The sequence below is a fragment of the Chamaea fasciata genome, unplaced genomic scaffold (genome assembly GCF_029207755.1).
Source record: "Chamaea fasciata isolate MVZ Bird 193981 ecotype frontalis unplaced genomic scaffold, bChaFas1.0.hap1 SCAF_43, whole genome shotgun sequence".
NCBI classification, from domain to species: Eukaryota; Metazoa; Chordata; class Aves; order Passeriformes; family Sylviidae; genus Chamaea; species Chamaea fasciata.
In genome coordinates, this window is record NW_027094128.1 from 677,266 (window position 1) to 747,760 (window position 70,495).

Genomic DNA, 70,495 nt, shown 5'->3' on the forward strand with positions numbered 1-70,495 from the left:
CGGTCGAATGTTGGGTGGACAACCCGGGAGCAGCAAAGGGTGCTTCTCCGGAGTACTGCCCACAAATTCGGGGTCTCAGGGGAGGTGTTTTATACCATTTTTCTACCCTGAGGCGAAAACAAGACGGTAACAAAGAACCCGAAGAACATGACATCATGTACATAACATAATCATTGAAATGTCTGGTGTCCGCAAGGGATATCTGAAAGAGTTTCCTGAGAAATTGAGAAGACGTCTGAATGAAAAGTCTCCGAATCTTCTGTCAGAAGGTTTCTGCCCAGATTGGTATCGGATCTCCTGATGAGCTGTGAAGATGTGGCCAGCCCATGCTTAATGGGCCGTTGCCCGGTTACCTCTCTGGCAGATGTCGAGGTAACACCTTTGGACTGTGAAAAGACTGTGGTATGCGAAGAGATGCCCTGGAACTCTTTCCAGGAATTCAGGGGTTTTTTACATTCCACTGCAAAGTTTTAATACACACAATTTTAATCCACGAATTTAATACTATGTATCCATTACAAGGAGATTGTCTGTTTTCCATGGGGAAGCTCAGGGGTTTTAGATTGCTAAAATAAAAGAAAGGAACCCCCTCGTTGCCTGAGTGCACCCAGTTCTCCGAGCAAAGCAGGTCCCACGTGAGCGAGGAGAGGCAGGATGGAGTTGGGGAATGTGGAGCAAGGTTGTCCACTGGGTCAGAGCTCAAGGCACAGCTTCTCTGAGCAGGCCAGACCTGCCTGCTTAGGAGAGTCCCTGGGTCAATATGAGTCACGGAATGCTGCAATCACCTCTGCTCTCAAGAGAAAAATACACCCTTGAAAATAGGAATGTGCGTTTATTAGAAGCCCTTTGAAATATTTCTCCGTAACTCTAGGAAAAAAGATCTCCCAATGAATTGCAACAGACCACGGGGAAATCAAGGGAGAGCTGAGAGATGAATTTCAAAGGAGGTAAGGATTTGAGAAAAGTTCATGTTTTAGCTAAAGATAAGCTTTGCCAGAATTAGTTCAAGTAGGTAGATAGATAAGCTGTGCTGGAAAGAATTAGAAGTTAATGGTTAGATGAAAGGATTGCGATCAAGGATAACGATCCTGGATCTAAATAACTAATTGCTTGTCATTTTTGTGTTTGTTTAGCTGTGTTTATAATGAGAAACAGAAGAAACTGATAAATAGATTTAGGAACACAGACAATTGTAAATCCTCGAGCATCCTAAAACCCATTCAACAGTCATGGAGAAAGGAAACAGGAGTTTGACCAGTTATCATTTATCTTGATATCCATTGAAAAGGTTGAAAGTTTCCAATGAGGAAGACTCCACTTACTTCCTTTTTTTACGCCCCCTCCCCATATAAAGGACCACTGACCCAATTCAAAGAACAAACTACACACGCTTAATAGCTTTTTAGCTAATTATAATATGAAGCAGAGAATGGGAGGTTTTAGTGCTATAAATATGTATTAGTATTTTGGATATTCAACACTTTTGAAAAGAAAGAGATTTTGTAACTTGGCAGTGCATTTTAGGGAGTGATCGCACACAACTGCCTGGCATTGCATTAAACATATACTTTCTAACTCTAAACTGTTAGAGAGTCTTCTGTCTGTCACAGTTGGGTATCGATAGTAGATCAATATCCATATTTTAATAAGTCAGCAGTGGCACAGGAAACTCCCAGCTGATGGGAACAAACTTTCTGGCTGACTTCAGAGGCCTCAACAAAGTTGAGTGGTTTCCCTCCTGTCCCCCAGGCCTTCCTGGCCCCAGGGGCTGATGGCATTTGTGCTCCCTCAGGTTCATCTCCCCACACCAACACCATGGGGGTGCTCAGGCCTGCTCTGGGCACTGCAAACAGGGGCTCCTGAGCCAGAGCTGCCGTGTCTGTGCCTGCAAGGATGCGGCCCCCGTGTGAGCTGGGAGAGAGGCCAGGGCTGCAGAGGGGGGATGTTGTTGGCAGGTGCATGAGGACGCTCTGGGACGCTGCCCGGGGGTGTCCAGCACAGTGGGGATGGATCAGCCCCTGCTCTGCTGCTCCTTCCCGTCTCCCCCAGGGACCCTGCAGAGCCCCAGCCGGGCTGTTTGCCCCCAGCCTGCCCACGGCCACCCTGGGGCTGCTCACGGGGCTTTTCCGTGCACAGCATTGGGCCTGGGCGTGTTCTGGAGAGAGCCTGGGCAAGGAGCCTGGAGCAGCGAGGCCCTGCCCTGAGGCGTCAGCGCTGCCCCAGCGGAGCCCATGGCCTGTCCCTGCTGCAGCCCCGGCACTGCCAGCCCCAGCCCTGTGCCCGGCGCCGAGAGCACTCCGGCCCTACAGCAACACCAGGGCCAGGAGGGCAGCGGGGCAGGGCCACGGGAGCAGCGCTGCCAACACCAAGGGCTGCTGCTCCTGGGCACAGCTGCTGTGCCAGCACTGATCTGCCCCCAGCTCTCATCCAGAGAAGAGAACCAAAGGGGGATCTCTGCAGAAAACTTGCCTGCCAGATCCTTGGGTTCCTTTAAAGCCACCAGGAGGGCAGCCCCTCATTGACACAGTCTGTGGCCACAGGGAAGGTGGAGAGAAACAAAATGAGAAATGGCACAAACAGTGACACTGCTTTGTGGACAATATTATAAAAGTAAAACAAAGGAAAAGAACCTCCAAAGTAAAGCAACAAGAGGTATCAAAGATGACTTTTATGACAAGTGATTTTGAGAAACTGGCCAGCAGTTTAATGTTTGTGAAACCATCCAGCCATCAGTCTTCCACACTGCAGCCTCGAGCTCCTGCTTCCTCAGGCTGCAGATGAGGGGGTTCACGGCTGGAGGCACCAGCGAGAACAGAACTGACAGGGCCAGATCCGGGGATGGGGAGGAGATGGAGGGGGGCTTCAGGTGAGCAAACGTGACCGTGCTGAGGAACAGGGAGACCACGGCCAGGTGTTGGCGGCAGGTGGAGAAGGCTTTGTGACGTCATCCCTGCTCAGACGGGATCCTCAGCACGGCCCTGAAGATCTGCACAGAGGAGAAAACAATGAAAACAAACCAACCAAATACCAAAGAGGCACTAACAGCCAAAAGTTCTTTTCTTACCTGGCGGGTTGGAGGCTGGGGGCTGCTGCTCCCTGGGGAGCTGCTGGAAGCTGCAGGGCTGGATCCTGAGCACCTCCCGGTCGAGCGGGGGCAGCTGGCCCCCGTAGAGCTCCAGGAAGCGGCTGGGGGCCCCCTCCTGTCCGTGCAGCCACAGCCGCTCCCCGTGGAAGCCGAGGAAGTGGCAGGGCGGGATCCGCAGCACCTCCCGCGGGGCGGGCAGTGGCCGCTGCCCATAGAGCTCCTGGAAGCGGCTCGGCCCCTCCCGCCGGGCCGGCCCCGGCCGCTCCCTGTGCAGCAGGTGGAAGCCGCAGGGCGGGCGCCAGGCGAGCGGCGGCCGTTCCCTGGGCGGCTGCTGGAAGCGGCCGGGCCGGGGACAGCGCAGCTCCCGGCCGTCCGGCAGCACCCGCTCCCTGTGCAGCAGAAGGAAGCCGCGGGGCGGGCGCCCGGGCGGCAGCGGCGGCCGCTCCCTGGGCAGCGGCTTGAAGCCGCAGGGCGGGCGCCTGCGCCCCTCCCGCCCCGCCGCCGGCCGCTGCCTGTTGGCCGCGCTCCGGCGCCTGATGCGGAGCAGGAGGTCGGGGCGGTCGCGGCGAAACCAGGGGTTCGTGTAGTGGAGCCAGGCGCCGGCATCGCCCGGCGCGGCTGCGCCAACCCAGCCCGGCCCCTTGCGGAAGCCGTAGCGGTTCAGCTGGCGCAGGAAGCTGCGAAACTGCGTGGCCCGGAAGGTGTGCGGGGCCGGCCCCTGGGAGCCGCCCGGGCCGAGCAGCTCCCGCTCCAAGAGGGAGCGGTCGATGAGCAGCCCCCGCGCCTGGCTGTCCCAGCGCACGGAGCGGACGCGGGGGCTGTTTGCCAGGCGCCACAGCTTGGCGGGGAAGGTGCCGGCGCTGAGCCCGGCGGGCAGCGGCAGCTCCGGCATGGCGTCCATCGCCGACTGTGGCCACAACGACCGGAGACCAACGGCCGCGGCTCGGCTCGGCTCGGCTCGGCTCGGCTCGGTTCGACTCGGCTCGGCTCGGTTCGGCTCGGCTCGGCTCGGCTCGGCTCGGCTCGGCTCGGCTCGGCTCGGCTCGGCTCGGCTCGGTTCGGTTCGGCTTGGTTCAGCTCGGCTCGGCTCGGCTCGGCTCGGCTCGGTTCGGCTCGGCTCGGCTCGGCTCGGCTCGGCTCGGTTCGGCTCGGCTCGGCTTGGCTCGGTTCGGCTCGGCTCGGCTCGGCTCGGCTCGGCTCGGTTCGGCTCGGCTCGGTTCGGCTCGGTTCGGCTCGGCTCGGCTCGGTTCGGCTCGGCACGGGAAGCCCCTGGGCAGGGTGGGCTCTGGGAGCTGTGGTGGACTCTGTCCCCATGCTGCATCCTGTGCCTGGGTCACCGTCGGTGACGGAGGAAAAGGCCATTGCTTTGTCTTGGCTGGGGAAAGGATGAAAAGGGGACATTAGAAATCATTCTTTTGGCCACCTTTTCAGCAGACTAACTGTTTTTTTCTCGCCATCTCTGCCTGTTTTTTGCAGAGTTGGAACATTTCTCATGATTCGCTGTCAGCAACAGCAGCAGGAAGGGGCAGTGATTTTGTCAGCATTGTCATCAAAACGCTAGTGCTGCCCCATGGATGGATGTTGCTTTATGCAAGGGATGAAAGGCCTTCACTTGTAGGGAGCTCACGCCGCTGTCTTCCCAAAGGACGTTGCCATTTTCTTTCCTCAGGAATCGCTTCTTCTGTTTTTCCCCCCATCTGGGGAGATTTCCAATGCAAATGCCTCCTGCAGCCAGCTCTTGCCAATGCAGACTGACCAAGGAGATCTTGCAATGGACAGAGACTCCCTAGAGCTGGTGTGGAGAGGTGAGGGGGAAGGTTTGTCCTTTAGTCTTGAAGTCTTGTTGGGGAGCTGATTGTGCTTGGGGGGACTGACAAAAATGATGTGTCCTGAAAAACCACAGAGACTTTGGGGTTGTCATGTTGGGGCAGAAATTTCTGTCTGAGAACTTTTTGAAAAGTTTCAATTAACCTTTTTTTTTTTCTTTCTTTCTTTTTCTTTTTCCCTGCAGAGATCCTTTTCCATACCTTTTGGGGAACTTCCCTCTGCTGGTCTCCCAGGTCAGGCCATTTCCCAAGGTTCCTTCCCAAAGTGAGGAGTAGCCCATGGCCTCCACTCTCCACTGGAACCAAAGGAAGCACAGAGCTTGCTGTTGTGGGAGAAGAGCTTCTCTTTCCTTTCCCTTTGGGGCAGGTTGGTATGTTCTCATTTGATAAAGGGAGGTTTAAACTCTGGAGGTGTTGCATTTCAAACTGCTCCAGCCTCGAGCTCTGGTGTGGGTATCCTTGGACAAAACGCCTCCCTGTGTGAGCTCCCAGTGGGCTGGTTCAGTAAGGAAGTTGATATTTCAGGCTTGTGACTGCTGAAAGCAGTTGGTGTCTGGAGGTGTCCGGAGCTGAGAGCGACTACTTTTCTCGCCTGGCTGCAGAAAAGGTAGTTGGAAAGTGGGGATTGCACTTGCAGAGATGGCAATCAGGGGTGTTTTCCAAGAAATGGGCTGGCAGAGAGGCAGGTCTTGTGCTCAACTGGCTGTGTGTTTGTTTTGGTGGTGGGGAGATGTTGTAATGAATCAGCCGAGACTCCATATCCTTCATGCAGATAAAGCCAATTCTTTATTCACATCGCTTCTTTTGTCCAGTTTTCAGGGACCTCATGCACCACACCCGTTGGCGGGTAGTTTCCTTACTGCCTCATTTATTGGTCAGAAGGTCATTTGTGTGTATATGCTAAGTTTCAGGTTGTTTCCATTTTTCCTTGGTGGGTTCTGATGGAACAGAGCTAATATTTATGCAGATGCACTTGTTTTTCTCCCTAAGAATAGGCTGTTGTGTGAACAAACTTCTCTTTCTCTAAACAGTTTTCAACTGGGAGCTTGCAGGCTATTGCTGGCTGCTTAGCTAAAGTAGCATGGCCTCATCCATATTCCATAAGACCTTTCTTTAATAACATTTTTTACCTGTCTGCAACAGGGAGAGTCACAGACACAGACACAGACACCAGCTGAAGCAACAGTGTCATTTACTATCATGCAGGAGTGCAAAGACAAATCAGAAAAGAAGAAGGTAAGCAATGCACCTTATCACTGGTACAAAAGGTTGCCTCTAGTGGTTAAGAAAGATACATCAGCAGACACCCTTTTTACTTTATCCTTCATCCAGATCCACTCATCAGGTGGGGAAAGCTGTCCCAGCAAAGCTCGGGAAAGTCCCTGCGAGGAACTAGGAAATCCTACACTGCCTCCCCCTTTCTTGGCCACCAGGCTTCTGACTGCACTGTGAGAGTAGCCCAGCTTTGACAGTGCTGAACGAGCAATCTGACAGACCTTCTGGGGCAGGAGATCTGATTTCCTTCTCCTCTTGGTTTTCTCCCTGAGCCTGTCCAGGGCTCAAGGAGGAAGCAAGGCCAGATGTGGCCTTGTCTGGTTTCTTCATGCTGAAAGGTAAAGACGTGTTTCACCAATGAATGAATGCATAGATCCTAATGATAGTAACACTTGGTTAAGGAGCAGATCCATTGAAAGTTTGGTTGGAAGGGTCATCCAGAGGGCAGATTTAGCTCAGGGCCTGTTGCTCAGGCCTTAGTCCTTCAGTATTTTGTGGTGCAAATCAATGCCCTGGAAAGCTGGAAACAAATGAGTCCCTCTTGAGCACGTTTCAGAGCGGGAGCAGGATTAGCCCTGCAAGGCCGGGCTAGGGCCAAGAGCAGAGGGCCAGCAGGCTGCATTTGCCCAGAGGCAGCCGTCCAGACCAAGAAGGCCACTGGTGCCCAGGGCCTGAGGTGCCCGAGGCTGCCTCCCCGCTGTGCAGCTCTGCAGAACCCGTGGAGCGCAGGGTCCCGGGCAGCCAGGGCGGCCTGGCTGCCTTGGAGCACGAGGGGTGTCCCAGAATGCTGCGGCCCTTGGCTTTTTAACTGTTGCTCAGAGTCTTGTCATTAGTCCACACTGTCTGACATGTTTTCCTTTCCTCTGGCATATTGAAGAGAGCTTTTTGAGAAAAGTGGCTGATGTAGCTTCTGCTGGTGCTGGTGCTTTTGTCTGCAGGTCAGGGCAGGTGGTTTGAACCAAGGACGGAGTCCGCAGTTAACACTGCAGTTTTGCCAAGCCAAGAAAACCATTCACAACTGGGTGACCGATGCTGAGCAGCTTTGCTAGTTTTTGGAAAGTTATCACCTTAAAAAACCCAACAAATGTTCCTACATGAGGGTACCAGCAGTGTACCAAAGATCCCAACTTTTTCCACCTCTTTTCTGTGTCTTTGGTGTTTCTAAGTTCCCCATTCCCCAGCAGGAATGAAAGCATGTATGATAATGTGAGTGATTTGAGAGCTCTGTGTTGTGCCCTGCCACATCAGCGTTGATGACAGGCTGGACATGGACAGGTGTGTCGAGTTCAGTTCATCCCAGTTCTGTGCCAACAGCAGCCCCAAGATGCCGAGAAGAACAAGGACGGTGGGTGGGTGTGCACGCACAGCCCTGTGGGCTGACTGCTGTGTGGGCAGAAGGTTCTCAACAGCAGTACATCTTCACTCCCCCAAGTGGGAAGAATATATCAGATCTATATGAAATGAAAATATTTATGAAACTGCACTCAATGGTACATATTTATGTGTATCATAGATGCAATTTATCAAATATAATGCTGCATATTCTATATTTTGATATGCCATAATCAATAGAATCTATCAAATATAGAGTTGATCTTTCCCTAAGCTATTGCCTGTGGGTCCTAGAGGCCATCTCCTAGTGTTACTACATTTGTGCCTTCTGGTACTAGTTCTTATAGCAGCAACTCCCCTGGGAGTTCCTCCAGGGAACTTCACAGCAAGGCCTTCCATCACTGTTGTGGCTGTGGGAACTTGTTGCTTGCCATTTCTCCCCCAGAATCCTTGTGGATTCTGGAGCATGTCAGCACAGGTGTCCATGGCCCTTCCTTCATCCCCAGCCTGCAGCACTCACAGCCCTGCGGCCTCCCCCTTGCTGCAGCTCGTTTGCAAAGTGCTGCCAAAGGCAGCGGAGCTGGCTCAGAATCCCTGTTGGCTCCTGGGCTCCAGGATGACCTTCAGAGGGACACTTGGAGCGCTTCCTGAAGAGCTGCCCGTGGCATGGCGAGTGGATTTGTCCTCCCTGGGTGCCTCTGGTTGGAGCTGGATGCTCCGTGGAATCCCGGAGTTTTCTCAGCAGCCTTTGCAGCGAGTTCTCAGCCAAGGTGTGGCTCTGCTGCCATCCCAAATCTGCACCTGCCTTGCCCAGCCTGAGTGCAAGTGGGGCATGTGCTGGGCACGGATGGAGATTTCCATGGCCAAAATCCTCCAGTATATAAAACTGCTCATTGCTCTGGACAGCACAAATCACAAAACGCCCATCGCAGTTGACAATTGTAATTTCTTGCAGATTCCTACAGCTGCGCTGCTGATCGACAAATACACCAGAATTGATTTCACATGGAAAATGTCATTTATTACAAATTGCTACACCTGCGCTGACAATACAGAACTATGCTGATGTCAATTTGAGTCTTAAAAAAGGAATTTATTAGATTTTTACAACAATGCTATGTAAAAATATAGAAATATCCACTTCAGTTAAGAAAACTTAATTTATTGCCAACATCTACAACAAGTCACTAGACACAAAGATCAATTAGGTGTTTAGCAACTTAATTTATTACATATTACTGCAAGCCTAAAGCCCATCTAGGAATACAAAAATATCAGTATTTCTATCTAAACCGTTGTCTACAAAGATCTCAATCGATACAATGACACAACTATACATCTCCATACATGTTTAAATAGAAAGATACACCCAGATACACCCACCTCAAAATACAGAAGTCAATACACAGATGTAAATAGAAAACTAGATATATTTACTTCTAGGAATACCAATATACCTATTTAAAGAGCCATATAACTCCAACTGCATGAATAGAAATACCTACACAACTCTATTCATAGGAAATAGAATTAAAACACCTAGAACAGCATACTTACATCTACATATACTTACATCCATCCATACATATGTTATTACAAAGGTGTATGCATATATACAGACACATATATATGTAGCATACATTTATAAATATACAAAGATACATACAGAAATATTCCTATACAAATAGTAACTTGCATATATAAATATCCATGTAATTATTCCTCTCTATGCTACAGTCCATATATCTTTAAACAGAAATCTAAGCAGAGGGATTCCCGCCACCCCATCTTCAAAGCCTTTCACTCTGTTCTTGCTTCCTCCCCTGCAGAGCAGCACCCCTGGACAAGGACAGCAGATGGCACTGGCTCAGGGGACAGTGCCTGGGGCCACCGGCAGCTCCCAGCGCTCCAGGGACAGCCGGGGCTGGAACTGCTGCTCCACCCGGCCCGGCCGCCAGCTGGGACCCAGCGCGGCAACAGGGGACACAGGGGGCACAGGGGGAGAAACAAGAGCTGAAACAGGCAGCTGAGCGGGGGGAAAAGGTAAAAATGCAGCCTAGACCAACACAAACATCACTCTATCCATCTCTATCAATTCACAGACCGTCACGGGGCTTTGCTTTGTGATGTCAGGGCACGGTTGCCACGTGGTCGTGGTGACATCGCAAGGTTGCCTTGGTGCACGGAAGGCCTCAGGGGTGTCAGAGCAGCTCTTGGGCTTGCTCGGTGCAGGAACTTGGTCCTGTGCTTGAGGCTTTTGTCAGTGGGCAGCTGCCGACTGACAGGAGACTCCTTTTAGCTAGCGTTAGAGCACAGTCTGCAAACTTGCACAGCAGTTGCCACAATGATTGGGCAACTCGCCGCTGCAGTTTTCACTGTTTATGGAGTTACTTATTCCTGCTATTTCCTGACTAACCTGGCACGTAAGTAGAGGTTTTCCCTGGGTGTCACCTCACCTGGTTTTTGTGTCTTCCTGCTCTTTCTTAGTGACTGAGTTGATTTGGAAACAGAAAGGCCATTGGGATGCCGCTTGGGTAAAGCTCCTGTCAACATGTTCAGCTCAAAAGGGGCTGTGTGTGGCCAGGGCCGTGCGGGCAGCATTTGCAAGGGAGCCTGCAGGAGTTGCGTTCCCTCCGTGGGAGAGTCTGTGGCAGCAGAGTTTGCCAATTCCTCCATTGCTGGGTCAAGCAGGACAACTTTGAAAATGTAGATTGGGAGGCCTTCTTGGAAGGTCTTCTAAAAATGCTGCAGTTGTCTCCAGTTTTCTCAAAGCATCTGCTTCATTTTCCCTTGTCCACTGCAGGTCACCTGAGCCGGGTATTCAGAGGTGCTGATCCCGAGGTAAGTAAGGAAAGAACATTTGATGTTCCTGGTGTTTAAAATTGTGCGGCAAGCTGTGAGCTTGGCCTGTGGCAGTAGAGTGTAGAGGGCCAGCTGAGTAGGCTGCAAGAAAATCCATTTCCATGTCTGCTGCAGCAAGAGCAAAGGCATCACTGCCTATTTCCTAATTTTCCATTCCAGAGCTTTAAAAGAACTAAAAGATCAGTTTTGCAGAGAGAATGTGCTTCCTGATAGTAGTCGGGGGAATATGTAATTTGGAGCCATTTGCAGTGTCCAGTTGAATCAGCCCATTAGAATTTAGTCAGAGTGACTTAGAATCCCCTTGCTCTCCAAGTTGATGATTTGTGCTTAGTAGAGCTGGTTCTAGAGCTGAAGAGAAAGAAGGTTCTAAATGATAGGTCATGGCCTGTGTCTCACGCTCCTGTCTGTCCACAGATCCCAGAACCAAGAGCAGACTCTCCTCTGGCTTCCTCTGCTCCTGGACAAGAAGCCAACGCGGAGCCAAATGACCCCAAGGCTCCAGCTGTGGTCACACCACAGCCGGAACTTTCCCAGACAGTAAGTGCCACTTCTGGAGGGTGCTGTCTTTGGTGCGAGGCAGAGCTGCAAGTTTCTGAGCAGCCAGCTCTTGCTGTTGGTGGCTGAGGATGCTGAGTGCTGCAGTCCTGCCAGACCTAGCCATTCCCCTCAGCCAGTGACAGCTGGAAAATGGGCTTTGAGCTGCCATGTTTAGGCCCCAGCTTGCTGGGATTCTGATAGGGGCCAGCCTGGAGCAGGAAGGTTCCCTGTCTGCAGAGGAGGGAGCATGTCAAAGGCACTGTGCTCAGCCTTGGTGGATACGTGGGGGACGCTGTGGCCTGGGGACACCTGTCCCTCTCCACAGACGTGCCAAGTACCCACAGGCACCAAAAGTCTTGATCTGAGAACACAAGCTCTTTGGGGTGGTTCGTGCCCATGAGCTTCTTGGCTGTGCTTACCCGGGAGCATTTCAGAGACACACTGGGGATGTGGAGTTGCTGTTTGAAGACAGGGATCTTGGTGCCTTTGTTGCCAGGTTGTTCTTTTGCCTCTTCAGGCAGAGCAGTCAGTAGCAGAGCTGACAGGCACTCGGAGTCCACCCGTCTTTTGGCTTTTAATAAGCTGCTAAGAGATGATGTGTTGTCCGTGAATCTTTGGAGGGCATCTCTTCTCTTGTGTGGCAAAAGACACGTTCCCTGTCAGCTTCCAAAGAGGCTGTTGGAGCTTCAGCCCCAGATGGAGGCTGATTGTACTGCTAGTGTCACAGTGGGACAGAGTGAAGGGCAGGAAGAGGGGAATTCAATGGAGCTCTTGGGACTGAGGAGGCCAGGAGTCTCCCAGGCACTGAAAGCACAGAGCCTTGTCATCTGCAGAGATCAGCACTGGGACAGGAGGGTTACAGTGGAAGCAGAGGTGGGCAGGGAAGCAGAAAGAAGTGGCTGAATGAATATGATTTGTACGCTGAAAAAGGAAAAAGCTGAGCCTGATGGCATCTCCCAGTCACTTGCTCTGCATTTGTGTGTACAGAACGTGGAGGCAGAGGCACAAGCAGAGCCGCCCAAACCTCCGAGTGACACGATGGCAGCGAGGAGGAAGAGCAGGGAAGACATCAGGAGAACTGAGGATCAATGGAAACTCCATCAGGAGAGGGGCAATCAACAAAACCATGTAAGCGGAGGAGTAGTAGCCACTCCCCTGCTGGAAGGTTCTGTCTCCTGTTCTTTACGGAACTTTGGAGACAAGCTGCAGGCAGAGCTGCAGAAAACTCGGGCTAGGATCAAGGCATGGGAGAAGAGGCTGGAGGAAGAAATGGAGATTCAAACAGAGTGCCGAGCGAAAATTTGTCTCCTCCTTGAGAAGCAAGAGGCTCTACAGAAACAAGTGAGTGAATGAGCAATAGCCACTGCAGTCACCAACCTGGTGCTTTCTGCCCTTCTTGCCTTTCCCCTGCAGAGCAGCAGGGGGGTGGGGTGATGCCTCTGAGTGCCATCCTGCTCCGGTGTGTGTCACAGGCACTCTGAAGGACACTCCCTGCTCTGCTGAATCTCAGCTGCTGCCCTGCGCAGTGGCACTAGTGCTTTGGCCTTTTGGCCAGCAGTCATCTGAATGCATTCCTGCTGGCCTCTTCCCGCTCTCCTTGTTTCTTGAGATGTTCTTGCAGGTGAACACGGTGACCCAGATGGATCTGGAAAGAAGCTGTGTGTATCCCTTGTGAATCTGGTCCTCTCCCTTTCCTCAGAGTCGATGACTCTTGGCTGACAGGGACAAGCTGGACTCTCTGACTGCTTTGTTCTCTTTGACTTGAGGTGGAAGTGTTGACATCTCGCCTGGCAGCCTGCAAAGATTTCCATCAAGTGACTGGCAGCAAGGAGGCCCAAGATTCCTGTGAGGCACAGAAACTGTCCCAAGCAGCAGCGCTGCCGGTTGGGCACGTTCAGAAGATGCCGGAGGAAAAGAGGACTCCATGGGAGAAGGTAGAACATTTGAACAAAGAGCTGCAAGTGTGTCTGCAGCCCTTGGAGGGGGAAAAGCGTCCTTGGGAGAAAGTGGAATGGTCATTTTGGCAGTCACCCTTCAGAAAACCCACGCAAATGCATTTTGGAGAAAATGGACAATGAATCTGGCCTTGCACTCCAGTCAAACCAGCCTTTGGCTTTGAGCCATCCAGTTTGAGGAGTGGACATCAGAACAAACCCATGGCAGAGCCCTGCATGTGGCTGACAGCATCTTGCTAAGGGCTTGCATTTGAAATGGGATCTGGGGCTAATCTCTGCCAGCCACTTTTCTTTCTGACACCAACTCCTTTGTTGTCTCAGATCTCCACAGGCTCTTCTGTTGAACCTCCAGGAGCAGCAGTGTCACCTGAAGGCACTAGTGCTGGCCAAGCTGTGCAGTGGAACCCGGGCAGTTCGTTCATCTCCAGCACTGACACGGCTTCTGCTCAGCAAGAGGAGATGGAGGATGATGAGGATGAGTCCCTGGAGCTCCTGAGTATGTCTTGTGTCTTTCTTCTCTGAGGGACAGTGTATTGTGTGCACGTGCCAGCACAGCTGGACCCAATGATCCTCCTCACTTTGGTGTCCCAGGAGCATTTAGGGCTCCCCACAGGAGAGGCTGTGCTCCAAGGCAGCAAGAGAGTGCTCTGGGTGTTCCCGCTGCCTCTGAGGGCAGCTTGGACGTGCCTGGGGTTTGCCTGAGCTTCCCCATCTGCTAAAGGCAGAAGCAGGGGTTGTCCTTGCATCAGCAGAAGGCTGTGAGCTAGCAAATGATCTGGGCAAGTCCTGTGTGCTAGTGGCCAAACTGGACAGAATAGTTAGCTTCCTAAATTCTCCTTAGACTCCTGACTTCTCATCCGCCATCCGAGCAAAAAAAACCTTCACGGAAATTGATTGGTTTTGGCATTTTGTCTTCTGGTTGTGGTTTTAGTTTAGGTTTTTTTACGGATTTTTTTGGGTAGAGGTTTTTTCTCCATCCTGAAGGAGCTCTTCTGCCCCATGTGTCTTAGTGGCGTCATTTTGATGACTGTTGTTATTTACCACTACTACATCTGCAGGTTTTTTAATGAGAATATTATATATTTGTCAGTGAGGACTCTGGAAAGAACATCAGGTGACAGCAGAAACAGAGAGCAAGAGCTGGTTTTTTTGTGCCCCCAATGAAAAAAACCAGATCTTTTTATTACAATCTGTATTTCATATCCTAGTTTTGTTCCTAGAAAGATGCATCCAAGAGACATAGGCCTGGGACATGATCAGATAAAAGTGCACTGTAGGCATTTCTCAGGAGTGAGCCTCGAGCCCCTCTGCTGTATATTCCTCAGATCCATGACACTTTTTCCTACCTGATTCCCAGTCATTCCCATGACTGTTAGAATGCTACCCACTGGCCCAAGCCCTGCTCAGATCAGTCTCTAGGAAAACACATCAAGCCCTTTGTGATTCTACAGCACAAGTCATTGAAGCTGCTTTATGCCCAGAGCAGCTGCCGGTCCTGTGCCCTCAGATAAGACCTGGTGGGGCTGAGAAGAGAGCCCAGCTGACTCTCTGTCTCCCGTCACCTGTTGGCACAAAAGGGCACTGATGTGCACCTGGGTGTGTCTGCTCTCCAAGCCAATCCTGCTGTGTCCTCAGTGGGGGCAGCAGCTTGGAAGGGGCTGGGTGTGGCCATGCCTTCTTGCCATTGCTTGTCAGTGCTGGTGCCTGGGCTTTGGCAGCTTTGTGGCGGTGGCTGCCCTGGCCCTGAGGGCTGGTGTGAGCGCCGAGGCTGGAGCCTTCCTTAGCTGGGAGAGTGCCGCTGCCGGCCGGCCGCTGCAGCGCGGAGCTGCCCCGAGGCAGCAGCCCCTGCTCTGGACTGGCTCCTGCACGGCCTGGGCTGGGCTCACAGAGGGTCAGCATCTCCTCTGGGCAGCTGTCCGTGTCCCGCCGGCACCTGAGGAGCACTGCTGTCCCTGCTGCCCTTGCCCGCTGCGGGAAGGTGGGCACGTGTGCGGGGCTGAGAGGGCGAGTGCAATGGCAGGGACTGATCCCTGCTGTCAGGGGGAGGAGAAGCAGTGTGGTTCTTCACGTGGGCCACGGGCAAGGGCGTCTTCCAGCTCAGCCTGCTCATCAAGGGTGAGGGTCCTGCTGCTGAAGGCCCCTTGGGATTGGTTAGAGCATGAGCTGCTTGGGTTTACAAAGGGAAAGGCATTCTTTTGGTAAAGTGCTGCAAGGTGGGGAAGATGCCCTCCTCTCCTGGGAATGCATCTCCCTGTGCTTTGTTTTCTGCCAAGAGATCTCTTCAAAGGACTGTAGAAATCAGTGCTGGCCTGCTTCTACTGCAGAGCTGCCTGTCTTGTTGCAGTTCTTGCAGTTGTTGTTGTTACCCAGCTGGCCACAAAGGGCTCAGAAGGCCAGACTGTACAGCCCCAGTGGGGTTGCCTTTTGTATCTCTTGGATAGTGGGATCTCTGCTTTCAAGTGAGCATCTTGCATTTTGTTTCCCTCAGGGCAAATGGCGAGCATGGAAAATCCCCGAAGGAAATACATGGAAGAGGAAATTGTTGGCAGAGGGTGAGTCCAACCACAGTTACTTGTACGCAATCATGGGGCAACGATTTGCTGCTGGAATATATGTCAAGGGCGAAGTCAGGCAAGATGCAAACATTTTCAGACACTGGGGTTAGTCTGCCCCATCTCTCAGTACCAGCCAGAATTTGGAAGTGTGGTCAGAAGGAATTGTCAAAGACACTTGGATTTCATTGCCAGAAACAACAACCACCCCTTTTTGTAGCAGGCAGATAACTGTTTGAAGGAACATTTCTTCCCAAGAGTTTGCTGAAGGAAATAGTGTGATCAGGATGAAAACTGCCCAGTTTAGAAACTGAAATCCAAGATGAAAGAATCACCTGGCCTTTGGAGCTGAGGCACTAAACCCCAATGCTTCAGAAACAGGCTCAGTGCCCATGCACTGGAGAGGAAAATGCATCATCTGCCTTCTGGCAGAGCCCTCCTGCATGCTGCAGGTTGGAGGCATTTCCAGCAGACATCTCCTGTCTGGACTGGCTTTCACTCCAAGGTCTAAATGGCTTCTCCTTTCTTTGCTGCTGTTTTGTTTCTAGGGCTTTTGGAGAGGTTTGCAGAGCCATCGACACTGCCACAGGACGACAGGTAAATGTCAAGAGCCCCCGCAGATTCTGCTGCTCTCCAGGGCTTTCCTCTCTCGTGTCAGCTGTGGCTGCAGCTGTGGCTAGAGCTGTGCTGCAAAGGCACAAGAAGCACAGACTGGTGCCAGCCTGCCAGCTGCATTTGGGACAGTCTTTGTCCTGCTCAGCTGCCAGAAGGAAGGCAAGGGGGGCAGCGGTTCCTTTCAGAGAAGGACGCTCTCCCTGGCTCTCAATTGCTCCAACAAAGGTGGTGCCTTGGAGCATCTCACTGCTCTCTGGGGCTACGGCTTCAGAGTCCTGAATTCCCATTTCTGGCTGCCAGCAAATACATCTGAATGTTCCTGGCAGTTCCTTAGCCACCTGCAGTGCTGCACTTGGGAACTGCACGTCGGGAGAGATCTGCAAGGCGTCCCTAAAAGCCCCAAGCCCTGCCTAGAGCCCAAGATGTATCCACAGAGTACCAAGGCACGCATTTCTTCCTCTGAAGTACGGACAGAGAAACAGAGAGTGTGCTCAGAGCTTTGGGGGGTGAGAGTTGACACACCATTTTTAACAAGTGGACAAGGCAAATTGTGGTCAGTGGCCACGTGTCCTGGAACTGGCCCCCAAAGGAGCAGAGAAATGAGCTGTAGGAATGTCATTTCCTAATTACTCCTTTGTCTAATCGCAAGGCACTTTGGCAGAGCTCACCTGTGTCATTGCAAAATCACTCGCTCCATGTGTGTTGTGGTCTCATTCCACCAGCTTCTAAAGTTACTGATTTTCTGTGTCATTCTAGGTGGCCATTAAGAAAATCAATCTTCAAGGACTGAATAGGAATCAACAAGCGCTTAATGAAATCATGGTCATGAAGAAGAATAAGAGTCCCCATATTGTGGATTATTTAGACAGGTGAGTGGTCATGGTCTCTTCCCATGAAGTTTTGTTTACATAGTAAAAGCATGCGAGGCTAAAACCCCACTTTGGACACTGGCAGAAAATAGAGCTGTTAATAACCAGTTAATTATTATTTCTCTACTCATCTCCAATGGATGGGAAGAGAGTGTATTTTGCCTGCATGTGTCTTCCCTGGCTTTCAAACACTGAGTTGGAACATTGGCCAAAAACCTGAATCAACCCTCCCATACTAAGTCAATACCCTGTAAGCTCACTGCCTCCATGTTGTCTCAGGATTGATTTTTTCAAGTTTCTTCAATGCTGATGAAGCATGCTAGAGAGGATTTCCCTTGGATTGTTACCCCTCTTTTCTATGGCTGGCCATGCCAGGAACACTAGGTGTTCCTTTCCAGAAATACCATGCAGGACAGGCTTTTCATCTTGGCTGATACTAAACTGTACTTTTTGCTTGCTGGCCATCTAAAATATCTCCTTTTTCACAGATGTGCTGTTCTCCTTGAGACTGCACAGACTGTAAACAATGCACAGCCGGAAGGGTGTGTCTATTCCTTGAATTCTGTCCTTGTCACAAAGGGACCCGGAAACAAGAATCAAGCAAAGAAACCAATGTATGCATGTTCATCTGCATGGCCTTGTTCCCTTCTTTCAGCTACCTTGTGCTCAACGAACTCTGGCTGGTGATGGAGTACATGGATGGAGGCTGTCTGGACGATGTCATCGCTGAGGTTCGCATATGTGAACACCACGTTGCAACCATCAGTCGAGAGGTGAGGGATCCCATCTGTGCTTTCCGAGGGCTTGGGCAGTATTGTCTGGGAAAGGGGCTCAGAACAGGAGTGATTCCATGAGCCAGGCTTTGTTTCTGTGTGGCTGATATGCTCTGGGCAAGCAAGAGCATCTCAAGCGAACTGCCTGCCAGTGCCCCTGCACTCACTGGACTCTGTTCTTGTCCTCTTCTCTCCTGCTGTTGCATTCTCACTCTGGCTCTTGTATTTGCTCTTCTCCATCTTGCCTCTCTAAACTTTGGCCTGTCTGCACTGCATTCCTTGCCTGTAAAAGCAAAGGTGGGGGTGGCACTGTTTGAAAGCAGCAGCAAAGAAGAAAGAGAGACTCATTTCTCTGAGTCCTCAGCTGGAAAGGTTAGCAGTGCAGCCAGAATGCTCTGTACTTCTGAGCACATCCACTGCAGCAGCAGTCGTCCTGGCTGGTTTGCAGGGCAGAGTCTACACCAGCAGTTGCTGTTGCTCTTTGACAAGCTGACATGCCTTTCTTTAGAAAGGTGCTGCCCTGCCTGTGTTGGAGCAGCGAGCTCGTCCCCTCAGTGGCACTGTGTTCTGCCATTACTCCTCATTCCCCTGCAGAGGGAATCTTGGAGAGCTCTTTCCTTTGTTGTGTGATGAAATCACATCACTGATTTTTGCCCTCCCGTTTCTGGTTTCTCTCTCAGTGCCTGCAAGGACTGCATTTTCTCCATTCCAACAACGTGATACACCGAGATGTGAAGAGCCTCAACATTCTCCTCAAAACGGATGGCTCTGTCAAGCTGGGTCAGTATATTCTTGGGCAGGTGCAGCGTTCCAGGGATATGTGGGCTGTGGGGCTGCTTTTGAGTGAGTGCCAGCCCCCCCAAAATGGTGCTGGTGGCAGTGCAGGGAGCCTGTTGTGAGCTGACCACACGGTTGCAACGTGCACAGACCTATGGCAAGGATCGAGCAGTGCACAGTGGCATTGCTCTGTGTGTGTTCCTTCCAGAGGGAGGGAGCTACATGTCTAAAGTTTGAAAAGCCCCTTCTGGAGGCCGTGTAAAAAATGTGGGGATTTTTGAAGCAGCCAATGCCATATTTCCTTGGCTAAAGTCCTGAGGAAACAGAGCAGGGACAGTTGTCCAGGAGATTCAGCAGCACATTCTCCAACTTCTACCAGGAAATTCTTTTGCGTGCTTTCCTAATTGCACAGGATTCAAATAAAAACCTTCTTTTGCTTTCTCCCCAGCTGATTTTGGCCTATCTGCTCAACTCACCCCTGAGCAGAGTAGACGGAGCTCGGTGACCGGGACTGATTGGTGGATGGCGCCTGAAATTGCAAAAGCTGAGTCCTATGGCCCCAAAGCAGACATCTGGTCTTTTGGAATTGTGGGCATTGAAATGGTGGAAGGAGAACCTCCTTACTGGAATAAAGGTCCTCTCGTGGTAAGGTGTAAATACTCTCTGATCCCGCTGTCTTTCTCCCCCATCCCACGTTCTGTGTGCCATTGGACAAAATCCCATTGCCATCTGCTGGAACTACTTCCACCACGGTCCCTTTCTGAAAATGTCCCTGCAGCACATCAGCATCTGCTGGGGTTTTGGTTGCATCCGTGGGGGAACTCAAGCCTTAGCCCAGGCAAGCAATCTCCCTTCTCAGGCAACATTGGGCTTTGGCTTAGAAGTCCTTCCAGCTCTTTTGGCTGTGTAGATGGCCCTACTAACAGGAAACAAGCGTCTTAGAGCTGCTGTTCTCTTTCCTGAAATGAAGGAAAGAAACCCAAACCCAACAAAGTTTCTAAAACAGTGGTTTGGAGAGAAGTGTACCCCCATTCTTCTCACAGGGAAACTTGCCTTAACTGAGGGATTTCCTTTCTTTACTTTTAATTACCATTGTTTTCAAGAACCAAGGAAAAAGCTTGATGACTTTTATAGCAGCTGTGCTTAAGGGACCAACAAGTGCTGCAGAGATGCTTTTCATGTCATACTCCTTGGAAATACTAGAGTGAGTTAGTAGAGCAAAGTCCCTCTTCCAACTAGCCTGTCAAGCTGCTCAGGTGAATCCTCAGAGAAGCAAAGGTGCTTTTGCTAATATAGTTTTCACTAAGGAGGTCAGTCTATGAAATCAGCTGCCAGGGCAAGATCTGCTGGATGCTGGAAAAGCTGTGACTGCATCAGGCTTTGGGTTTTTTGTTGGTCCAGGAAAGTCATCTCTGCCTCTGTGCCACGGCAGAAACTGCCACTGCAGAGTGCAGCTGAAACAATGGGATCTGGGAGAGCAGTTCCAGATGTGAAAGAAGCATCTGAGAGACTCGTCTTTCCTTTTTCTCCAGGCTCGATTCCTGATAGCCACCAAAGGGATCCCAGAGCTGCGGCAGCCCAAGCTCCTCTCCCCTTTTCTGCGTGACTTCCTGAGCTGCTGCCTGCAGAGAGACGAGGAGCGGCGCTGGTCTGCCAAGGAGCTGCTGCAGGTAAAATGCCAAGGGGCTGCAGGGGAAACAGTGTCCCAGGGACGGGCTCCTCCTGCACTGAAGTGCCAGGCATCAGATGAGCCTCCTCCTCCTCACCTCCACTCTTGGTGCTGTTCAAATGAGAACAGCCAGGAATCCTAGACTGGGCTGGGCTGGCAGGGACCTGTAAGGGTCATCTGGTCCAAGTGCCCTGCAATGAGCAGGGGCGTCTTTAAAGAGATCAGGATGCTCAGACCTGAAATATTTCCAGGCCTGGGGCACTTAGCAGCTCTTGCAGTAAGCTGTGCCACTGTTGTCCCACTGTTGTTCCTTAGACCTACTCTGACTCAATCCCCTTTTCACTGAAAAAAAGATTACCCTGCCTTTGGGGCTCTTAGCTTGGAAAGTAATGGTTCATTCTTGGCTTTTTTGTTTTCCTTTGTGCAGCATCCATTTGTAACATCAGCCAAGCCTACATCCAGCCTGGTGCCACTCATCCTTACATTTAAGAAGTAGAAGGAGTTGACAGGAATGGACCAGTCACTTAAAAACTTTTTCTTCCATCACCAGCATCATAGAGGATTGTAGAGTAGGATTGTAGCTAGGATTGTAGAGTAGGATTTTAGCCTAGGATTGTAGGGTAATATTTTGGCCTAGGATTGTAAATAAAGTTTCTGAAACCTCAAGTCATTTTGACGATTCTCCTCCTTCTGAGCCTGTGAGAATGCTCAACATTTCCTTCTGAACTGTCCATTTTTGCTTAGAGGTGGAAAGTGACATTGATGCCCTCTTTGGTACGGTTTGAAGGGGGAGTAGGCTCTTCTTTCGTCATGCTCTCCGGACCGCAGTGCCTTTGGAATATGGCCCAGGGGCTGGGTTTTACCCAGCTGTGGCACTTGTGTTTGAGGCAGAAAGGGCAGTGGCATTTGCAGGCAGAACCAAAGGACGAGTGGGGCAGCCCAAATACCCTGTGCAGATGCAGGCCTTGAGCTCTGACTCGAGAGCATTTGGGTTGCTGCCACTTGCATTTGTATCCCTAAGTGCAATCTCTTTGTCTGGGGGAGAGTTTTGCCCAAGTGAGACAGCAGAAAGATCAGGGAGGCCTCTGGGAAAGGCGCAGAGCTGGTGCAGAGCTGTCAGCGGCTGCAGGGTGAGCCCAGGCCCCGCCTTGCCCAGGCTGGAGCCCCAGCAGAGCCCTGGCAGAGCCCGGAGCAGCCTGAGCCGGGGCAGAGGCAGCTGCAAGGAGGCCCTTGGAGCTGCAAGAGGCAGCAGCCCGGCCCTGGGTGCCTCTTGGGGGCCCCGGGCGAATCCTGCGCTCTCAGAGCCCAGCTGGCAGCCGGCTGCTCCCGAGGGGAAGCGTGGCCGTGCTGGGCACAGCACAGACCGGTGGCATCGGCCGTCCGGAGCGTGCACAGGAGCAGAGAAAGGCAAACCACAGCCGAGGGCTGCAGGCCTGGATTGCCACCCTTGTGCCGGCTGCCCTCTAACTCCTGGCCAAGGTGAGCAGTGTGTGCAGCGCTCTGGGCACAGGGGAGGGAGCCGGGCTGCTCCGCAGGCTCCGGCACAGGGCAGCCTCCTTCAGGCACGGCGCTTCTGCCGGGGGAACCGAGGCCAGCGGCAGGCAGGGACAGCTTGTCAGGTCACATCTGCAGGAGCCGGGGCCTCACGCGGCTCTGGGAGGAAGCGCCTGCAGTGCTGGAGTTGTTCACTGAGCCAGAGCAAAGGGGTGAAATGCAGAGTGTTCTGCAGAAATATTCCGGGGCACCAGGCCAGCCTGCTTTGAGCTCTCTGGCACACAGCAAGCACTGTGCAATGCAGCCCTGAGCTGTTGGGAGAGGGGTGTTAGAAAGGAGCCAACTCTTAGATGAAATTAAATGGGGAGACAAAGTCATCAAAGCCAAAGAGAACTGTTTCTTAGGAAGGATTCACCTGAGCTGGGTGTGTATCTCCCTCTCCCAAGAGCCAAACACACACACAACACACACACAGAAAATGCTGCTTTTTATTGCCTTTCCCAGCCCAGGACGAACCATGTCCCCTTTCCCTTTGGCTGGGTAAAAGGAAACTTGTATTCTGTCCCCACCGCCTCCTTTTCTGTCCCCTCCCCTCTTCTCCTACTTCCCTTTTGGTTTGGTCTTCACGCTGGCCTTTCTCCCAGCTCACAGCAACACCCAACAAATCAACTGGAACCAATCCAAACTCTAAATAACAACCCCAAGAACCAACAGCTTTCGTTCTTTCTTCTAATAACTCTGCAGCTGCAGCAAAATATTACCTCCTATCTCACTGAGGGAATCGGGCATGAGCCTGTGGCTCGTGCTTGAGCAGTGAACTGATTTGGAAGGGAGCAGAAGGGTTTCAGTAGGCAGTTTGTGTTTTTCTTCTGAATTGCTGAAGGAAAGACACAATGTGGCTTCAGTCAGCAAAAACATTTTCAAGGTGCATTGAGGAAATGCTTGTGAGCAATTCCCAGAGAAGGCAGGTTTTGAGAAAATGTTGAACTGTAACAAATTGTGAATTCCCTTTGCATTAACAGAGTGTTGAGCCCTCTATTCCTCCGGAGCAGTGATTGATGTGTGCAAGTGGCTACCTTAGCCTTGAGAATAGAATAGTCCTCCTAAGAATGTAGCTGGAATGCATTCAAGGGGAAAAGAGTGGTTGTAGGAGGCTCTTGGGCATCAGAGGAGAATTGCAGGAATGGGATGTTCCCCAAATGACCACCAGAGACTCTCAAGAGAGCCCTACTCTCCTGTCAGTAACTTCTGAGAAGTGGTTTAAATATGTCAACTAATTTGAGGGAATGTTTAACCTGTGAGTTTCAGCAAAGTAATGAGTAGGTCTTATTTCCATGGTTACAAATGAGTAGGTGGGATTTCTGGCTGAGCACGTGTTAGGAAAGTGATTCCCCACGCACCCAGCACTGAAATAAAGTCATGCCTCCTTTCTCACACCGAGCTGGCACCAGGGATCGGAGCCCTTCTTGGTAACTTTGATTTTAGTCGCTTCTATTGACAGGTGAAAATGAAACCGTTTCCAGCTGTTCCCCTCGGGTTTACATTTCTGGGGGCCAAAGCTCTGTGCTGCAGGTGGCCCGGGTGTGTGCAGAGCAATGCAGCCTCCACAAAGCCCTTGGTTTCCCCACAAGTCATCATGATTTGTTGCCAGGTGTGCCCAGCTGTGGCAGGAGAAAGAGCCCGCAGTGCAGTGGGCGCCGTGCCCTGCCCAGCCAGGGCTCTCTGGCACAGAGGAGCAGCAGCAGCACCTTTCAACCCACTCCTGCCCTGGCCTCACCTGGGACACAGAAGCCTCTGGAAATCAGCACCACCTGGCCCCTTCCCAGCCTGGAGCAGCTCCTGCTGGTGGGCACATCCTGCACTTCTACTGCTTCCAAACAGGAATCAAGGCACAGGGGGAGACGGACATACAGAGAAGCCCTGGGCTAGTGCAATAAATGGGCAAATGCATGGGGGAATGTGTTAGGAATCATTTCAGCTGTCATGCCAATCCTGCCTTCTCTCCTTTTCTCCCTTCACGTTTCCTGTTCTTTTCCCTCTCACATTTCCACCCCTTCCCCCTCTCGAGTCTCACAGTTTTCCTGTCATGTTTGCCTCCCAAGTTTTACTTCTTTTCCCCACCCTTTTCAGCTCCCTTTCCTCACACTTTGCCTCTCACATTTCCCCAACTTCCCGCTTTTTCCTGCTTTTTTGTTCTCTCATGATTCTCACAATTTTCCCCTCACTTACCCTGCCCTTTTCTCCCCTCATGCTTTTCTCCTTTCCTCAGTCATTTTTCTCCAAGTTGTCTCCTCATGTTTCTCACTTTTGCCCTCATGTTTCCCAGGCTTTCCCTCTTACATTTCTCCCACTTTTCCCCTCACGTTCATCATTCTTTCCCCCTCATGTTGCTTATACTTTTCCTCTAGCATTTTGTGCCCTTTTTTCACTCCTGTTTTCTGCCACTTTTCCCATCCAACTTCCCACCCTTTTTTCCCCCCTAATGTTTTCTGCCTTTTTCTGCCCTCTGGTTTCTCCCTCTTTTCCCCTCAGGATTCTCACAATGTTCCCCTCACATTTGCTGCCTGTTTCTCTCTCTCTGCCAGTAATTTTCTCACTCTCTTCCCCTCACATTTCCCTCCATTTTTTCCTCTATGTTTTTCAGCCTTCCCTGATTATGTTTCTTAGAATTTTCCCGTCATATGTCCTGCCTTTTCCTCCTCTCACCTTCCTCTCCTATTTTCACTCACGTCTTCACCATTTTCCCCTCAGTTTTCTCAGCCTTTCCCACTCAGGTTTCCTTCCCTTTTCCTCCCTCACGCTTCCCTCCTTTTTCCACTCCCATTTCTCACACTTGTCACCTCATGTTTTCTGCCTTTTTTCCCCTCACATTTCTTAACCCACTGCTTCCTGTCAGTGACTCTTCCTCTTCAGTAGTTGATGAGCTTCTTTTCTTCTTTCCTGCAATCCCCTCCTCCAAAGAATGGGTGCCAGAGCAGCGCTCCAAGAAGCTCCTGCCCGTGTGTCTGCTGAACAGAATGGCTGTGCTCAACTTGAACAATCTCGTGAAGAACAACCTAAACTGCAGTGGACTTTCAATTCCCTCTATTCTTCATAGTGTTCTAAAGAAATGGGTACCCTGAGGGATACAGGTCGCAGGTGAGCAGCCGCTGCACCATCCGCCTCAAGCAGATCCCATCTCTGTTTTCATCACCTCACACTCACTGTGACTCCTGCCTGGATGAAACCACTTGTGATGCTGCTTGATGCTAATTGGAGTCCATGTGCACAAGAAGTGCTTTTAGCCCTCTTTCAAAAAAAAAAAAAAAAAGTTTTTATTTTAAAACGTTCAGTGCCTGGAGTTTCATTCTATTTTCCCCTATTTGAATTGCCTTGACATCAAAGTACTGCCAGTTGGCGTTCCAAACTGGCTGGTCTGTGTTTGTGTGCACAGAGCAAAGGTGCCAGACCGTGTCCTTTTCCCGGGTGTCCGTTAATGTCCATTCCAACAGACACTGCAGGGGGGCTCAGCCTGCCCCACACAGGATGGCAGCCAGAGGGCTGAGGCTGCGCCTCCTAGTGAGATCAGCCGCCCTGGCAGCCCGGCCCCAGCCGCCATCTTGTGTGTGGCTCTCCAGCCCTGGCCGCCATCTTGTGTGTGGCTCCCTCAGCCCTGGCCGCCATCTTTTGCACCGACCTAGTCCAGCTCTTAAGCGAATGTGTTGCTGTTGTGTCGGCAGTCAGGGTCCGCCCCAAAGACACCAACACCAGCAGGACAGGCTACAGGGAATGGCACGGGTTTGGCTCAAAGCAGCCAGTCCTGACTTGTCACTGTCCTTTATCCATGAACATGTCCCCATATGCAGCCACAGCAAATGTCCAACAGAAGCTCCATCAGCCACTTCCTCCCGCTGGCGTTGGCAGACACGCGGCAGCTGCAGCTCCTGCACTTCTGCCTCTTCCTGGGCATCTCCCTGGCTGCCCTCCTGGGCCACGGCCTGGTCACCAGCGCCGTAGCCTGCGGCCACCACCTGCACAGCCCCATGTTCTTCTTCCTGCTCAACCTGGCCCTCAGCGACCTGGGCTCCATCTGCACCACTGTCCGCAAAGCCATGCACAATTCCCTCTGGGACACCAGGACCGTCTCCTACGCAGGATGTGCTGCACTGCGGAGGATTTCTGCGAGGGAAGAATGCAATCAATCAATATGATTGGTAAAGCATTGTTCAACTTTATTGCTCATAACATCCGTTCTTATACTTTTGCCCGAAGCGTTCAGCATACTTGTCAAATTATAATTGGTTAGCATACACTACTCATCTATACTTGATTGGCTATATCAAGCGTGAGAATGTTCCTCCTCTTGGCATGCTGAAAACTTTGTATACGTGCTTACTGCTACGCTCTATTAACCACAAGTTCTTTTATCTTTGGCCTGTGTCCGTGCTTACTGCTGTCCCAAGGACGGCTTGTCTCAGCAGCGCGTAGGCTGCTAGCACTTGGTATCGGGCCATGAGGCCTCTAATGATCCGTGGCCTTGCTCTGCTAACCATTCTTCAACAATTCCCTCTTTTTTATTTTGTGCAACAAACCCAGCATGTCGAGTAGTTACTGTTTCTGCTACACGATACATCATCTGTTGCAAGCAGCAAAAAAAGCAAGGTACAAAAAGGACAAGCAGTAAAATAACAATCACAATATTGATTACATGTTGCAGCAGGGAGGTTATCCAAGGCCCTAGCCCGAAAGATCGTAGCCAATCTGTTAAACCCAAGCCTGTGTCTTGCTGCAAATGACTAGTGAGTTCTTGCAACTTAGCTATTTGGGTATGAATTGACATGGAGTGATCAGAAAGTTCATACAACACATTTTTGTTTTTGTTTTAGTTTTTTGGGGGCTTTGGGGTTTTTTTTTGCTTGGTTAGTTTCTGAGGTTTTTTGTTTGGTTTGGTTTTGGTTTGGTTGGTTTTTGTTTTGATTATGTTGGTTTTATAAGAAAGAAAAAGCATGCTGTGATAAGACTGTGAGATTTTTTTTTTCCTGGGTTCATTTCTTGCTTTGGGAAGCACTGCCTTTTTAACAATATTTGCAAAAGAGGTTCAGGGATACACTGAAACACACTCTAAAATACTACAGAGATAAGCAGGGATCCACCATCCCTGTGTCCTGGATTCCTATCCCTCATTCCCACTCCTGGAAATGCTTTTGGTAACAATAAAACATGTTGAACTCTTTTTTGTACTTGCTGACACCACTGCTAAATCCCAATAAGAAATAAAAGATTTGCAGCTTGCTTGGATTTACATCCAAAAGAAACAAAAGGCACAAGACTGGGAAAGGGTGAAAAGTCCTCCACAAAAGCAGTCATGCTTTGCAATGTCCAAATGAAGGAAGACACACAGATATTTTCAGGAAGACCAAATGTAGAATGGAAACACTTGGAGATGGGCAAAAATAACAGAAAAGTGAGCAACCTGAAACTCCTGGCATGCCCAGAGACCTCCTGACACCACGCCAGCCTTAAAACAGAGCTACTGCTGCTCACAGAATAACCATTCGAGGGAGGCTATTTTGAATTATTTCACATAATTTCAGTTCCCAAAGGGGCTATAAAGCACTATTGGTAGTCATCTGTACTACAGTCATTGATCTTAACTTTAATTATTATTAATGCAAAAATATTTATGAACCAAAGCTATTCCCTTCCATTTCTCTGTCCCTTTCAAACTGCTAAGAGCTGGATAACTAAGCGAAGGAGTGCCCTCTGGGAAGTCAGCGGTGATTGCCTCATCCCCAAATGGGAAATTGGAAATTCAGAGTAGGGCAAGAAGTTTAACTCCAGCTATTGAACAGCTGCCATAAAAGAAAGAGTTAAGTAGACAAGGGCACTTCTGTGGAGAAGAGGCAGCTGAAGAAAAGGTAAAAACCAGACAGCTGTGAATGCAGGCACTGGACAGAAAGCAATGATTCTTTTTTAGAAGAATATGGAAACATCAAACTAAACCAGCAGAATGAAGACCAGGATTCCTCGCAATGTGCAATGGGGACACTTTTGGACAATCCTATGTCCCAGGTGCACAGTTAGGGACTCTTCCAGAGCCAAAAGACTAGACTGGAAATCTCCTTAACTGGATTTAGCACACGCTTGCAGCTTCATTGTGTTCAGAGGAACACTCACCGTAAAGGTAAAATCCCCAGGAAGCCACACACAGCACACTGTGAACAAGCAATTTCCTCTTAACCCATTTTAGTTCCTTCACCAAGACCCAAAACCAGAAGAATGCCAGCAAAGTGGATTTTTCCCCTGATATACCTAATCTTTCTATCAATTAAATGTATTCCCAAATCTTTTCATGGATGGGTTTTAATTATTACTTCTACCACTTAAAAAAATAGTCTCAATAATTTCCTTAAAAATCGCTGAAGCAAGGCACCGTTCAAATGAAGGATACAATTAAATGGGGCTATTGATAAAAATTTTCTCCATATTCAGAATTTTCTCTGTGATTTACATGCATTAGCAAAAGCAGTATCAACTCTTCCCTGCCAGAGTAGTTGAGCATCTTCCTGCTACTAATTCAGCACACTTATTTCAGCCATTACCCAGGGAATGCAGTGATTAGGCAGCTTTCCAGTAAACAGTCCTTAAAATAGTTCATAAAAATTCCATTTAGAAAAAGGTTGGTTTCCTGCTCGAGAATTTGATAAGATGTTGCAATTACTGCTTAGGGATATATTTCAAGTCCGCCAAGTGAGTTAAATTCCATTTCCACACACGCTATCATAGTGTTTGCAGGTTAAAATGCCATAAAGTAGTTCTTACGTACTGATAAGATGCAATTAATTTGGGTGCTGCTTTTTTAGAAACACACACTTAGAAAATCCTAAAAACTTGCAATGAAAAAAGTGAAAATACCCATAAAACAGGCCACAAAAGGCAGATTCTCAGGTAGAAATCTAGTGGCATTGTCTGAATCACAACTTGCCCAGATAAAAAACTGTTCCTAGTAATGGAGAGAAAACAGCATCACAATCTATATATTCTTTTGACATCCCACCTGAGGTAAGACCCCTAGTTCAAAGGTCCCAGAATAACCAGAAACAGTCAGTTTTACGGGTTACAAGGAAATGAAAGAAATACTCAAATTTTGGCACAGTAATTCCTAAACTTAGAGCATCAGTTTGTTATCCATAAATGGAAAACATTTAGCTTGTTTTAACAACTTCCTAAAACAACCAAGATTCAATTGCAACATTTATTATCTAAAAGTGTTCTGGTCAAAATAAAAATGAAACTCAAAATTATGAACCCTTTTGATGATAATAGCTGATACTTATTAAGCAATTAACTCTTGCTCTCTCCTGTTTTTATTTCCTCAAGAAAGCAACATAAACTAAAACAATGTAATCTCATGTGTTCAGGCTCCATATTTGTTGTTTTGAGAAAAGGCTTTATAACAGCTTCATTGAAGGCTCTTTAAGAAACTAAATCTTTCTGGTTTAATAGAGTGACAAGGTGTATATGAGGGCATCAAATGAAAAGGGAAATGAGCTGTCACAATAAAGTACTACTGAAAGCCTTAGCACAAACTGCATGACAAGCTAAAAGAAAAAGAATTATTTTGTTCCTTTTGCTTTAACCAAAGTCCCAACACTTAGGACCTGCAAACCACTGCCATTTTAGAGTCAATCTGTATTTTAAGTGGATGTAACTAGCCCTAGCAAACGTAGCAAAACTTGAAATGTTCTCAAATTGGTCTTAGCATGTGCACTAATCCATCCACACCACATCAGATGTATCTTGTAGTTGATAATATTTTACATGCTTACAATAATTACTGTAATTCAGAACCTTGACACCCATTTTCCTAAGATAAATCAACGTAACAAAATTTATTCAACCTCCCTTTTCTTCTAAGGGTAAATGCAAAGCAGTTTGAAGCTCACTGTAGGTTGAAATTTTAATCCAAGGGCTGATGGTCTGCAACATGATTACAGTCTTTCCAATGTCAAAAGCTAACAGAGAAGTGGAGTCTATTTCAAATGACTGGCTCTAAACATCTCATAATTACATTAGATAAATTACACTTCACACATAATTACAACAAGTTTTTGCATCATTAGGCACCGGTCTGAAATACTTGGCAGTTTCACAGTGAAACACTATTCCTGTTGATGCATTTGGATGAGGTCCTTACCCTTCTACCATCACAGTCAGGGATCTGCCACTGGCATAAAATTCCAGATGGAAAATGCCAGCAATCCTAACTACTTCACAAAACAACAGGTAAGGAGGCAAATTGATTAATATGCTGTTCTTATCCCCTTTCAACTGACAGAAGTTTTGCATGCTTAAAAAAAACAAACCGGTTTTTCCATGACATCATTTGGCTTGAATACTAATGCTTTTCCTTAATGCAGCTACATGCACATGGATGTACAACTTCTCTTCACACAGAAGCAACGCCCAACTTTACATGTTTTTCTTTACTCTGTTTCCCCTGATTATAATCCTAAGATCCTTTCTGATTTTTATGCCATTTCCCTGTCTTAATTCTTCAGTGTTGTTAAATGAAGTGCCCCTCTCCATTCTGTGAAGATAGAGTGATTTACAGCAGCTGAAAATCAGGGGATTGTCCAGTAATTGCAGCTTTTTTCAGTAAAGTAGTAGTACTGGATTCATTAACAGTGTTTGGATTCATTAACAATTAAAGTTAATTTCACTGAACAACAAGTACAAAGCTGGGTCAAGCTCCCTTGTTAGGCTTTGACACTTCCTTCAGGAAGACTACAATTCAACCCAGGGTTTCATTTTCTGATTGGCTGCTTGTAAAATAGAAGGCATCTTGGAAATGATACTTCTATTTAGGGCTCTTACTATGGACCTTACAGGCACTGTAAATGTGGAGTGGCTTTGTCTTAAACAGCCTAATCCTGCCCATTCCACAGAACAGACATTTGGAGTACAGCGACGATGGGAGCATGAAAACGCAGCATTAACAACTTCTTCATTGCAAAGAGTAAGCACAATCCAAGTCTGGCTATTTCCTTGGTAAGACCATAAGAAATGAGGCAGGGAAAGTGAATGTTTTGGGCTTGCAACCCATTTTCCTTGAGCTGGGACATCTGCTGATTGCAAGGGGTTTCAGTTTGGAACTGAAGGCATGCTATTTACACCGCTGCCATTAGACAGATTCTATCTGACACCCTACTTCAAAATTAAAACAGCAGGCAAGTGGGTAAATAGGAGCAAAAATTGAAATTTTCAGTACTTGCTCACACCTTATTTTCAGATATTTTCCAAAATAGGGAGCAGCACCAGTGAAAAGCACGTTTGCATCAACAGGGCCTGGATGGACTATCCCAGGTGATACAACCACTAACCCACAGATGACGTGAGAGGTTTCACAGCACAGTGTTTAAAATTCAAGCAGCAGAAGCCCTTCCACCAGAATTTCACCCTGCTTTGGGAACAGATCTTCTGTCTGTATCATTAATTTCTTTGTTTTCCAATTGAGTTGCCGTGCAGCAAGTATTGCAGCATCACTAAAGAAACAGAGCTGGAGCACAAAGCAGCTCAGCTGAGTGAACTTGCAGCTCAAACCATCAGAAACACCAAGAACAAAAAAGGCTGGGCCAGCTTTCTCAGCAGCCTGCTTGTGGCACTCAGACCTGAAATTACTCACTGCAAGTGTTCTCTCTAGGGTCTGACAGGACTGACATATATTGGAATATATATAACAAAATGATGGGGCAGCTTCAAAGAGTGACTCACAGAAAACCGGTGCTGGAGCACTCAGAATTCATAAGGGACTTTAACCACAGTCACAACCCTCAGTTGTTTGGTTTGCCTCCTTTATTCCTTTACTCTTGGGCTTTTCTTCCAGCTTTCTATCAACTGTGATATAAAACCATACTAATTAATCCAAATAAGCACATGTGCTATGTATTTCTTTCAAGATGGGATAACTACATACTCATCATTCCTGAAAACAAGCCCACAGTAACCAAAACCGGTCAAAGCAACACTGTTATAAATTATAGCCCACAGCCATGGGTGTTCCTTGATGGAAGAAGAAGAAATATCAACCCAACCTCCTGGTCTGCTATGAGAACACTTGTTATAAATCATGTTTTTCCAGTGTTCTATTTCAACTGCATAGATCAGTATCCAATAGAGAGCTCCTTAAGTCACAGACAAACCCACAAAAACTGCTTAAGACCAACATTCCACAAAAACATGACAAAAAAATTCAAAGCAACCTTAGAGTAGAGAAAATGCGGATTTAATAGGAGCTTAACATTAAGAATCCCATCCTCAAAATAATGCAAATTGATTTTAAAGTGGATTTAGGTTTTTAAATATTAAGAGCATAAAATTGAAGAATTAATTGAATTTACTGTCGGTTCAACATTGCTAATGTAAATGATAGATAACTGTATCGGGTCATTCTTGACTAAATGAAGCACTATCTACCAATATTACATGACTAAAGGCTTTAAAAAACTATGTGCATTCAGTCAGTGTCTTAAGCAATGATGAGGCAGAGATACCTTAAGGTGGTAGTAGGGATTTAGACCTCCACAACTTCTGATGTAAAATTTAAATAAGTTAGAATTTGAAAAAGCAAATTAACCTGTACTGCATTTTGCCCACAAAGCTCTTCCTTCCATTTTGATTTACCACTGGTCTCCACTCATTAGATCAAAGCTCACAAAGTATTTTTGAGACCAACCAGCACTTCCAGCCCAATTTAAAAGTCACTGAAGGCAATGAAAATTACTTCTGTCAGCTTCAGTAAGGCCTTCCACAATCTCAGTACTCAGAAGCTACAAGGAGTAGGACTGAGAGGGTCTGACCAACTTTGCTGAGGATATCACTTGGCAATCAAACATCATTGGAAAAAATCAGAGATTATTATTTATATTGCTTCAGCACAGCCACTGCTGTTCTGAGATTACCTGCAGCACAATGGAAAAAGCAAAAAAAAGGATGTGAAAATACATATACCGACACCTGACTTATACACATCAGTATTCACAAATTAAAAGAGCCTGTGATGACTTCTCCAAACTGTCACTGGGGAATGACAAGCAACAGTCATTTCAGCCAAACTGGTACTCACATATCCTCTTGGCTGTGGGAACTCTGGGTCACACCCATTTCTTTTACCATTTTTTCCTGCAATGTAACTGAAAGTGACATTGACATTTGTGCCTTGGAAAAGTTACTGTTATCCTCCTTGTTGACAGGATTATTCTACTGCCTGATGTTTTGTTTATTTTCTAAGCAATTGCCAAGAATACTGTCTGTGCCTGTCATCAGTCTACATGTTGACTGGTATCTACGCATCACACTGGAAGATCAGAATCCTTAAAAGACACTTTCCTTCTCAACTCTTGAAAAGACATTCACAACACCTCCAGTAGAATCTGAAGATGCCAGCTATTAGGAGACAGAATTGACCACAATTTAGTCAAAGTGCACCATCACACCTCCTACTAAGAAGATTTTAAGAACTGGAAGGTCTGTTCTTGTGGGAAATCCGTGGCGGGAGAAATGTGGCACTCAATATGAGTGATCGGCAAATCTCGTTTATTGATAATTCATACAATGCTTTTATAATAACACTAATAAGCTCATGCATATTTCAAAAGTTAAGCTCAGGATTGGTGCTCAGACTAAAAGTCAGCTACGCCTCTTTCTACATTTCTTTGTGGTTACATAGTTTGAGTAAGTTTTTGTTTTACCGTGCTTCTCCCTCATATCTTTCAGCTACAAGGTCTTGTTATCGTATCCCAGCTGTGCTCAAGGACATGCGAAGCTTGCTGCCTTGCTGGTTCTCATGAGAGTGCCTGTGTGCTCAGCAAAGCTCCCTCATGTCTACGTGACCTTTTGCAGCTAGCCAGTTATCAATCACACTCTCCAGACAGAAACTTTCTCCCTCAGAAATGCCCACGATGAAGGAGAAAGGCATGCATGGCATTGTGTTTGTTTCCAGCTGTCATCACTGCATAGCCCTAATCTTGGCATTCAGGTGGCCTGAGACGCTCTGAAGATGGTGTATTTAAACAATTATAATGCAACAGCATTGTTTTCAGTCTTATTCTCATAACTGAAGTCTCCTTTATGTGTTACTGCACACTGGCTTATTTGAGACAAGCAACCAGGTTATCTGGGTGGGTTGGTTTTGTTTTTGGCTTGTTTGGTTTGGTTTTTTTTGTCAGAACCTTAAACTGTAGGTCTCTGGCAAGTCTTGTTCCGTTCTGCAAGCAAAACATGCTTTGTGCAAAAAAAAATAGGAGCAGGAGTCTGCCAGCTCCAGCTAGGAAGTAGTGAGCCTGGGTTCAGGGAAGTATTGGATCTCTTGGTTCATTTTAGGAGATAATGTCAAATCATTGTGGGGAAGGGTTAATCTTAAGAGTTACTAAACAAAGCAAGGCCTGACACACTTGCATCTATTACAAACAGGAATGACAGCACTGAGTTTGGTGGGTCTGTTTATCAGAAGGTTACTAATAAGGTTGAGACATCAGTCAATCTTGCATGGACTGCTGGCAGTAACAACACACGTTTTGGTATTGCTGGAAAGTACCAAATGGATGAGAAGACTTTCGTTGTGGTAAGAATTTTGTTACAGAAATGAGTATTTCAAGCTCCCCTAAATACTGAAAATTTGTAATGAAGCAGTTGCTTGAACTAGTTACTGAGGAAGTATGGTAGATTGCGAACTGTGGCTTCTGTTGTGGTACAAATTTAAACTGGGACCTCACACATCGTACTTGTGAACTTATGGAGGAAAAGAAATCTTAAATATAATTTTGTCCATAGTGAAATAGTCTGACTAGTGTGCTTGGAATAGCATGCTACTGTGCTGAAAAATGTCTTTTAAAAGACAATGAAAGTGTCCTTTTAATTCTTAAATCCATAATGTAAAACCATATTATAATTACAATGGTGGAAGTTTACCTGAGCTTACAGCCTTCTCCTAACAGTAAGTTAACCATTGAAAGTTAGCTGACGTGTGTGTTTTAAGACCAAGAACTGAAGTAGCAAGCATTTATGTTTCAAAACAACAATTAGTTCCAGGACCACTGAACCAAAATTGAAAATGAGAAATACTGTTGTTAAGAGCTCAAAACTTAGTAATGCAAAAAGGGGATTGCATATTCATGTATTTCTTGCTCATTAGAAGAAAAAAGAAAATCACTCCTGAGTGATGTGAACAAGACAGGCTCTGAGGGACTGCAGTAAGTAGCTCTTTAAAAGATATAAAGACATAATAGACGAGGCAGTGAAAAACAGCATGGCATTCTCTGAAGGCAGAATTCGCACCATTTGCTTAAGCTGAAAACTCCTGAGAAAAGGAAAAGATTGGAACATGCTTCTAAGAGAGGTTGGTCTCCAAGTAGCTCAAGAGTGTTAATGCATAGGCCACCTTCTCAGGGGACTGAGATTCTTCTGTATGAATACTTACACAGTTTATAAATACTGTGATTTTTTTTTTATAGGCTAAAGTGAACAATGCCAGCCTCATTGGAATTGGTTACACTCATGCCCTTCGACCTGGTACGCAGTTCTCACTGGTAGCAGCAAATGGTGTTAAGTACTACACTATGGTTTAATTCACTGTCATCTTAAGAACAGACTAGATGAACAAAGGAGCTAGAAGTCTACGCAGACTCAGAGAACTAAAGGATGTCTATGTATGCAAGTTCCTGTGGCAACTAAGCCACATTAGTGAGGTCAAGGACCTGAGGAAGAGCACTGTACTGGGATGTCAGTGCATGATGGTTCTCGTGACTTGCTTTTGTAGGTGTAAAGCTGACCCTCTCAGGCTTGATTGATGGCAAGAATTTCAGTGCTGGAGGTCACAAAATTGGGCTGGGATTTGAGCTGGAAGCCTAACACAGCTTTAAGTAAAACAACTGGTGGTGCTCTGGAAGATGAAGGAAAAGTGTACCCGGTGCATTTCAGCCTTAATATTACTCGGAAATTTGAAGAAGTGTGAACTTTCTACTCTGCCCAAGAATGACTTTAACCCACTGCTGAAGTCCAGAGTGTGCCAGCACAACAAAGGAAGACACTTGAAGGCATGCATGGAAGTTGTGATGTTTGTGCCACATTTCAGTTTCCTGTATTTTAAATCTGTTCCAAAAAAACCAAAAGAAAATCCAACCTCTCCCTATTATTGTATTGCATTTTGCATGTCCTATACTTCACAGCCTTTTATAAAAGGAGGTCTCTGTGTTGTAGTGGAAATTTGGGGTTAGAACAGAATGAAATAAATTGGTCACAGTCAGAACACAAGGTTGGTGTGTGTTGACTCTCACCAAGGTTCCATCCAGCTGGGTTTTTTGGTCTTTTTTTCATCTTTTCATGCAACTTTAAGCATGGTTAATAGATAATCTGCAAATGCTTTGTTACACGATACCTGTACACTGAAGATTTCCTTCTTTGGTTTCCAGGCTAACATTCTTACACCTCTCACGTTTTAGAGACCTGCACAGTGAAAGCAGTTTTTTCCATTATAGTGTTATTGAGCGCATCAAAAAGAGCAAACCAAAAGTTTACATGTTTTAGATAATTTCGTTCCCATACAGGAAACAAGTATTAGGTAAGTACAACCATTACACTTAAAGAAAAAAAGTGCAAATCAGCAAAGTTAAGCAATTAAGTTCACAGTTCATTAGGAAGGTGACATCTACCAGTGACTGGGTATACTTTGTCCATTGTTCATTAGAAAGCCTAAAATGCAGCAAAACAGCCACAGGCGATGCCCAAGGGAAGACGTATCAGGACAGAGATCTGCTGTCTTAAGGCACAATTAAGAACATTCTCCAAGCAGTTAGAACAGGCATTCCCTAATGTATCTTTGTGAAAGTGTCTGAGAAGTGGATACTAAAAGCTAAGCCATATGTATCACATAAGCAGTTGGTGACAGTAGAAGGCAGCTGATATTCCCTTCTCAGAGGCAGCAGCTTTTCACAGTTGGCTTCCCAAAGCAGCATGGCTTCAGAGGCAACCAGAGTGATTCTACATCTGGGTTTGTTCTGGATTGTTTGTTTCTTCTACCTGAAGCTGCAGCCAGCTCCAGTCTAGAGGCAAAAGAATAAATGAAATTCAACACCAGGCTACAGTTGAGCTTTTTCTAAAATAAAGGTAAAGTGTGTTAAGAGGTATAAAAAATTTACTGGGAACAAGTTGGTCAATTTCATGATGAGCCACGTGACTGCTGTCAAGGAAACAACCTACTTGCACTCTCCAGTATTTTACTCTCTCTTCAATATTCTGCATTGTTAAATTAAGGATCCCTGACACCCGCTCATCCCAAATTTGTGTGCAGTTTTGCAGTAGTTTTGTACAACAGCCAAGTGCTTTGCCCCATCCTTTACTGTTTAGCGCAGCAAGTTCCCAGCATGTGGCTCCCAGTTTTGGCAAGCAGAATATGTCAGGCGCAGATTATGAGGGAACCGGTGCTTCCTATCTCTGTGCATCTCCTACTCTCCCCCCTGGCCATGAGTAAAATGTAGATTTCATTTAGCTGTGTTAGTGGTGGCAAAGTTGCACATTCAGAACTTCGAAGCCAGGCACTTCCTTAGTCCATTTACAGAAGAGTGAATACATTACCAAGAAACTCTGCTCTTGATCCTTCATTGTGTTATGCATCACATTTTCTAGTTGGCTACAAAGTTCCCGAGATTCCAGCAGCAGCTCCTCACTGAAAGGGGCAATTATTACACTATTAATTTCTGTGGCAGTTTAAAGAGATGCTGCCTCTATCATTAAGAAATACTTCTGGCAGATACGCTGCAGAACACTGAAGTTAGTCAGGACATAGGCTTGTAATTCATACTGCAACTTGAAAAGTTGGTGGCAGCCCCTGATTTACCAAATGGGGGAAAGGAAATGTATTCCAAGATGGAATTGGGTTCTTATTAGGTGGAAACACTGCTGCTAGAGGAAAAGCTGAGAAGCCTATAAACTTAAGGATGGGGCAACAGGCAAAAAAACAAACCAAGGTCTTTCATTCCAAGTGGTAACCCAGTTCAATTAAGCAAGCCGGAACTACGCATGCAGCAGTCTCAATGACACAGCTCAGCTACTGTGACCTTACATGACAATACTTCATCAGTTCTTGCTGGCAGTGTACTTCCAAGTGAGCCCAACCATCTCAGATTAAAGGAAGAAAACCAAAAAACCACTTTTGTTACTGAGGCTGGGGGAAGTGAAGCCATGCATGATACCCAGTTTTCATACGGAAGATCTGAAAGCCCCAGCAAGTCTTAACTACCAAGTAAACTAAGGCTGCTGACAATGCAAGCTGAACACAAAGCGTAAAATATGAGAAACCCTGTGTGCCATTATTGCACAAAGCAGGAAGCCTAGCTTTGTAGTGGTGGCATTAGCAGCCGAAGAACTCCAGACTTTGCCTCACCTTTTTCTTACAGATTCTGATAAATTGAATGTTCCAGAAGGGACTTGCAGCAGCAGTTGACCTGAGCTACCAAGACGGGATGTGTTCACGCTCTCTGGACTGCCAGTAACAGGACCACGCACTTTACTCTGAAGAAAACACAGAATATTCAGAGTGTAATTGTTCCCACTAGTTTTCAGCAGCCGGGAATATGAGACAACCTGGAACTTGGCTTTCATACTGATTCAAAAGAAAGAAAAGAACCATAGGATACACTCAATTTACTATTGTTTCAGTAGCCTGTGCTACAAACCATATTCTCAGGTTAAAGGGGAGTTCTTATTTTACTTACACAAGCAATTTTCAGCAAGTTCCACAGTTCCTTCTGTCATTTCTCCTGAAGCCTAACAACTGTTTCCTCATCTTCACTCATCAGATTCATCACTTTCTCCACTCTGGGGAACAATTCCAATGCCTTCTGTTTTCAAACTACAGTTTTACTATTAAAAAAATAAAAACTAATCAGATCACACATGGGCCACTGCAGTAGGAGAACAGTTCTGAAGTTAATTATTTTCTGTTAACACTGCAAGATCTCAAGAGTCATATGCAATGAGTTTTAAACCTTCTCTTGCTGGAAGAGAAAATACCTTCTCTCAACTCTGAATAAAATGTACAAAGCTCACCTGAGCTGAGCATAAATGACTCAAACTTTTTTTTCAGAGGTCTGGATTGCCTGTAGAAGCAGTCGTACTATTTCCTGGCTGTCACCGCCTGTCCTCTGATCCGGAATGAGAGCCAATATTACACAGAAAGGTCGGTTTATAGGACAGAGTGAGAAGATTCTTAGCGGCTCATTTCCACTACTGCTTTAATCCTGAAACAGCCAAAGTTCAGGATATGCGAGTTTGAGTGGGATGAATTACACTGAATTTTAGCCACCTTCTTCAAAATTTAAAGAACTTGAAAAGGAGAGTTGGGACTGTATCAAAGGAACAGTTGTGTCTTTCATCCTTTCTACCCAGAAAGGTTGTTTGTTGCTTATGGCAACAGCCTGCTCTGAGAAGAGCTCCAGAGGAGTTTCGAGAACAGCTCACAAAGCACCAAGAAAGGAAGGCTGGCCTAGTGTGAAACTGACTCCCTGACTTCCCTCTCGAGAAAAGGCAATCCAGGAGAGCCCATGTGCTGCTAGTGTCTGGGCAGGCCTAGAAGTCAGATAGTTTTCTCAATGATCGTTACTACATCTCCAAAGTTACACACAAAGCAAGCTGACCTTGAGCTAAAGCGTCTTTTACCTCTTGGCTTCTCTCTGAGTCTTCGGTACAGCTCTCTGGCTTGTTCTTCTCTAGAAGAAAAAAGCAGGAAAGAAAAGGATTTCCAAAGAACCAAAACATGGAACAAATAGTTTGAGAACTCAAATCTTTTCTATACCTGTCTGCCATTTCAGAACAATGACAGATGAGTCAAAAAACATCTTTAGTGTTAAAGTGCTCCCAGTCCCCCACAATTTGGGTGGAAGAAACAGCCCTTTCACTGTCCTCTAGTGAGTAAGCTTAGCCAGAAACACTCCTGCATCTGAAGCTCAAGGTAGTTCAACTCACAAATCCTCCAGTGTTCCTCCTTGTTTACGACCTAGCGGGCTTCTCTGCAGGTCCACGATGTCTGTCTGCAGGGCCATCATCCTCTTCACTACCTGCTCCACATCATCTTCCTGAAAGCAGGGTAGAACATAAGCAACACAACAGTCTCATACCTAGAGACACTACCACTCACACTCACATTGGTTCTTCCTTTCTCATTCTTATTTCTAAACAAACCAACAAGATGCAAACAGCAGCCTTGGCCAAAGACAAACGAGTCGTTTCAATTCAAGGAAATTCCAAGACGTTTCTGGGGCTTCGCCAAGATCTCCCATTTCCCCCTAAGCCTTACAACAGAATGAGCTTCATGTAGTACTAATAATGGACAAAAATTGTGCCACACAAACCAAGGCAATGTGAAATCTGACATCAGGGCAGATACAAGGGGCTTCTATTTAAGGCAGGGACAATGAAGCTAAAGGGGGAGGAGGGGAGAGATAACAAAAACAAACCTCTTTATGACTAGCAGTTAGATTTAGAAACATACCCACCCACAAAGTTCCACAGCTTGCTCCATCTCTTTCCAGGCAAACAGCAGCTTCTCAGAAGCTACAGGAATCAAAGAAGGGTGACTGGCTTTCTCAGGTTCACAGAGAAGGAGGCAGGTGTTTTTGTGAGGAGAAGAGTCATGAAAAGACCCGTTTGCCAGATGCTATACTCACTAACTCCAAACTCAATCTGCTCTTTATACTTTTCCAGGTCAATTTGGATGCTTGTTTTAAAGAAGTCCAGCTTTGCTTCCAGCTGCTGAGAAAGGGAGGCCATAGAATTCTTCATCTTCCAGAGGGCACTATTGTAACGCAACAGATTCATCCTGCAAGGACAAGAAGGTCCTATTAGCCTCTGAAAGTAGAAATCCACCAGGCTTTCATTTACATCCAAAACAGATACTTGAGATAGCGCTGAGGACAAATGCAGTTGTGCCAAAGGGCTAACTCTCCACTTTTCATGAATTGCATACAGCTCCAATCACAGGCTTCCCCATTCCAACAGGGTCCCATTTCTGTCTTCCCTTCCACCAGCGCACAAAGACAGAGATAAGTACTGTGGAGAAACGGCCACCGTACATGGCTGCTCGCTGCCCCTGCTGAAGCCGATTACAGTCCTCTTTCAGCATCCGCATCGTCTGCCAGATCTGACCCCACACTTCCCGCAACTGGAAAAAGTGGAGATTCTTCTTTGGATCCTGAACTGAAAACAGAGGAGGTGGGAGAAAGGGAAATGTACATATCAGCGTGAAGCAGGAATACTGTGTTATCACAAACCAGACCAAAACATTGCTCCTTTGAGGGGCATGTTACTGCCTGCAAAGCCTAGAGCTGGATAACCCCTGTGCAGCTCCCCTAGCATGTCAAAATCAAACACCTCCCTTTTTTAGTTATTCTGATAAACTGAATGAATGACAGTCCATTTTACTGCTTCTTCAGTCCCAATACGCAAAAGCTCCCTCTACTCTTTGTGCATGATACAGACCACAAAACACAGACGCCCCTCTCAACACTGACCCCGGCCCGCCCTTCATATTCATGCCAGAGGAGTCCTTACGGATGCAGCCAACACTTTCTGGATGAGGACGCAAGGCCACCTGAGCCTCAGGAAACTTTCTTGTTATCAAAGAGGAAGAGAAGGTCTGTGTCTGCTGCTGCAGTATCATTCCCCTGCACAAGACAAAAGACCCAACCAGGTTTTCTTGGGAAGAGCAAGCCTTGGCAACACCACAAACAGAAGAGTCCTCCTCAAACAAACACAGAGCACCAAAGGCAACAGGCTGCCTACGCTACAGTGGCTGTTAGGTCTGTGAGGTTACCATGACAAAAGCATGCCACAACAGCAGGGAGTGCTGTGATCCCAAAGCGAGTGCAGTGACTTCTGATTCACTCAAACTTAAGAAAGGGAATACCGAGACTCACCTTGCCATCAGCTGTATGTTTAGTGACCAACTTCTGAGAAAACAATTCAAGTCCTGCTTCCTGCACTAGTTCCTGGTCCTGTTCTGGAATTCCTGTATCTGACTGAATCCTGGCCTTCACACTCTGCAGAGTCTCTTCCTCTGTCACAGGGTAGGTGTGCACAGTTCCCGTAACCATGTTCAAAGCGTGAAGCACCTACCAGAAGAGTAGCATGGCATGAGAAAGGCTGAAGATACATTGGTCATCTTAGAGCAGAGATTGAGGGACCGAAAAAATGACCACCAAGAAACTCTTCAAAGCACTTGGCAGAATCAAGAAGTCACTTTACAGCTACTTCCTAACATTATGGCAAAGTTCTTGTCCTCCATCAAGTGGAAGAGAGGCCACATGGCAGTTAAATACCTGTAGAATCCTCTATCAGAATATGGAACCAAGCATGCACAGAAGCTATTCGCTACTCCCAACAAGCTCAGGGAGTATTTGTCCTCAAAGAAGCAAGAGGAAAGCACCTGTCACTAACGATCAGGAGACAGTTCTATGAGTTTCTGCCTCACTCTTCCTCCTAAGTCCAGGATTCAGAGGCTCAGGAAACTGCTCTCTGGAAAACTTTTTAGGCTAATACAGACATATTGCTTACCTTCAAGTTCAAAATGTCATCCAATGCTTTGAAACACCCATTGGGTCCATAGGTAGGATCTGTACCTCTCTGACGTGGGTGCCACATTAACATGAGTTGCGGCCATTTCTCCAGCCTCCCAGACAAAACACTGAGCAACAAAAACCAGATCAGAAAAGGTAAAAGTTCATTGGCAGTAACGATACGGCCTGTTCTGTGTGGGAGGACTGACAAAACTGCCCCCCTCCTTCTCCCTCCAGCACTCCACCTCTCCCCATCACAAACGCAGTGTTTAGAAGGCAGAAACCAAGACTACACAAGTCTGACAAGTGACAGTAGTACTGCCTGTGTCACGCACTCAGTGTATTCACAGATTAACACAGTAAGGCATACAACACAAACTTGGTCCTTTTGCAGAAGAATCAGTTTATCTCAGCACAGCAATTTTTAGTACTCACCTGTTTAGATTGTTGGGGCAGGGCAAACTGCTAGAAAACTTGACTTCTCCGGATAAGTCTTCTGAAACAACAATATCCAGCTCACTCTTCTGATGCACTTTTGTATGCCTAATGTAAGCGAGTACAATGGTGAAAAAATTGCCCGCCTTTCCCAGCCTGCATGCTAGTAGGCTCTTGAAAGCTACTCTTGACATATAATACAGATGCCACTTTGGTTTCTGTTACCTGCCCTGCGGGAGTCAGCCCTTATCCCATAGAGCAAGGATCAGGAATGCTGAACTTGCTCAGGTGAGTCAAGCCCCCGTGAAAGGGGTCACTTTCCAAAAGGGCAAGAAACATGGGGATATTATCCTCAGAATCAAGGGACCACACTTCTGCTTCCTGTAAACAGGAAAGTCACATCATGCCCACTTACCACCCAGCCACGGTTCACTCACCATTGCACTGGCTGCCAGTTGGGTAGGAATGGTCGGAAGCCTGTAATGCACTCAAAGGCAAGCGTGCCAAAGCTCCAGGAATCCACTGTCACCCTATACTTCTGCTGTTCCAGCAGCTCTGGGGCCTGATACAGTTTACACGCATGAGACAAAGCCAGATGGCTTTGGCCAGAAAGCTCTCAGCTTTCTCTGTCCCTTAACATCTCATTAACATTTGTACAAATAATTAAAGACATTACTGAACGCTGCCTCTCAAGTGCTTTAAGACCCTCCTGGAGTGAGTAGCATAGGTTACTGGCACTCCTGCTTATTTATAACAGATGCAGGTAGCACAAAACCCAGTCTCAGCAAAACCCAGCGTCAGCAAAAAAGCAGTCACCTTTGCTAGCTTCAGCACCACAAACGCACCCCATACCGTGCAAGTACCTAATCCCAGCCCAAAGCTTGGTAACAGTTAATTCTATCCCACTAGAAAGCAGTAGCTGCTCTTCTAGCTGAATTCCTTTCTTACCAAGTACTGCAGAGTCCCAACAAAGGATGTGCACAGGCTCCCCTGATCCAACTCCTTAGCATAACCAAGGTCAATGATTTTGTGTATTAACTGAAACACACAACAGAGAATAAGAATGCCAGACTGAAGTCCTGTTAAAAGCACATCATACAGCAGAAAGAAAAGGTCTGGCTCTTCAAAGCTATGCAGGAAAGGTGCCAGTGAAGAGATAGAAGCAGAAATGGGAGGCTACTGTAGATTTCTAAAACCACAATGAATTTGAAGGTGTTGTAGCACACTTAGCAGTTACGCCTCTAGCTCCTTCCGATCTTTGGTCAATCAGTACAGTCTGCTTCTTTCCTTAATAGTTGAAAGTCAAAATGTCAGGTGTTAACAGACGTCTAATACAACGTCTCACCTCAGCTGCACACAGAATACTATGTGACAGTGACCTGAGACAGGTGTTATCCTGGGCTGAGTGCTCTTGCAGAGGGACCATGTAACTGCATGAAGCACATGCAGGTTCCTTGTAAGTTTACTTGTCTGTGCAGGTAGAGACGACTGCTTCCTGCTTACCCTTTGCTCTCCTTGCTGCAGCACAATGTTCTCTGGCTTCAGGTCTCTATGGATGATCCTGTTCTCATGAAGGTATCTGAGAGCAGAAGCTGAGACAGAAAAAGCCAGTTGTTAGAGCTAAGTAACAGTACCTAGCATGAGCTCAGTAAGGATTCATCTATTCTATCTAGTAATAAGCATGGCTTTCACATCAGACCTTGTACAATCAAACATACAATGAAACACTGAGTGTCAGGGGTAAAGTCAGCACCATAGAACTCTGGACACAAATTGAGTTCTCTCTCCGGATGTTCCCTCACATCCTTCCTGTAAACTGTAGTAATGCTGGCTAGCTTCCAGTAGGCAAGAACCTCCCCAGACTCCCAACACTTTTGGGAAATGATCAAGATCATAAAAGGTCAGTCTGAAATGGAGTCACTAAGGTCACTACTGTATATCTGGAGAGTGGACTCAGGACTAAAAGGGTTTCCATAGTTCAGACAACTGAAGGTACTGCCACCACTTACCAATGTCAGATAACAAGATAAGAATAGCTTCTTCCCGCAAGCCACAGCAATTCTCCAGCTGGTCCAGGTACTGCAAGTAAGGAACACAGAATGTAGTCTTTCCCTTCTCTATCCCGAGGGAACTCCAGAGTTCCACAAATTCTCAGGGATGCAAGAAGTTTCAGCAACAGCAATTAAATTCTCCAGAAGCACAAAACTCTATGGACTGTGACTTGCGGTAGCAGCAATTACAGCTTTGTGCCTTGGTTTAATTGCATGGGAAAGAAGATGAAAGAAGTCACTGTCATCCCGTTTTCATCCTTCTATTTGTTCCATCCCTCTTTGCCTGACAGTATCAACTCCCATCTGAGGCCTAAGGTCTGTGTTTTAGCTATGGGCAGATTATAGCAAAGGTCAGAAAAGCCTTAGGATTAGAACTACCATGTGTTATCTCTTCCTATGACAGACAAGAGTTCATCACTTTCAGGAAGGGTACAGCCTACAGATGCACCTACCCCACAATGGTACCACATCTACATGACACCTTACAATCTTCCACTAGGGATCAATGAAGGTTCTCTCCCAAGAGTACTGATAGACGAGTCAGACTATGTAAATCGATTTGGAGAAAGCAGAAACTCTTCTTGGTGGATTGAAGAGGGCTTTGAAGTGTAAAGCTGCTGAAGAGATTAGAGGGAATAATGTATAGTTGTGACTGCATAGAAGGGACATACAGAAAGATGCTGCAACAAATAAATGAGACTATCAGAAAAAAAGCTAGCCTGCCAGACCATTGCCATAACTCTGCCTTTTTAGCAAAAGCGTATGATACTAGTAAAAACTAAAGGCTTAGTTGGGAAGAATCGGTAGAAATATTGAAAATAAGTCCTCACCTATCATCAAGCAAAGTCATTTTGCCTACACATTCTCTACACAAGAGAGAATCTTCACTCTCACCCAAAGTAGCAGTCTACAAGAAATGCAGATCCTCTTAAACCACAGTTAACACAAACTGACCCTTCAGCAGACCCTCTGCAAGAGATCTCTTAAGTAGGTGTCAGTAATCAGAATCTCAATTAACGCATTTAAATCACCATTACACTGCATCATCAGATAAGCCCATCTCTCTAATAGTGCACATGGTACTACTGTTGGCATCCTACAATTTAGGGAAAAAGTACTTGGAATTTACTTCTGTATTATTCCCCAGGAAGCACTCTCTCAGTTTCCTCCAGATGTAAATGAGTGTGCTTTAGCTTATCGAGTTTCTAAGTTTATCAAGTAAAAGCACATCTGGATCCAGCCTGGCAGTTTCCCTAGGAAGACCAGGACAGTTAGACCAGACAGCTGAGAAGTGATGGGTTGAAAAAATGTATAAAAAGAATTCTCATCATTTAAAACTTTCATTTAAAGTTACACCTTGAACTCCATTCACACTGTAAACTTCCTTTGTTCAACATCCTATCTTTTGTCTCTACAGATAATTTGATCTTTAGAGCTGATGTGAAAAACACTCCGAATGGAAGGCAAGCTCCCATGTCTCCTTGTGCTGGTAGGAGCAATCATGACTGTCCAGTGCCAGGTAAGAGGCTAAGGCATCAAATAATTCTCTTGCCATCTTCCTGTATTTTCAGCAGCATTTCTTTGCCATTGGCTGCAGCTGTCTGCATCAGACAGAATGAGAATCTGCTTAGCTCACTACAAACCAGAGGAAGAAAAATGTTACAAAGTGGTCTATCATTGTGGATGTGTTATGTGTTATCCTGGCTCGTTTTCATTTCAAGACTTGCAAGTAAACAAGTCTTCTCCGGGTATTCTTGGTGTATCTGTTCACTGTCACCTTTCACTGTTAATAAGAACTCCATTGTAACCAGCCTTCCGTCTTCTATGGTCATCATCTTCATCACTATTCTCACTTAAAACTGCACGTCAGTGGTTCCCTTGTCCCCTCACTTTAAGCCTCACACCACACACAGCTTGAGTAAATGCTACACAATTCCAGAACGTTTACTCCCTTTCTCAAAAAATTGCTATCCCACCTTTCCTCCTTCTTATCTTCTTTCTCTTGTGGCCTAATCAAAGAAGCTTTCTAAATTGGTTTCCTCCATTAAACTTTATCCAAAATATTTCATTTAACTGGCTGCAAGAGACATGTCTCTTAAAGATAATCAAGCTACAAAGTCTCACGGGGAAACTGCATGTCAGTGAGCAAAAGTAACTGCTTGTTGACTGTACCTACCTTGGAAATTATTTGCTTGAACCTCCTTCAAATAGCAGAAAGCTGGCAAGCTTTAGTTAGCATTTGCAACGCCCCAAGAACACATAATGACTTCACACACAATGTGAGTACGGCATATCCCAAATTCACCTCACTCAGATGACAAGCAATCACCTGGTAATCTGTGGAACAAAATGATTTACAATTCTTAGGAACCCATACTGAGGTACTAGAGGCACTTTTCACTGTACTGTCTGACAAGAGGGCAGACAATTCCTCAGAGCTTCCTGATTTACATGCCCTTAAGAAAAGGACTGACTCTTTGAAGGTACTTGTTCTCTCATCTTTTTTAAGAGAGCAGTTACTCACAGAATTAACCTTCTTTGCTTGCAGGGCTTACACATGCGTTTCAAACGAGGAGCCAGATCTAGAGGTAAGCCAGGCTAACTAAAACCATGTTAGCTGGAGCATTATGAACATGGGAGGGGAATGCAAATCATGCTGAGGAAACAGAGCCTGAGAGCTTTTTGTCATGGTTATGTGGATAAGAGATTCAGAAGGCAAAATACCAGAGCGTTAATACCATCCACAACAAAGTTTTCCCCTCCCTCTGCTCTTCTTGAAAGAAAGAGAGACGAGTCAATAGTGGAACAGTACATTTGGCAGCACAGCAGCAAGAGAGATGGGACAATTGTGGTCGGAGAAGGAAAAAGGGCAACCCATTAGACAGATGCTCCCATCACAGATGCTTTTCTCCTGGAAATAGAAGGGAGTCCTTTTGCTCAGCCAGGTCTTTTCCCTGAACTAAAAGAGGATTTCCTTTCTCTGATTACAGCCATTTGCACAGATAATTCATCTGCAGAAATTTACCAATACAGGGGGACCTGGCTGAGGCTTTCAGGGAGCAGAATCGAATACTGTAGGTGTGGCAGTGGTTGGAGTCACTGCCACACTGTGCCTGTCAGAGGTAACTATGACAAAGAAAAAGGAAATGGTGAGAGCTTGTCCATCTAATCATCCACTGTCAGGGCCAGAGTTACTGCACAGAAAATTTGTCTGGGAATAGAAGAGGATAGAAAAGAAAATACCAGTATACACTGTCATGGGCGGGACTAAGTGGGAGTGGGCATGGAGCTGAGAAAGTCTGATAGAATATGTGGAGAGAATGAAACAGAGAAAAAATTGAAGTGCTACACAAAAAGGCTGTAAGCACATGGCAATAACAGGTGGGTAGGGAAAAACAGAACAGGCTAAAAGAGACTGACAGGAAAATGAAAGGTGTGTCTACATTTCCAGCTTCTTGCTTCTGTGAAATCTAACAGTATTTCCTGGCTTTTGCTTATTCCACAGCCTGCACCAGAAATAAAGGCTACAATGGTGGCCAGTGTTCACAGGCATATTATTCCCCACAGCTCTTCATCTGCCAGTGCCACCAAGGTTTCTCAGGGAAGCGGTGTGAAATAGGTGAGTATACCGCAGCAACTGCTGTGAACAATGCTATTGGGGTTAGCTGTGCAGTACACAAGGATGAGATACTCAGAAGCTCCTGCTGTAGGCTAGGCTCTCTAGTAAGTTGTCTTTTTTTATTCTAAAGCTAATACTACAAAGAACTTTTAAGCACATCTTGGTTGTTCTAGGTGTCTCTTAATAAAACTCTAAATTTTGTAACTGAAGACCTTCATACACACTTACAGACTGCCTGACAGGGCATTTTCACTGACTTACTAGACAAGACATTTGAGAGCCAAGTTTAAACAGAACAGAGACTGGGGAAACTGTCAGGGAAAAGAATTGGTATGCTGTCCTTAGATTTTCAGATCTTACCTTGTTTTCAGATACTGAAGTTAAATGCTACAAAGACACTGGAGTAACATATAGGGGTATCTGGAGCACGGCAGAGAGTGGAACTGAATGTTTAAATTGGAATAGCAATGGCCTGGTGGACTGGTTCTCTCCACAAGCAGAGAAGCTTCTGCGGCACGGAAAGTGCGTCTCCTAGCCTGGGAAGCGAGAAAGCGCCTGCTCGCCGCGACTAGTAACTAATAACTAGGACTGGTTCCATTGACGCATGCCACACGAGTTTCTTCACCTTACATAGCTTTCATTTCTACTTATGAATGCAATTGACTTTCCCTGCTGTTACTAGTTTTCCTCAGATTTTTAGTCCAGAGGGACTTTTATCCAAAAGGTCCAGGGACAAATAAGCACCAGAGTTTAACTTAACTGTGTTTTCATTCATTTCCACTGTGCTTAAAATTCAAGACTTAAATAAAACTGAAAACACTCCTTCTGCAGTATCCTATACGCAGAATTTGAAAGTTTAAGTAAACTTTAGCATTCCAAGTAACAAGAATTTCCTGTGATCCCCATTTTAATGATGGAGAAGTGGAGCCTCCTCACAATTTCACAGGAGAGCTGGCAAAACCAGGAATGGGTGTCATAATTTCGATCTTTAACCACAGGCATATATTATTTGCTAGATAATATTTTTGTTACGTTGTCTCTGAATTCTGCACATTGTACTGCTCAATGCTGTTCTGATTAGTAAGACGAGCTGCTTTTCAACCTACTTTGTAACTGTATTTGCCTGAGCTCCCTCCTCTTACTGCATTCTTATGGTGCAAATGGTGTAAGTCGTTAACTTTCTATTACTGTATTCTGTCTCAGCTGTGCTTTTGATGATTACTTGCATCGTGCACTGGGAACGTGTGGGCACGAGGAACTGTGTGGTCTCCGTACTATGGCTGCCTCTTCTTACTGACATCTCTTGACAGGCAGTTTTTCTGGCTGGAAGCTTTGATTCTCAAATAATATGCTAATAGTTAATTATGCTGTCTTCTGATTGTGATGGAACGTGAACAACTGTATTAATAACTAAAATGGGCTTTTTCTTTTCCATGTGTAGTGGTTTGGAAGCAAAACAAATGAGAGGCTCCAAGTCAGAGATACAATTTAATAGGAAAAAAAAAAAAAAGGAAAGAAAGTAAACTAAAATAGATGCAATAATACAAAAGACCACTGACAGAGTCAGAATACAACCTGAGCGCAGTGATGGAAGCAGTCCAGATGAGGTGGTCTTCCTGAAGCAGTGATCCTGTAGAAAGGTCTGGTAGCTCGGGTCCTCTGGGAATCCAGAGGGTAAGCGCCCCTCTGGTGTTCAGAGTCTCAGCTTATATCCAGGCTGGAATGCTTGGTTCCTCCCTCTGGGCGGAGCATCTCACAATGGGATGGTGAGTCATGTGATAAGGCCTGATGGGCCCATTAACAGGAGGTAGTCCAGGAGGGGGTTATCTGTGAGCTGTGCAGCAAAGGTGCTGATGGGCCCATTAACAGAAGATAAGCCAGAGTGGAGGAGGCAGGGAGCACTGCCTCACCTGGTTTCAGCAGTTCATGAAGATGGTGATAGAATATACTTCAACCCAGGACAAATTTTTAAAGCCCCAAAATCCCCTAAATTCACCCCAAAATTTCCACCCAAAATCCCAAAAATTCACCCCAAAATTCCCACTAAAAATTGGGATTTTTAGAGCCCCAAAATCCCTAAAAATTCACCCCAAAATTTCCCCCCAAAATGCCAAAAATCACCCCAAAATTCCCACTAAAAATTGGAACTTTTAGAGCCCCAAAATCCCCCAAAATTCACCCAAAATGCCCCAAAAATGACCCCAAAGATTCCCACTAAAAATCGGGATTTCAGAGCCCCAAAATCCCAGAACATGACCCCAAAATCCCGACTGAAAACTGAGATTTTTTTAAGCCCCAAAAGCTCCCAAATTCACCCCAAACTTCCCACCCAAAATTCCCCCAAAATTCCCATTAAAATTGAAATTTTTAGAGCCCAAAGATCCCCAGAATTCACTCCAAAATTTCCTGCTTAAAGTGGGAATTTTTAGAGCCCCCAAATCCCAAAAATTCCCCCCAAAAATTGAGATTTTTAAAGCCCCAAAATCCCCCAAATTCACCCCAAAATTCCCACCTAAAATCCCTCAAAAAACCGCAAAATTCCCACTAAAAATTGGAATTTTTAAAGCCCCAAAATCCCCTAAATTCACCCCAAAATTTCCACCCCAAATCCCAAAAATTTACTCCAAAATTCCCCCCCAAAATTGAGATTTTTAAAGCCCAAAAATCCCCTAAATTCACCCCAAAATTTCCACCCAAAATCCCTAAAAATGACCCTAAAATTTCCACTGAAAACTGAAATTTTTTAAGCCTCAAAATCCCTCAAATTTACCCCAAAATTCCCCCCAAAAATTGGGATTTTTAGAGCCCCAAGAATCCCAAAAATTCACCCAAAACCTCGAATTTTTGAAGCCCTAAAATCCCCAAAATTTCCACCCAAAATCCCAAAAATTTACTCCAAAAATTCCCACTGAAAATTGGGATTTTTAAAGCACCCAAATCCCCAAAATTCACCCCAAAATTCCAACTAAAAATTGGGATTTTCAGAGCCCCAAAATCCCCCCAAAAAACCCCAAAATCCCCACTAAAAATTGGAACTTTTAGAGCCCCAAAATCCCCCAAAATTCACCCAAAATGCCCCCAAAATGACCCCAAAAATTCCCATTAAAAATCAGGATTTCAGAGCCCCCAAATCCCAGAAAATGACCCCAAAATTCCGACTGAAAAATGGGATTTTTAGAAGCCCCAAAATCCCCCAAGTTCACCCCAAAATTCCCACTAAAAATCCCCCCATTAAAACCCAAAATTCCCACTAAAAATTGGGATTTTCAGAGCCCCAAAATCCCCAAAAATTCACCCAAAATGCCCCAAAAATGACCCCAAAAATTCCCACTAAAAATCGAGATTTCAGAGCCCCAAAATCCGAAAAAATGTCCCCAAAATCCCGACTGAAAACTGAGATTTTTTTAAGCCCCAAAATCCCTCAAATTCACCCCAAAATTCCCACCCAAAATTCCCACTAAAATTGAGATTTTTTAGAGCCCAAAAATCCCCAAAATTCACCCCAAAATTTCCTGCTGAAAGTGGGAATTTTTAAAGCCCCAAAATTCCCCCCAAAATTCCCACCTAAAATCCCTCAAAAACCCCCAAAATTCTCACTAAAAATTGGGATTTTTAGAGCCCCAAAAATCCCAAAAATTCACCCAAAAATTGGAATTTTTAAAGCCCCAAAATCCCCTAAATTCACCCCAAAATTTCCACCCAAAATCCCCTAAATTCACCCCAAAATTCCCACTAAAAATTGGAACTTTTAGAGCCCCAAAATCCCCCAAAATTCACCCAAAATGCCCCAAAAATGACCCCAAAAATTCCCATTAAAAATCGGGATTTCAGAGCTCCAAAATCTCAAAAAATGACCCCAAAATTCTGACTGAAAAATGGGATTTTTGAAGCCCCAAAATTACCCAAATTCACCCCAAAATTCCCAGCAAAAATCCCCCAAAATTCTCACTAAAATTGAGATTTTTGGAGGCCCCAAATCCCCAAAAATGACCCCAAAATTCCCACTAAAAATTAAAATTTTTAGGAGCCCCAAAATCCCCAAAATTCACCCAAAAATTGGAATTTTTGAAGTCCCAAAACCCCCAAAATTCACCCCAAAATTCCCACTAAAAATTTGGATTTTTAAAGCCCCCAAATCCCCCAAATTCACCCAAAATTCCCACTGAAAATTGGGATTTTTGATGCCCCAAAATCCCCAAAATTCTCCCCAAAAGTCCCAAAAAACCCCCAAACCCCCTCCCAGTACAAACCTGTACAAACCAGTAAAGAAAAACCCCAAACCAGTATAAACCAGTACAAACCAGTCACCCCAAATCCCTTCCCAGTTCATCCCAGTTCATCCCAGTGACCCCTAAACCCCCTCCCAGTACAAACCAGTAAGGAAAACCCCCAAACCAGTACAAACCAGTATAAACCAGTAACTCCCAGTATCCCCCAGCGCCGGGCCCTGGCCCTGAGCCGCTCCCTGGAGGCTGCTAAGCGTCGAGAGATCCCAGTTCAAACCAGTATGGACAGGTGAGGGCACTGGGATGGGGACTGGGAGGCACTGGTTTATACTGGGATGAACTGGGAGTGGGTTTGGGGGTCACTGGTTTATACTGGGATGAACTGGGAGTGGGTTTGGGGTCACTGGTTTGTACTGGGATGGACTGGGAGAGGGTTTGGGAGTCACTAGTTTATACTGGGATGGACTGGGAGTGGGTTTGGGGGTTACTGGTTTATACTGGTTTAAACTGGTTTCGGGGTTTCTGGGCGTGGTGTAACCTTTGCCCCTCCCCCCACAGGTGAACCGACCACGCCCCTCGTCAGGCCACGCCCTCTTCCCTTATATAGATCGACAACAAGGGCGGGACAAGCTGGGCGGGGCCTGGGGGTTAATGGGTTCTACTGGGAGGGAGTGCGAGGGGCCAACGCAGCTCTGACCCCGCCCACCGCGCCGATATGCAAATTTATGTAAATGAGAGCACCAATAAACGCGAATGACGTCACTGACCACGGGGACTGGGAGTTACTGGTTTGTACTGGGAGGGGCCTGGGCGTGGCTCTGACCCCTCCCCCCTCACTGATGCACCAGCCTTATGTAAATTTATGCAAATGAGAGGCAAAATAAACGCGGGTGACGTCATTTGTACGCCGAGGAGCAAAGCGGCGCCGGGGGAATGATGGGATAAACTGAGGCACAGAGCGCCGCAGGGCATGACGGGATACACCGAGGTGCAAAGCAGTGCCGCAGGGCATGACGGGATACAGCGAGGCGCTAAGCAGCGCGGGGCACGATGGGATACACCGAGGCGCAGATCGGCGCCGCGGGGCCCGACGGGATACACCGAGGCCCCAAATGACCCCAAAATTGTCCCGAATTTCCCCCCCCAAAAATCCGCCCCAAATTTCCCCAAAAATTCCCCTCAAACTTCCCCAAAATCTAAAAAAATTCCCAAAATTTCCTCAAAAGTCGCAAAAAATCCCCAAATTTTACCAAAATCCCCCCCAAAATTCCCAAAATGTCTTCAAAAATCCCCAATATTCTTCAAAATTCCCCAAATATCTCCTGCAAAATTGTCCCCAAATCCGCCCAAAATCGACCAAAATTCTCCCGAATTTCCCCCCATAAACAGCCCACAAAAATTCCCAAAATTTCCTCAAAAATTCCCCAAATTTTACCAAAATTCCCCCAAATAACCCCCAAATTTCCGGAAAAAAACCCCCAAATTTCCCCCCAAAAGACCAAATTTTTTTCCCAAATTCCTCCCAAAATCCCCCAAAATTTCCCCCCAAATCCCCTGAATTTTCCCAAAATCCCCAAAATTCCCCCAATTTTTTCCAAATTACCCGAAATTTCCCCCAAATTCTCTCAAATTTCCCAAAAAATCCCCCCAAATTTGCCCCAAAATGACCCCAAATCCTCAAAATTCTCCCAAAATTCCTTCAAAACTCCCCAAAATTCCCCCAAATTTTCCCAAAATCCGCCAAATTCTCTCCCCGCAGAGCGCCCACTGGTGGCCCTCAAGGTCGGAAAGTTTTGGGGGAAAAACCCCCAAATTTGGGGAAATTTGGGGTAAAAATTTGAGAATTTGGGGGAAATTTGGGATTTTTGGAGTCATTTTTAGGGGAATTTTGGGGGGAAAATGGAGGATTTGGGAAATCTGGGAGAATTTTGGGGAAATTTTGGGAGATTTGTGTGAAAATTGGGAATTTGGGGATTTTGGGGGGAAATTTTAGGGGATTTTGGGGGAAAATCGGGAAAATTTTGGGTTTTTTGATGGTTTGGGGTCGTTTTTAGGGGGATTTTTGGGGAAAATTTGGGGGGAAAACCCCAAAATTTGGGAAAATTGGGAAAAAAATTGGGAACATTTGGGGGGATTTGAAAAATTTGGGAATTTTTGTGGAAAATTTTGGGGAAAATTTTGGGGGAATTTTTTGAGGATTCTGTGGGAAACTTTTGGAATATTAAAAAAATTGGGAAAAATTGGGAAAAAAATTGGGAAAAATGGGGAAAAATTGGGAAAAAATTGGGAAAAATGGGGGGAAAAATTTTGGGAATTTTTTCGGGGAAAAAAATTGGAATTTTGGGGGGGGGAAATTTGGAGTTTTTGGGAAGTTTGGGGATTTTTGTGGGAATTTTGAGGGATCCCCCCTCTGCCCCATAGATCCCGAATCCCAAACCCCGCCCCACAGATCCCATCCCCGCCCCTCAGATGACTCCTGCCCCACAGATTGTCCCGCCCCCGTCTCTGCCCCACAGGAGCCGCTGGAGCCGCCCCATAGGATCCGGCGCCCCCCGAGTGACCTCCTGAGCAACCCCTGCCACGGTGAGCCCCACGGCTGAGCCCTGACCCACGGATCTGTGACCCACGGCTGAGCCCTGCCCCACAGAGCCCTGACCCACGGATCTGTGACCCACGGCTGAGCCCTGCCCCACAGAGCCCTGACCCACGGATCTGTGACCCACGGCTGAGCCCTGACCCACAGAGCCCTGACCCACAGAGCCCTGACCCACGGATCTGCGACCCACGGCTGAGCCCTGACCCACAGAGCCCTGACCCACAGAGCCCTGACCCACGGATCTGCGACCCACGGCTGAGCCCTGACCCACAGAGCCCTGACCCACGGATCTGCGACCCACGGCTGAGCCCTGACCCACAGAGCCCTGACCCATAGATCTGTGACCCACGGCTGAGCCCTGACCCACAGAGCCCTGACCCACAGAGCCCTGACCCACGGATCTGTGACCCACGGCTGAGCCCTGACCCACAGACCCACAGAGCCCGGACCCACAGAGCCCTGACCCATAGTACTGTGACCCACGGCTGAGCCCTGACCCACAGAGCCCTGACCCATAGTACTGTGACCACAGAGCCCTGACCCACAGAGCCCTGACCCACAGAGCCCTGACCCATAGTACTGTGACCCACAGAGCCCTGCCCCACAGAGCCCTGACCCATAGTACTGTGACCACAGAGCCCTGCCCCACAGAGCCCTGCCCCACAGAGCCCTGACCCATAGTACTGTGACCACAGAGCCCTGCCCCACAGAGCCCTGCCCCACAGAGCCCTGACCCACAGAGCCCTGACCCACAGAGCCCTGCCCCACAGAGCCCTGACCCATAGATCTGTGACCCACAGAGCCCTGCCCCACAGAGCCCTGCCCCACAGAGCCCTGACCCACAGAGCCCTGACCCATAGTACTGTGACCCATGGCTGAGCCCTGACCCACAGAGCCCTGATCCACAGATCCCGGACCCACAGAGCCCTGACCCAGAGAGCCCTGACCCATAGATCTGTGACCCACAGATCCCTGCCCCACAGATCCCTACCCCACAGATCCCTGCCCCACAGATCCCTGCCTTGCCAGGGGCCGGGGCTCAGGCCTTGGCCTTTTGGATTCATGGAACACATCCAGGTTTGCTCAGCACCAGAGACACCTTTGCCTTGTCTGTCCCCACCTGTCACCAGTGCCTGCAGTGATGGAACCTGGGGACACTTTCTCCATTGGGTCTCTCTGTGTTTCTCATTAAAACTGCAAAAAACTTCAGTGTTTTAATTTACCTTTGAGTTCTTGAGAAGTTTTTGGAACACTCTTTCAGGGACAGAGTTGAATGGAAACACCAAATCCACGGGAGGGTCGTTCAAGTCCTTGTGCTATTTCTGTGCTGCTGAGCTGGGTCGGGCTCCTGGCACAGAGGCAGCTCCTTGCAACAAAGGAAACTTTTAGAAAGACATTTCTCCTGAGGAGAAATCCTCCTTCAGATGGGTCACCTGTATTATTTGAAATGTAGACTCAGAGTGAAAGTTTACAGTGGCATAACAACCTTTTCTGTTCCTTTCTCATTAATTGTTAACCCTCTCCTTTTTGTTTGTTATGGTTAATTTTGCTTTTAACAGTAGAGAACATCATTCTTACATGAAATATTAGGTTTTGCACTTAGGCTAACTGATATCTACGCCTGTAGAACCCATACCTATGGAATATTAAGTTTTAAATACAATACGTACGTTTCATGAGCAGAAAACCACGTTGAACTAAACAAGTGTCCCCCAGCCCCTCCAGGATCCCTAACTGTTCCCTCAGCGCCCATTCGCCCGCCCCCAAAGCGTCCCCGGATCCCTTGAACGCTCCGACCCCACAGATTCCCCTTAGAGCGACTTCAGGGATTCATCTCCAATCATTCCCCCTGGCCTCGGAGCCCCTCGGAACACGGTTCTGCGCCTAAAAACTCCTGCCCCGCCCGGGGCCCTAGAGAGCTCGGTTACAGCTCCCCAAGCTCCCCGCAAGTGCTCCCGAGCCGCACACGTTCCCCCCGAGGACCTCAAATCGCGGCTCGGACACAAAAGTGTCCCCAAAGCGCCTTCCCGGAGCCCCAGACGCCCCGTTCGAGCCACTTCCGGGACTACAGCTCCCAGCATGCTCCGCGGCGCACTCGGAGCGCTACTCCAGCCGTGACTCCATCTCCCATCATGCCCCGCGCCCCGCCGACAGCCATTGGAGCTGCGCCTCGACCTCCCGTGATGCTCCGCGGCGCCGTTCAACCCTGTTCTACCCGCGCCTACAACTCCCATCATCCCCCGCGCCCCAGAGAGTCCCCTCAGAGCCCCCCAGGTGCCCGCCCGGACCCCGAAGGGCCCCGGATTCCCCTCCCTGACCTCCAAGTGCCCCCCTGGACCTTGAATTGTCCGACAGAATCCCTAAGTGCCCCTCCAAGTGTCCACCCGCTTCCCAAATGTGTCCTCCAGACCCTCAAGTTCTCTCCAAATTCCCTGCCCCAAATGTGCCCCAGAAATGTCTCCATGAACCCCAAAGTTGCCCCTTTTACCCTGTCTGAGAAAATGCTAAAGAAGATGACAAAAGGACTAAAAATAGAGCAAATCAGCATGAAGAAGAAGAAATCAATAGCCAGTAGTGGTCAATCAATTCATGAAGGGAAGTGTGTTACTTAGAACCAATGACCAATAACTTTCTTCGTTGCTAAAAATATATTGATTTTTTAATGTCAATATAAAAATTAGCTAATAAAATATAGAAAAATGTTATTATAAAAAAATTAAATTTCTAATTTTATTATTTACATAAGTTTGTTTTTATAAAAAAATGCTGAATTTTCTTTTATGTTTTGGGAGCGCAGTCCAAGGTGGGTGATGTCACACGTGGTGAGGTTGGGTGAGAAGCAGGTTGTCCAAACAGGGTCAGCCTGCAAGGGGCTCATTCTTCGCTGTGCTCAGAACTCCTAAGGAGACATTCAGCACCAAGATCACCTAAAGAACTCTTCAGTCAACTCTTCAATGAAATGAAAAATAAAAAAAATACTCCTGCAATTAAAAAACCAAAAATCACGAGGTGCGCTTTGATATCTTCCTCCTTAAGAGAATTCCGAACTGATTCCAAGCAGCTGCACAAGCCGTGGAGACTTGAAGACAACTGAAGGAAGACCAAGAGCTCCGCAGGGATTTCGGTGGTTTTTTATCAGGTGGATTTGGGGCTGAGTCCAGGAGCCCCGAGGAACAGACCCCTGAGGAACACCACTGGTGACCGGCTGCCAGCTGGATGCGGCGCCATTCCCCACCACCCTCTGCCTTTGCCTCCCCAGCAAAGAGTGCTCCTGTCCAAGCCGTGGGCCGCCGGCTTTTCCAGGAGTGTGCTGTGGGAGACAGTGTCAAAGGCCTTGCTGAAGTCCAAACAGACAACATCCAAAGCCTCTCCCACATCCACCACGCAGGTCGCCTGTTCATAGAAGAGGCAGGTTGGTCAAACAACACCTGCCCCTCCTAAACCCGTGCTGGCTGGCTCTGATCCCCGGGCCGTCCTGTAGGTGCTGCATGATGACACTCAATATAAACTGCTCCGTGACCTTACCGGGTACTGAGGTCAGGCTAACTGGCCTCTAATTACCAGTTCCTCCTTCCCACCCTTTTTGTGAATGGCTGTCACATTGGCCAGTTTCCGGTCCTCCGGAACCTCACCAGTGAGCCAGGACTGTTGGTAAATGATGGAGAGCGGCTTCACAAGCTCATCTGCCAGCTCCCTCATCACCCTGTGGTGGATCCCACTTGGGCCCACAGATCTGTGAACATCCATTTGGCTCAGCAGTTCTCTGGCTGCCTCCTCCTGGATAACAGGGGCACCATTCTATTCCCTGACACCATCTACCAGCCCAGGAGGGCAGCTGTCCTGAGGACAAGCCATATTCCCACTAAAGACTGAGGCAAAGAAGGCATTAAGCACTTCTGCCATCTCCTCATCTGCAGTTCCTAAGTTCCCTCCCACATCCAGCAGAGAACAAAGGTCGGTTTTTAGCCTTCCTTTTGCCGTAATATATTTGTAAAACCATTTTTTATTTTCCTTCACAAACTTGCTGCTGTTGGTAGGACATTTAGTGACAGAAGCTGCAGCTCGTTCTCCAGGAAGGGTTCTTGGAAAGAGCAGACAGGACTGTGGAGAAGATTCTGGGAAAGCTGAAACAGCTTTTAAAAAATGAAACAAAAATGGAAAGAACCAATCCAAGATGGTTTTCTCTATTTATTTCTATGCTCCCCTTTTCCATTTTGCACTACTTCTCCATCTCATTAACTACAAATGGATCTCACCTCTAAGATCCATGACTTGGCAAGTTTTGGACGCTGTAAAATACCATGAGCTACACACAATTTGCCTACCCCCGTTTTTCTTGGAAAGCAATGCTGGAGACGCAAGTGCAGTGCTTGGGCCAGGTACGAATTCTGCATTCAAGGAATGTTCTCTGACAGTGTGTGACCCTCAACAGGGACAATGCACAGCAGCGGCCAAGGGGATTGCTCTGCCACAGTGCAGGAGTCAAGGCTCTGGGTCTTGGCTCAACGGGGCAAAGTTCCCGTGTTTGGAAGGCTCAGGGGCTGCCCCCGGGGCGCGCGGGGCTCGGCGTGGGGCTGAGCGGGCAACGGACAAACGGCCCCGGGGAGAAACGGCCCCGGGGCTTCAGTTGCAGCGGCAGCAGCGGCAGCAGCGGCAGCAGCGGCAGCAGTGGCAGCAGCAGCAGCAGCAGCAGCAAAAAAAAGCTACTCTTGTGACTCCCTCCTGCTTCTCCTCTCCCTCTCCTGCAGTCCCACACCCGCTCCCAGTCTCCCTGTCCCCGTGTCCCCCTCCTCTCCCAGTGTCCCTCTCCCCTGCAGGGCCGGGCCATGCCCCCGGCCCGCCCCCGGCCCCGGGCGGGGCTGCCCCGTCCCCGCCCCCGGGCCTCCCACCGCCCTCTCGCCTCCGCCCGCCTCTGGCTGTCCTGGCGATGGCGGTGCTGGGCGGGGATCGGTGCCTGGGCCAGGGACAGTATCGCCGCGCTTTGCCTCCGCCTGTTCCGAGCCCGGCCCCGGCCCCTCCCGGGCCCCGCGGACACACGCGGCGCGGCCGCTCCCGCCGCCTGCGCTGCGCCTTCCCCGGCCCGAGCTCCGCCGCTGGCCAGCGCGGCCGCCGGCCCCGAGCCGCCAGTGTCGCCTTCCCAGGAGCGAACGCCTGGGGATGCCCGGCCTGGGGTGGTTGAGGGGCGCTCAGGGGCCGTTCCTGGCCCCAGGCCGAGCGCTGACAGCCGCGTCTCTCCGGCAGGGAAGGCGCAGCGGGGCCTCCAGGAGCAGTACCGGCTGGGTTCGCTGCTGGGGCGCGGCGACTTCGGAACTGTCTTCGCGGCGACGCGGCTTTCGGATGGCGCCCCGGTGAGCGGCGGGCGCAGGAGGAGGGGGTGCAGGAGGAGGAGGAGAAGGGCGGAGGAGGAGGAAGAGGATGGGGCTGGGCAGGGCGGGCGGTGAGCTCAGCCCGCTGCTCCCCTTGCCTTGCAGGTGGCCATCAAAAGGGTGCCACGGAACCGCGTCCGGCACTGGGGAGAGCTGGTGAGTGAGCGGGGGCCAGCGGGAGAAGCCGGGGCGTGCCGGGCGGGGACGAGCCGAGGCCCGGCAGGGTGGAATCCGCCAGGACGCCTCAAGGGAGAGCGGGCGTGCGGCCACTGGAGGGTGCAGAACATCCCGGGCAGGGTGAGCGCTTCCCCACCCCTGGCACGGCCTCAGCCCCACTGACGGCATCGTGGTCCTCCCACAGCCCAACGGCACCAGCGCACCGCTGGAGATCGTGCTGCTGGACAGGGTCTCCACTGGCTTCCCTGGTGTGGTCCAGCTGCTGGAGTGGGTGGAGCTCTCCAACGACATCGTGATGGTGCTGGAGCGCCCGGAGCGGTGTCAGGACCTCCAGCATTTCATTCGGGCACGGAGGTTCCTGTCCGAGGAGGTGGCGCGGGAGCTGTTCCGCCAGGTCCTGGAAGCCGTGCGGCACTGCACCAGCTGCGGGGTCCTGCACAGGGACATCAAACCCCAGAACATCTTGGTTGACCTGGCTACCGGGCAGGCCAAATTGATTGACTTTGGCTGTGGCACCTACCTGCAAAAGACAGCATACACTCAGTTTGCAGGTGAGCCCACGCAGGGGTGTGCTCCCGGTCCCAGCATCTCATGGCCCAGCCTGGGTGTGGCAGCAGGGACTCTCCCTTTTGCTGCCAGACACGGCACTGAGTCTTCAGCCAAGTGGCTTTTGAGCAGGGGTGTGTGAGGGGCCAGCTTCCAGCCCTGCTGGCAGCCTTTGCCAGCCACTCTGCCCAGGACTGGTGCTGGGGTTGGGGCAGGCAGCTCGACAAAAACACCTGTGGGTGAGAGTAGCAGAGAAGCGGGGGCTAGAAGCAGTGCAGCAGCCAGTTTGGTGTGCAGGCAAGAATGGGCTTGGGCTGCTCTGCCTGCCTTATTTGCCCTGGCTTCATAATGTTTTTTGGGGCAATGCAGGCAGGGAGGATGAGGGCATGGTTTTTCCCCGGCGCCAAGTGGGTTTTTCCTTTGGATGTCATGGCCAGGCCTTGCCACGGCTTCCGCTGCCCCCTTCCGACACTAGTAGCTTTTTTTCCAACCCTGAGTTTGTAAACAAGTCGCTGGTGCTGGTGAGACAGCAGCAGGTCACCCCACGTGCCACTGGTGCAGCCCCCGCATGCCCAGGGATGCTGGGGCCAGGCTCTGGGAGCAGCAGCATCCCCCTGATGAACTCCATCTGTATTCCATAGGAACACCATCCTACAGCCCCCCGGAATGGAGCCACTGTGGCTGGTACTATGGCAAGCCAGCTACCATCTGGTCCCTGGGCATCCTGCTGCACCAGATGGTCTGTGGAAGACACCCTTTCAGGAGGGGTCAGAAGATCAGCTGGGACCATCAGCTCTCCCTGCCACAACGGCTCTCTCAAGGTGGATGCTCATCTCTGGGCACGGGGGGAATACCAGTGCTGGGAAACAGCAGTTGGCTTGTGAGCATCCTGCTTTGGCAGCTGCTGAGGAGGTGGCACATGTCCTGCTCTCCTGATCTCCTCCAAAACAGGGAATTGGTGGGAAAGTTTAGGCCCAGCTCTGAGCACATGCAGCATGGCCTGGGCATGGGAATAGTGGGACAGGAGCTTTCTCCAACTGACTGGCGGCTTCTGGTTTCTCTCCCCAGATTGCCAAGATCTGATCAGGTGGTGTTTATCAGTGCACTCCTTGGACAGGCCCTCATTAGAAGACCTGGTCTGTGATCCTTGGATGCAGGATACTCACCTGCCATAGAAGAAGGGAGCGAGCCACAGGCACACTTTGATGCAGGGCCCTGGTAAGTTCCAGCTGCACACATGCCTCGGCGATCAGAAGCAGAGCAACCCAGACTTTTTGTCCTGCCTGTGTCACTGCGCAGGGCTCATGGGATGGGCACAGGCAGCCCTCGTGCTGGAGCCGAGCTGCTCTGCCCAGCACTGGTGGCTGCCATCCAGGCTGGTTTTGCTTGTCCTGGTTCACTGACAGCTGGGGCCCTGGGCAGAGCCCTGAGAGCCTGGTCTCACCCCCAGGGAACGAGAAGGAGCCCCTGGAGAAGCTGGACAAGGTGGGGCTGCTGCTGCTGGAGACAGCGAGGACAACATCAAGGATGAAAACCTCTTCTGGGACCTGGCCACCACAAAGGTGAAGATGATTGACTTCGATTCTGGCACCTTCTTCAAAGCCAGGCTCCACAGCCAATTTGCAGATGAGTCCACGCACAGGGGGATGCTCCCAGATTTGGGCATTGCACGGCCTGTCCAGGAACCACAGGTTCCTCTCTTTGCTGGGGCAGGTCCAACTGATTGTTCAGTGGGCTGCCAAGCTGCTTTTTGGCAGGGCTGGGGGCACAGGCTGGGGTGGTTACGAAATGGGAGTTGGCTCCTGGCCCTGCCAACAGCCCCCACCACCCACCGTGCCCTGGGCTGGGGCTGGGGCAGCCAGCCCGACACAAACAAACCCCCCAGGTGGGAGCAGAGGTGGGACTCCAGAGCCTGTCCATGGGCTGCTTTGCTTTGCAGGCAAGGAAGGGCTTGGGCTGCTCCACTGCCCTTGTTTGCTTTGGGATCACCATTATTTTGGGGGGCAGTGCAGGGGGGAAGAGTGAAAGCATGGGCTTCCCTCACTGGTGGGTGGGTTTTTCCCAAGCATGTCGGAATTGGCCCTTCCTCAAGCCCCTGACAGAGATCACATCTTTTACCTTTTCCCTTGTTTCCCCTTTTTGTCTGTTAATTTGTTGTTTGTTTTTCTAAAGGAAGTGTTCTAGGTGGTGTCCAGTTTGGATTGGGAAGTGCTTGGGACCAGCTGTGGCGTGGATGGGCCGCGCCCTTGGAGAAGGCTGAGGACGTGGTTTGGGAGCAGCTTTTCTTCCAGCGGCGGATGGCGTGAGGTGGGTCCCCGTCTTCTTGGCACAGGTGGGGTAAGCGCTTTTGGGAGATGGCAGCCAGCACAGGAGCATCTTGCTCTGGGCAGCTGCTGAGGGCTGGATGCGCCGTGGCTGGCTGCAGGCTGGGCACACGTCCTGCCAGCAATGATGGGCAGCTTTGGGCCCAGCCCTGAGCACGGCCAGCGTGGCCTGGGCACCGCGGGCGGCTGGGACAAGGGCACAGGAGCCTTCAGCTGACGGGCGGTTTCTGGTTTCTGTCCTTGCAGCCGGGCTCTGCGGGTGCTGAGGCTGCTCTGGGCTCTGCCAGGGCTCTGCTGGGCTCAGCACCGGGCCGGAATCAGCCAAAGAAGAAACGGTGTGCCCTGCAGCAGAGACTTGCCTTGAGCATTTTGGCAATGCAGCTCAAGTTTGCAGTGTACATCTCCAAGAGAAAACATGATACCGCCCAAAAAATAAACTTCTTCAATACCTTCTGAAATGAAATCAATCTGGGATGGCCCCAAATGACATTTTTAAGCTTGCTCAAGCTGTAGCTCAGCTCTTCTCTGAACAGTTCTGTCCTCCACCTGCCTTTTCCTTCACAATGCTCTCTATTTTTCCCCAGTGAGTTCCCAGCCCATGCCAGTCTCCATCACACTGTTGCCTTCCTTGGTGCCCCTCAGCATGAGGAAGACTGAGTCCCAGGCTTAGGGACTGTCACTGGCTGAAGAGTAGCAATGTCTCAGTGGCCCAGAGACATTTTAGTGTCATTCAGAGCTGCTCTCCAGCCCTCAGCTCTCCTCACTGCTGAGTTCCCACTCCCTTTTTGTCGTCCTTCCAGCAGGATGACCAAGGGGCTCTTGGATGTCTCTGTATCCATGCACAGAAGGCTCTGTCTGCGCCAGGGTTTCCATAATGTCTTTGTACCCATGGGTATGGAATGAACACAGAGAGGGAAAGTGTCAGGCACGGTGCTTGTGCACTCCTTCCTTTCTATACAAGACACATCCATGCACACCTCACATACAGATGTATTAAAAGGATAGGGATGGATAGAGATTTTCCACAGAGCTCTAACTTTGGCTCACTTGTAAGCCGGAAGCCAGGGGATTTTTTCCCAGCTTTGTGTGAGTAGGTGTCTAAGAGCTGAGGAGAGCAGCATTTAGAAGCAGTTTCAGGATTTCTAGGCAGGAAATGGAGCTGACAACCATCAGTGTAACTCGCTGTATTCATTGGGATGGGCTGCTGGTTCTTTTGGAATATGGCACAATGGAGAGACAAGACTTGGAACAATCCCAGCTCTCTGTGGATTTGTGCAAAGGGAGAGCAGCAGGAAAACTTTGTGTCTGCTTTGGGGGACACAAGATCCACGGAACTGGGGTGGCAGAGGGAAACACGGGCTGGTGGCAGGTGAAGTCCTGTTTCATGACATCCCAGAGTGGCACAGGACAAAGCTAAAAGCACCCACCACCCCACTGATGAAATCCTTGGGCTGCTACACACAGTATAGGAAAAACTGCTGTCACACAATCCATTGGGATTTAAAACTTTCATTTGCAACACTTTTGCTCCAAGTTTCAAACTGCCAAATTTTTACACTCAAGATGCAGTCGTACACAATCCATCTTTCAATTTCCTATTGCTTTAAGTTTAAATTTACTTCATATTAGGAAATAATTCCAACATCTGCAAAAGAATGCAGCTGATGAATCCTTGCCACGAGCACATTTACAAAGCAACTGAGTTCTCATTTCAAAACATCACTTACATCTTTTTAATCCACACTTATGGAAGACTTTTAACTACATGGTTTTGGGGCAGTTTTTATCTTTTGTATTTTTTCCGGTTTTCTCTTTTTTTTTTTTCTTTCTTTCTTTCTTTCTTTTTTTTTTTTTTTTTTAACAGAAAACACATCCTAAAGAATGTGCTTCCTTTGTTTCCTGTTCCTGTATGGAGCAGCTCCCTTCCCACTGGCCCTGCAGGGCTGAGGCTTTTCCCCGTTGCTGGGCACAGACTGATGGAGCAGCACTGCTGAACACGGGGACACACAGAGGGAGCAGAAGCAGCTGCCTGTGTCCACCTGCAGCTCCAAGGCCCAAACTGGTTCCCCCCTGTCCCAGCTGTTGGGGGGTCACACTTTTATTGGGGTCCCTCATCTATTCAGTCCCCACCCTCCCCGGACTGCTGGGAGTCCCAGGAACCCAAAAAGCTCCCCCCTCTTCTGTCTCCCCACTTACGGGTACTGGGACTGACTGGGCTCATACTGGGAGTGACCGGTGTTATAAATGCATATTATAAACTTGGCTTTTTGCAAGATGTGTTCTATATGGTTAAGAATATTGTGTAATGATATAAGTTTTTTTTAGTTCTGCTATTAGTAAAGAAAATTAGGCATGGAGGTACTAGATGATATAGTATGCTTAAACTGTCTGTTTGGTCGGGATAACATCTAGAGAACATGTAAAGGAGACTCTGCTATTGAGATACCAACTATCAGCATCTACCATCTGAAGAAAGTATGGACCAAGGCCCAAGCTGGAGGTGATAATGAAGACACAGCCAAGAAACACGCATGCCCTAAAACAGCGGACCCAAGGAGGGACCATGCAAAACAGTTCCCGGAATATGGAAACTAGTTTATGGAAAATTATGAACATTCAACAGGTTGATACAATGGAAATGGTATTTAAAGAATGACTCTGATACAGCAGAGTGTGGACTTGGCTAAATGCCAAGTCAACCGGCCAAACGTACTTAGCTTTTTTTTAATCTCCTAACTGACTCATTTTCTATTAAACCTGTTTCTGAAAATTTACATAGAAAGTGAACCTTGTTTTTCACAGACTGGGCTCATACTGGGACTGACCGGGCTCATACTGGGAGCAGCCACTGCCGGCACCGGGACCCCCCAAAAACACCTCCCGGGGAGCGCCCGATGTCCCCCCGAGGGGCATCTGCTGCTCGGCTTTGGAGCCCTGCGAGCTCCAAACATCCCCCCAACAAACCCCAAACCCAGGGACCCCCCGGGATATTTGGGGCGAGCTCCCCCTCCCCGGCCCCCTGCGGGATGGGGGCGATGATCCCGGCGGTGCCGCCAGTTCAGGGAGCGCTGGAGCCGCCGCTCCCTCCGCTCGTCTTCTCCTCCCGCTCCTGCCGCCGCTGCGCCTCTTCCTCCCTCCCTCCTCCTCCTCCCCCGGGCCCGGGCCCGGCCTGGGAGGGCGGGGCCAAGGAAAGGGCGGGAACTGGGACAGAAAAGGGGCGGGGTCAAGGGAACGCGCGGTCCTAAAACCGCCCGGTTTTGCCTAAAATCGCCAATTGTGCCGAAAATCCACCGTAAATTCACCAGGTTTAGCTTCAAATCATCCAAATGGGCCAAAAATCTCCGGGAATGGGACCAAGACCGAGACAAGATCAGCACCGGAACCCGCAGCAACACCAAGGCTGAGACCGTCACCGCAACTGAGACCGGCCCCGCACAGGCACCGGCACTGGGACCGACATCGAGACCGACACCAAAACCGGCACCAGAACTGGTACCGGGACCAAGACTGAGACCACGACCGACACTGCGACCGGCACCGGGAGCGCTTCGGAACCGGCCCCGGGAAGGCTCCAGGACTGCGGCCAGAACCGAGACCGGCAGCGCTCCGGGACAGACCGAGACCGGCACCGGAACCAGCACCGACACTGGCGCTGATCCGAGACCGAGACTGAGACCGAGCCCGAAACCGGGACGGGGATCGGACCCGGAATCGCCGCGATCGCTCCGGGGAGTTTTGGCCGCGCCTCCGGGCGGGACTGGGCGGGACCGAGCTGGGAGACTCGGAGCTTCCCAAGGCTGAAAATGACTCCTTTAGATTTTCGAATGTGTCTCCCTTAGTATTTTACACAGACCAATCTGATTGGTGACAAAAAAAGACAAACCTCATCAATCACACTGGTCAGACCAGAGGGACATCAAGAAGAAGTCTCTCCTAGGAAAAGGAATGAAAAACAATGCTACAGTTTTTAGAAAAACACTCCTCTTGTTTACAGAAAATTCCCTGAGAAAAGAATTTCACAAAACTAAAAGATCTCAGGCATGAAAGCAGGGCTACAATCTCTCTTGGCTTTTGCAGTACAAAGAGAGGGAGAAGAGAAAATAACTAAGGTCTAATCAAAAGGATAATCGGCAAGGTGACTTCCCAACACGGAACACAGGGAATGTGGGTCACCGGGGCTCTGCCCAATGTGGCTCCTCCAGTGGGGGCTGGAGCTGGAGCAGAGCTCGAAGCTCTTTCTGCACCGGGGGCACTGGCAGGGCTTTCCTGATGCTGCCTTGGTTGGTGTTGGGTCAAGGCTGAGCTCTGTGATAAGCTCTTCCCACACTGGGGACACTCTTGGGGCCTCTCCCCAGTGTGGATGCGCCGGTGGGTGATGAGGTTGGGGTTGTGCCTGAAGCCCTTCCCGCAGTCAGGGCAGCGGAAGGGCCTCTCCTCTGTGTGTGTCTGCTGGTGTTCAAGGAGCTTGCTGCTGACCCAAAACCCCTTTCCACACTGGCAACACTTGTAGGGCCTCTCCCCAGTGTGGATTTTTAGATGCAAGCTCAGGCTGGCTCTGTGGCTGAAGCCCTTCCCACATTCCCCACACTTGTACGGCCTTTCTCCAGTGTGGATGTTCTGGTGCTGGATCAGGTTGATTTTCTGGCTGAAGCTCTTCCCACATTCCCCACACTTGTAGGGCCTTTTCCCAGTGTGGATTCTATGGTGAAAGATCAGCCTGGACCTCAGACTGAAGTTCTTCCCACATTCCCCACACTCATAGGGTCTCTCTCCGGTGTGGATGCTTTGGTGGCTGATCAGACTTGAACTCTGGATGAAACTCTTCGCACATTCCCTACACTCATAGGGCCTCTCCCCAGTGTGGATCTTTTGGTGTAGCCTCAGGTTGGCTCTCTGCCTGAAGCCCTTCCCACATTCCCCACACGTGTACGGCCTTTCCCCAGTGTGGATGTTCTGATGTTCAGTCAGGGTGGCTCTCTCTGTGAAGCTCTTCCCACATTCCCCACACTCGTAGGGTCGTTCCCCTGTGTGGAACATCTGGTGGCGGAGTAGGCTGGACCTCTGGCTGAAGCTCATCCCACATTCCCCACACTCGTAGGGCTTCTCCCCAGTGTGGATCCTTTGGTGGAAGTTCAGGTTGGCTCTGCCCCTGAAGCCCTTCCCACACTCCCCACACTTGTACGGCCTTTCCCCAGTGTGGATGTTCTGGTGCTGGATCAGGTTGATTCTCTGTCTGAAGCTCTTCCCACATTCCCCGCACTCGTAGGGCCGTTCACCTGTGTGAATGCTTTGGTGGCAGATCAGGCTGTTGGCCTGGCTGAAGCTCTTCCCACACTCGGAGCACTTGTGGGGCTTCTCCCCATCACGAAGCTGCTCATGGACCACCAGCTCTGAGCTCTGGCTCCATCTCCGGCCGCCTTCCCGGCCCGGCCTGGCTCTTTCCTCCTCACATCCTCGCCAGCTGCGTTTGCAGCCCCTCCTCCTCAGGGATCTCCGGCCCTTTTCCTCTCCGTTGCATTCCTGCGCCGTGGAGCCGCTCAAAACGGCCTCTGCCACGAGCTTCTGCCGCGGGGATTTGTCCTCCCTGCTCTCCATGCTCGGCTCCTTGTCTGGGGGAGGAAGGACAAGGACAGGATGGGATTTGCCTCCGTGTCACAGGGAAGGGGAAGGAGATCACCCGTCTGCTCGGTGCCTGCCCTCCCCGGGCTGCGGCGAGTCCCAGGAACCCTTAAAGCTCCCCCCTCTTCTGTCTCCCCACCTACGGATACTGGGAGTGACCGGGTTCATACTGGGAGTGACCGGGCTCATACTGGGACTGACTAGGCTCATACTGGGAGCAGACACTGCCGGCACCGGGACCCCGAACCGCTTTCCCGCCCATCCTGCCCCTCCAGCCCCAGCGGGGTCCCGGCAATTCCAGGGGCTCTGCCGACACCGGGACACCCCAAAAACCCCAAACCCAGGGACCCCCCGGGATATTTGGGGCGAGCTCCCCCTCCCCGGCCCCCTGCGGGATGGGGGCGATGATCCCGGCGGTGCCGCCAGTTCAGGGAGCGCTGGAGCCGCCGCTCCCTCCGCTCGTCTTCTCCTCCCGCTCCTGCCGCCGCTGCGCCTCTTCCTCCCTCCCTCCTCCTCCTCCCCCGGGCCCGGGCCCGGCCTGGGAGGGCGGGGCCAAGGAAAGGGCGGGAACTGGGACGGGAAAGGGGCGGGGTCAAGGACAGGGCGGGAATCGTGAGGGGAAAGAGTCGGGGCGAAGGCGACGCGCGGTCCTAAAACCGCCCGGGTTCGCTTAAAATCACCAAAAAGCGCCTAAATGTCTCCAAAAGGGCCTAAAATCCACCCTAACACGGATCAGGTTTGGCCTCAAATCACCCTAAGAGGCCTGCAATCCCCACAAAGTGGCCTAAAATCACCCAAAGGGCACTAAAAGCCACCCTATAGCCACAGGGTTCGGTCTAAAATCAGCCCGTTGGGGATAAAATCATCTAAAGGGGTCTAAAACCAACCGATATCGTCTAAAATTGCCCAGACTGGTTTAAATCCACACAAAATGGCAAAAAATCCCCTTAAAACTCCTAAAAAGGGCGTCAAATCAACCCTGAAAAGACCTGGTTTGGCTTAAAATCAATGAAATGTACCTAAAGCCCACCCGAAAACCCACCAGATTTGGCCTAAAATCATCCAAAGGGGCCGAAAATCCACCCTAAACCTGCCCAGTTTGGCCCAAAATTACCCAAACCCGCCTAAAATCTCCGGGACTGGGACCGAGAGCGGGACCGAGAGCGGCAGCGGAACCAGCGCCGAGACTGGCACCGCCCAGGGACGGGGACTGAGAACGAGATTGGCGCCGGGAGCGCTCCGGGACCAAGACCGGCACCGGGACCGGCACCGGGACCGGCACCGCCCGGAGACCGGGACTGAGACCGGCAAAAAATGGCTCGAACGGCAC

General features: G+C 48.7%; 2 protein-coding genes across 4 annotated transcripts; both read right to left on the reverse strand.

The window, feature by feature from the left end:
* Nucleotides 1-25,721: 25,721 nt before the first annotated feature.
* LOC136303928 (inhibitor of nuclear factor kappa-B kinase subunit beta-like) lies at nt 25,722-40,463 on the reverse strand. Of its 3 annotated transcripts, none has more exons than XM_066207629.1 (8): nt 40,320-40,463; nt 40,145-40,206; nt 39,619-39,728; nt 39,313-39,362; nt 38,704-38,894; nt 38,370-38,517; nt 38,039-38,166; nt 25,722-25,779 (listed from the first exon to the last, which is right to left on the reverse strand). In XM_066207629.1, the coding sequence occupies exons 1-5, from the start codon at nt 40,432-40,434 to the stop codon at nt 38,881-38,883; spliced, it is 351 nt and encodes a 116-aa protein (XP_066063726.1). In that variant the 5' UTR covers nt 40,435-40,463; the 3' UTR covers nt 25,722-25,779; nt 38,039-38,166; nt 38,370-38,517; nt 38,704-38,880. The 3 variants fall into 3 exon arrangements, with proteins under 3 accessions (XP_066063726.1, XP_066063724.1, XP_066063727.1); XM_066207627.1 differs by lacking the exon at nt 25,722-25,779 and adding an exon at nt 37,281-37,321 and having other exon boundaries at nt 38,704-38,798; XM_066207630.1 differs by lacking the exons at nt 25,722-25,779; nt 38,704-38,894 and adding an exon at nt 37,281-37,321.
* Nucleotides 40,464-41,567: 1,104 nt separating this feature from the next.
* On the reverse strand, nt 41,568-56,469 carry LOC136303926 (inhibitor of nuclear factor kappa-B kinase subunit beta-like; the record flags this gene model as incomplete). Its single annotated transcript, XM_066207625.1, has 11 exons — nt 56,357-56,469; nt 49,887-50,221; nt 46,869-47,029; nt 45,145-45,306; nt 44,651-44,720; nt 44,145-44,233; nt 43,590-43,679; nt 43,079-43,203; nt 42,642-42,749; nt 42,205-42,334; nt 41,568-41,762 (listed from the first exon to the last, which is right to left on the reverse strand). Coding segments are annotated over exons 4-11 (825 nt in total), but the record flags the coding sequence as incomplete, so codon positions are not given.
* Between the last annotated feature and the right edge of the window lie 14,026 nt (nt 56,470-70,495).

Coding starts and splice junctions, on each gene's coding strand:
- LOC136303928 (XM_066207629.1), bottom strand. CDS start 40,434: ATGAAGAATTCTATGGCCTCCCTTTCTCAGCAGCTGGAAGCAAAGCTG. Junction 40,207..40,319: donor GCAGATTGAGTTTGGAGTTA/GTGAGTATAGCA, acceptor TGATTCCTGTAG/CTTCTGAGAAGCTGCTGTTT. Junction 39,363..39,618: donor GGAGGAACACTGGAGGATTT/GTGAGTTGAACT, acceptor TTTTTCTTCTAG/AGAAGAACAAGCCAGAGAGC.